A 72,089-nucleotide genomic window follows, 5' to 3' on the forward strand; every position below is an offset into this window, starting at 1 on the left:
TAAGTTCTGTAATTTTCAGAAGGCCATAACGATGAAAGAGCGGGTCAGAAGGAGCATCAAATTTAGACCAAGACATGGCACAAATGATTTTCTTCTGCAGAATTATTAATTTTCCTAGATGGCTGGGAAATGTATTGCTCCAAATAATATTGCAATAATTAAGATGAGGCTCAAATAATGACCTATATAATGTTACAAGTGCTTCACCAGGTAAGAAATGCCTTAAACTTAAAAAATAACCCAACATATTTTGATAGTTTCTTAGTTAATACATCAATATGGCCCCTGAAATTTACGAACTCGTCCATATGAACTCCCAGGAATCCAGTGGACTTCAATCTCTCAATAGGACTGTCATTTATTTTAATATCAATAATTTCAAGGTTGCTCTGGTTTCTGTTTGATCGGAAAATTAAAAAGTTTGTCTTGTTTATATTTAGAGATAATTTATTGCATTTTAACCATGTATCAACCTTGATCAGTTCATCATTGAGATTAATTTGCAGATCATTTATGTTCTTGTGTGATAAAAATAAATTAGTATCATCTGCGAACAGAACTTTGTGTAGAATGTTAGAACAATGTATAAAATCATTTATTTATAAAATAAAGAGGAGTGGTTCTAGGATAGATCCCGGGGGGACACCATATTCTACCGTTCTACATTCAGATTTGTGATTTGACATAGAGACATATTGTTTTCTCCCAAACATGTAGCTACGAAACCAGCTGAGTGCAGTACCTCTGACACCATAATATTGAAGCTTATTTAAAAGAATAGCAAAATCAATCGTGTCAAAAGCCTTAGACAAATCAAGGAAAACTCCTATGCCTAACTCGCCTTTATCAATACAATCATAAATTTTTTCCAAGAGATTCAGAATTGCCATAGAGGTGGACCTCTCTTTCCTAAAGCCATACTGTTGTAGAGATAGGATTTTAAATTTTTCTAAAAAGTCACTCAGTCTACTATAGACAACTCTCTCCAGTACCTTGGAGAAGACAGGTAAAATAGATATAGGTCTATAATTATGTAAGTCATTTTTATCCCCCGACTTAAACACTGGTACAATTCTTGCAATTTTTGTCATATCAGGCACAACTCCACAGAGTAAGGAGAGATTGATAGAGTAGACCAGCGGCTCCAAAATTTCACTTATAATAGCTTTAAGAATTTTACTACAAATGTTATCTACACCAGCTGTATGCGAGCTCTTCATTTTCATAACAATTTTCATCACTTCGTCTCTATCAGTTGGCCTAAGGAAAAGAGAGTTCAAATAATTGCCTTTGAGATATTGTCTAAATGTGGCGTGGTGCGGTTGATTAATCTTTTGAGAGAGGTTTTTTCCAATAGAAACAAAATGATCATTAAATATATTGGCGAGTTCATCATTGTTGATGGCATTTCCAGTGGTATTTTCAATATTTTTGGAGTTTCCCTTGATTTTGGTATCAGGGAGAATAGTATTTTTATGCTTACAACATAGGATTTCATTTAGTACCTGCCAGGATTTCTTTTGGTCACCCCGATAAACTTTAATGTGTTCAGTGTAGTACCATTGCTTACTCATGCGAATTACTTGTGTGAGCTTATTTCTATACTTTGTATATGTTTCTTTATTTGCATCACTAGGGTTTTTAACAAATCGTTTGTATAATTTATTCTTTTTATTGATAGATTTTAAAATACCCTTTGTAAGCCAGGATTTCTGTTTAATGGCACTTTGCTTTATGAGTCTTTCCGGTATAGTACAAGCCATAGAATCAGTGATTTCATTAATTAATACATTATATGCAGTATTCGGGTCCTTACAATTATAGACAGAATCCCACGTTTTAGTTCGCAGGTTTGCACATAGTTTTTGTAAAGATTTTTCATTTAAGACTTTAACTTTAGTTTTGGTGGGGGAATCATCAACTTTCTTAACAAGATCAGTGAATAAAACAATAGCATAATGATCTGTTAGATCTGAGAATATTATACCAGAATCTATACGAGCTTTGTGAGAATTTGTGAAGATATTGTCGATTATTGTCCTGCTAGACTCTGTAACTCTAGTGAATGTGTTGATTGTAGGAAAAAATGAAAAGGAATGTAAAATATTAATAAAGTCATTTGTCATAGTATCATCCTTAATGAGATCTATGTTAAAGCCCCCGAGAATGAAACATGTTTTATTTGTCCAAAGTCATTTGTGTCCAAAGTCATTTGTGTCTAGAGTTCAGATGATGCACAACTTACTGGCGTCAGATAGTTTACTGATAACGTGCAGTTTTCTCTTGTGTGTCAGCAGGTGAATGCACCCATCTCGAGTCCAACTGGCAGCCAATTTATTCCTGTCTTTTTCCCGGAGATCAGCCAACAGTTTCACTCTCTTGGTAGTTAAGTTCTCCAAAATATGCATTTTAGAGTCCTTTAGTGCTTTTTTCGCCTTGAAAACGTTGTCCCGAACATGATATTTGGTGAACTTGACAATAATGCCCCTCGGTTTAGCCTTCGGGTTTTCAAGCTTTTGACCAAGGCGGTGGCTCCTGTCAATCTCTGTAGGCTGCACCTCTATCTTGAGATTGGTCTTAAAAATGTCACAAACGACTTTGGTTGTATCCTCATCTCCCTTTTCAGGTACACCAAAGACAATAAGGCAATTTCGTCAAGAGTACTGTTCTTGTTCATCGAGGTTATCAATCAAATCGTCATACTTATGTTGCAGTTCACATAGTTTATCAGCCGTGTCTTTTAGTTCATACTGTATGGTTTCCTTTACCGTCTCTGTGATAGACTCTGCGATGGCCTTTTTAACAGGTTCGATGAGGGAATCCATCAATATTTTGCTGAGTTTGTTGACAAAATTGGTGTCCAGAAATAGGATGTCCATCTGCTTGCTTATTATATCTTTGATATCAACTCTGGAGAGCTGATCATCCACAGTGTTTGTAGTGGTGTCGCCTTCCTTTGTCGGCATGATGGTAGTTTTACTGCCAACAGTGACACGGTGGGAGTCCCGTTTCTGTCTGATGGACTGACACTTTAATGGTCAGTTTTGGCGATACAGATGTTCCGGACACCAAAAACACAAAAATTAGTAAGCAAGCAGTAGAAGATCACTATAAAAAGTACATTGTTTGCTGGTCGACTGGAGCACGTTTAGTTACTCCCGTCTCGCCCTGATGACGTCATCATCTGGCAAACCAAATGTCATGTACAACCTGCCTCACAGGTTTGTTTCTATCTTTTTTTTTTTTTTTTGAACATTTTTATAAAAATGCAATTAAATTCTTGTCTGTGGAGTAGCTTTTAAAGATTCTGTCATAATCTATTTTTCAAGAAGATAGTCCCTCCAGAATCCCAGTGCTCTGGTTTCTTCCTGTCGTCTTGTGCTGCCTTTTTCACTGAGCTGGACCTCAAAGTGTTGTTCCAGTGTTGCAGATGACAGCTGTTCCTCACTTGAGCACATAAAGGCCCTGAATATGGATGCAAGCTGCTCCAAAGCATGAATGACATCCAGTGTTGAACGCCCATCCTTGAATCTAGAATACATTTAGAGCAATCATTGCATCTAAGATGCTAACAACAATGGCAGCATCTTAAAGGAGCAGGCCAACCAATCATACATTACCCTAATTTGTTTATCCACCCAACGTAAAATCATTCAGCATTAACATGCAGTTAAATGAAAATCCAACAATTTCCATATTTTTATTATTATTATTACCACCAATCTGTAGTGTCAAGTAATCTTGCATGTTTACCCCTTTGACAAAGACAAAGATGATATATTAAATTATGTCAATAACTTGAGTTAAGCAAACTCAACTGAAAATGAAATTCTTTTAAAAAAAAATACAGGATTGTCAAGTGACGAATCCACCTCTCAGATACAACTGCACTCCTGTAAAGCCTCAAGCACCTTGGTATTACAACTGGTCATAGCATGCTTGCTTTTTTCAATATAAATTCACACACATACTGCAGGTGTCAGAGTTAGCTACCTGCAGGCTTTAAGTTGTAAGCATCTAGGTTTAATGAGATACAGGAAAGCTTCAATACATGTGTCAAACTGCTTTAAAGGAGTACTTTACCCAAAAATTAAAATTCAGATCATCACTTCCTTTATTAACCTTTTTGAGACCTGCCAACTGTGCATTCTATGAGGTTGTCCTTATTTTCTGAACCCTTAGAGACACATCCGCTCTTCATTCATCCTAACATCGCTGTAGCATTTCAATTATGTTTGACTTGAAAAGAACGAATTAACATCTTCAACTTAGGTCAAATTATGCAGACACGTCACCTTTGTATTGAGAAGTGGTTGCAGTAAAAGAAGTACCACTGCATGAAGTCCTTTATGATGTTCTTTTTGGCATCCACTCTGTCAGGTTACTGAAAGCAACCTGCAGTCTGCAACAAGCTGGAATGTCTGTTAATTGACGCATGTAGTTCATCCAGTGTAGCTGCGTTGGATATCTAGGGAAGACAATAATCACCATAAACATAAAACAATATGATGGCAAACTCCCATATGAAGAAGTAAGAAAATAATTTATCTAAAAAAACAACAATACACTAAATGCTTGGTTATCAGATTTTTTAACACTTAAAAATAGAATTGTTGTTCATAAATACACTATAAATTTAAAAATAGCTGATAAGAAAATTAAAAAAATGCGTTTCAGCTCTTTATTTCATGGTTGAATTGAGCCGACCTCAAGTTGCAATCAAAGATCAAATGAGCAACTAAATCATCAAAAACAAATATGAACATAGCACAGGGACTAAAACCAGATTGGAAAATGGCATGGATGTTATGGTTCAAATGGGAGAGCAGTTGACAAAGAACAACCTTTTCAAGGACTATGGATATAAATGAGAGTTTAAAAATAGGCTTAAAATTGTTTGGAACTGTGGGGTCATGGTTGGTTTTTTGTTTGTAAGGAGAGGACGGACTACTGTATGTTTGAAACAGGATGGAACAGTGTCCGAGGTGAGAGAGTTACTAACAAGGAGATTACAGGGACTGAGAGTCCAGAACTTGTTTCAGGAGCCAAGAGGACATGATATTAAGGGAGCAGGTTGGGGTTTTTTTTCATAGGAGAAAAACTGTCTATTAGTTGGGAGAAAGAAATTGGTTTGACATGATCAGCACAGTGGAGTTAACCGGTGTCGAATGCAGGCAGGATGAGATGAGTGATGTCATAGTAAGAATTTTACTGACAAAAAAAAAAAACAGAAATTCTTCACAGGTTATAGAGGAGAGACATCTGACAAGGTACTGTGTGAAGGGCAGAGGATAATGTTAAGAATAATGTTAATGGTATGAAATAGGACCCTGGAATTATGGCAGTGTTTAGTAATAATATCAGAGTTAAAGGAATAGTTAACCAAAAATGTTATGATCTACTCCCTCAAAACACAGGTTAACATTGTATATCAATCTAATATGTGACAAGCTGATTTGATTTGAACTTAGCTGATACTGTGATGAAACTAAATGAGCTTTGTTAATATGCCAACTTACTTCAAGCAAGGACGCTCTCATGGTGTCATCATTTAGATCTTCGATCTTGGCCTCAGTGTCAGTGTTTGTTCTTCCTGTGAGGTGCTGGTAGAGTATCTCTGACAAGAACCGAGGACCTGGACCACCATGAACTATAGAAGTTTCAATCATCCTCCCAGCATGAAAGTATTCATCATCTCTTGCAGCTATTTTTTGTCCAATTAGTACCACATAAACCAACAGTTGCCACATTATCATTAAGAAGCAAGAAGTGTCATATTTCATTTTCATTTGAATTAAGCTGCTCCTGCATTTCCAGTGTGAAGCACAAGATGTACTTGTTGAAATGTAATGTTCTCATTAATTTTTGAGCAGAAACAAGAATAGGAGTTAAAAATTTGGAAACATCCCTCCTAATAACATCATTATCTGCACAGTCAAACATGAGAAATTTCCTGTCCTCTGGGCCAAAGATTCTTCGCGTTCTCAGGCGGTTCATTAGGAGGGTCAGGAACTCACGCTTGGGACCACCAGTGTCCAGTCCATCCTCAGCTTGCCCCTTATCATCTGTGAATTTCACTAATATCTCACGAGACGGGTCAAATGAAGAACGCTTGAAGCCACGGATAGCTCCATCCCACACATTGACTCTATTAATATTGAACCTGCTGTAACATGTTTTTGTAATCTTTGTTGAGAGCTCTGAAACAATGTCTGCAGCGGTCAAGTCCTCTTTGCTGTAAAAGAAGATTAGGTACACTGTCACTTCAAATAATAAAAGCACAAATATTATTAGGATAAATACTAATTAGTAGTAATTCAGACCTTTCCTCTGCAGTGTGTTCCATGTGTTCTTCTGGCTCAGACTCGCTGTCAGTAACGATTGGTGCATATAAATTTGGGTAGTTGCTGCAGTGAGAGGACAATTGAGTAAATACTTTCAAATGCATAATATATGGTTCAAATTCATATCTATAAAAATATGTCAATCTTCTTCCTGTTTTTTTGAGAAAAAAAAAGTTTAAAACAGACAATACTAGCAGGTTTGGCATATTACTGCACACTGCTCATAAACATTTGACAAAGTTGCAAGCAATATTGATTAAACATCCCAAAATGTTTGTGGGAGTTTTTCCTTGTCTTCACTGATGATGTAAGTTGGGGCTGTTATTTGGAAATGTAGAAAAATGCTGTAACAATTGTGACTGGGAGCTATACAAGGTGGACATCCAAAAAAATGGTAGTAAATTAGTAGTATATATTAGTAATAGTAGTATAGAGCTTTAATTTCTGACATATAGGGCAAAACTTTCAATATTGTCTTGACTCATACTGTACTTAATTCACATTGATACTATCACAAAAAAATTATGTTTCCCCAACCACATCATTTTTATCAACGGTTTCCAAAAATCTATCCAGCAATTCTGTAAAGGATGCAACTGTCAAAATAGCTTACCTATAGAAGTTGTTCTGACCCTTGGTGGATGTGACCTGTTCCTGGACCTCTTCAGTTTGTCCTCCATCCTAGTTTCACCGAAGAAATTACTGCAGTTAATCTAGTGACAGTGCCATTGGCTTAGCAACTAAAATAGTACACATCATGTGTAGGCTGGCTTGGTGAATTAATGAAACTATGTACACACATTTCATGATTTCATGTTCACACATTCAACACTGCAGACTAAGAATTTTCTTACTTGATCAGATGCTGGTTGTGTGTGTCTGAAAGGTCTGTAAATACCCCAAAGAAAAAAATATAAACTGCTGTACTGTGGATACATTGTGCTGCTTGGCAAACAAAATATCATGTTGACAATGTTGTATTTTACCTAAGCAAAATGTTCTCCATTCTTGGAGTGCTCACTTCATCTGGACCGTCCCACACCTGTATAAACACACATATGACAGATTAGATTGAATGAAAATATGATCAATTCACTTGACCTAGGGAGAAATGTTGTGATAGGTGCCAACTGACCACAGTGTCAGAAAGTGGACTCTGCAGATGGCAAATTAACATGGACCACACTTGCATCTTCACTTGAAGAGTGTCCACTGTAACCTTTGAAAAACAAAAATTGTCATTATTGACATGGGTAATACGATAAACTTCATTAACTTCCTCAGTTTTATCTGTGATTAAATATTGTTTTAAATGCTTAAATCTTCAATTTCTATCCATCAAGAATGTTTAAATTGAAACTCACTATGTAAATTTGGTGAAATGGTAAAATCAAGTGGTAACTGTACATTACAGTGTTCTATGAGGGGCCGTACAAGACATAATTCATTCTATGAGGGGCTGTACAAGACATAATTCATTCTCACCCTCTCACACACATACATTCTCCTTACACATACATATATTTTCTCTCTCACACATATACATTCTCCTTACACATACATATATTTCCACTCTCACACACATACATTCTTCTTTCACATACATATATTTTCACTCTTCTTTCACATACATATATTTTCTTTCTCACACACATACATTTTCCTTACACATATATATATTTTCTCTCTCACACACATACATTCTCCTTTCACATACATATATTTTCACTCTTCTTTCACATACATATATTTTCACTCTCACACACATACATTCTCCTTTCAAATACATATATTTTCATTCTTCTTTTACATACATATATTTTCACTCTCACATATATATATACACTTTACTTTTCAATACATACACATAGGCTGCGGTCGGAAAGTCTTTTTTGCTTAGCAAGGTTCCTAGCTGAGTGAAATGACCCGGAAGTAGTTTAGTGGCCGCCATGATAAGAGCTGTTCGAATTCTCTAAACACTAAGGAAAGGAGGTTCAGTGCTTCCTTTCAGATCTCCTTTAGCATAGGATACATCAGACCTTCCTAAGCGATAGGAAAGGAGATAATTCCATCCCACAAGTCATTGCGGTGGCAATATTTACGCACCATTCACAAACTCAAATGATTAGGAAAGAAAAAGAAAACATGTCCGAGAAAGGAAGGAGATCACCATCTAAGTTACCGCTGTTTATGAAGCATTATACATCTCATGCCATAACTTGTTCATATATATTTTTTCAACTTTCAACATTATGTTAAACTTAGATGCAAACTATGAACGTTTCGCTACTATTGGTGTAGGCTACCCTCCATCCACAGCTTTGTTTAACTTATTAACAGGATAAACAAATATACAAATATACAATGCATCATTTTAATTTTCCGATTTTCGTGTGAATGAGAAAAAACAGAAATCCACATGCTTTTCCCATTTTCGTCTTCAAATGGCTAACTGATATAGAAATTAAACCGAAACCAGAAACCTACTTGTTTTTCGCCTTTATTGTTATATCTATATTATCTGCCCCTACTGCATCTCAAAACATTGGCATCGGCTATGCTTATGGCCTAGATAGATAGATAGATAGATAGATAGATAGATTCAAGAGTATTATCTAGACCTGCTCTATGTGTAAAGTGCCCTGAGATGACTTTTGTTGTGATTTGGCACTATATAAATAAAATTGAATCTAAAAAAATAGATAGATAATCAATGAAGTAACGGTGCTGTGCCTCGTGCGTAAATGCGCATATACTTGCCGTATCTGGAGATTTAAATAATCAATGAAGTTACTGCGTCCCACTTTTTATTCCCCTGTACAGTGTTTCCTGCAGAGCTACAGTGGAAGGATCATAACAAAAAATACAAAAGACTGTAACGTTAAAAGATATCTGCCTGAGGTTATTAAATACCTGCAGCGAGCACCCCACCCCCCAGCAGAAACAATAAGCGCGTTTCCCCATAAAGAGAGGCACAGCAGCGTCCCTTTTATTATTAATATTATTATTATTTATTATTTATCTGTCTATCTATGCAGTAGGAGCACATACAGGGGCGTCGTTTCAGCAAAAGCTAAGGTATGGCAATATGACATGACGTCACAGAGCTACTGATGATGGAGTTTCAAAAATATGAACTTATATAAAACTTCACTTTGGTCTTTGACCTGTCAGAAGTACATACTATGCTATTGAAAACTGTTTCAAAGGACATGACGCTGTTTCTCACATTCATAATACCTCATGTCTGCATGTAATGCACGACTTAGTGAGAGCAGTGAAAACATCGGACCTATTTCGGCGCGTATTTCAGCACCACGGACAGCGAGCAGACGTTTAATTATCATTAGTCATGTGTTTAACTTCACAGAAAATAAAGAAAATAAATTAATTACAAGCTCATTTCTAGAAGATAATCAAGGGGTCCGGTGTATGAAACACAGTAAAACAAAGGCCAATTTGGTACAATACTGTATAGGCGAATTTATTGGAGTGTCTCCAGAGACTGAAAATACAAGCTTAACATGCCGACATGAAGAAAAAACCCACATACAATCAGACAGGCTTCAAGACATCATTTAGACAGGTTGTCTACAGCAGCAGAGCAAAATGCTTTTACAACACATAGATACCGTATTTTTCCAAATAGCAGCCCGGGCATTTATTTCACAAAATCGATTTTGACCCCAGGCGTTTAAAAGAACCAGGGGCTATTTGCTCAAGGCTTTTTTTTTTCTTTTTTTTTTTGCACCGACCTGCACTAGGCCGTTATTTGGTTACAGTTCCTGTCCAGTATGTTTTTAGTGCAAAAATAGTGTATAATGTAGGGGTGAGTTCGTGTACAAAAATCTCTAAACATTTAGAGTGGGTCATTTTTTTCGTGTACACGGGTTTCACCGTTGGGTGGTGCTATTGCATTATACCAGTAAAGCCCCAGTTATCCGAATACCAACCGAACAGGCCATTTAACCAACAGTTACAGGCCGCCACACCGAAATATCGCCATCCCGACGGTCCGCCATCCCGAATTCTGATCCCTGAGTCCTGACAGTAAGCTATGGCGAGCCTGTAGAAGCTGTATTCCCCATGCATGTTGCAATTTTCACCGGGGACGCACGTGAGTAATTCAGGCTGACATTACCTGTTTTTCAGCGAACTCTTCTGGTAATTTCATTAAAAGGCATGGCATATAGGTCCACAGTAACTTATTATTATTATTATTATTATTATTATTATTATTGGGTCTTATAAGAGTGGGCTACAATGAGTACCGGGCCATCAAATAACAGCATCCGCAGTGAGAGGACACGGAATTGTGTGTGCTTTTACGCATGCGGGTGTAGGTGATCACGGATATTTGATGTGGGAAAGATGTAGCCAGATGTATCACCTGTTTTAGATATGTGGCTGTCTGTCTGTCCATCCATCTGTCCATAGCACGAGTCATGTGCACCACTTCACCACTGACCCATGCGTAAAAGCGCAAACAGTCCCTGAAGGAGGGACAGCCATGAGGCAATGAATGAGGAAATAATCGCCCGGGCGTTTAATTGAACCGGCGTTTAATATGCAAAATGGGGTCAAACCCCCAGCGGCTATTAGGTGCCCGGCGGCTATTTGCCACCGGGTGACTATTTGGAAATATACGGTAACTCACTCAAAACTTGCGGAGGAGCGAAGTGGCGAACAATTTGATTCAATAACACTCGTATTCACTGATGAGCATGTTATTGACCTATTTAAGTGCAATACAATGAAAACAACCAGCCAGTGCGCCTCGAGTAATGACTACAGAACCTCTCTCTTTTTTTTCTCCCGATTCCAAGGTATGGCAACTGCCATACCTCGCCATACTTGAATGACGCCTATGGGCACATAATATTGATTTAACAATAAAGGCCAAACACAAGTTAATTACTGGATGTGGTCTAATTTCTACTCCAATTGCCCATTTGGAGAAGAAAATGGAAAAAGCACATGGATTTCCATTATTTTTTTTTATTCACACGGAAAAACAAAATAATGGATTTAATATCTGTTTATCCTGTTATAAAACAAACAAGTTGAACACAGCTATGGACGGAGGGGTCACGCACTGTAACATATGCTCAGTTTGCATCAGTTATTTATTCATTTGAACATTGTTGTATTGCCAGCCTTTAGTAATATCATTAATTCATTTTACTACTTGGGATTCAGATGGGTGAGTGTGAGCAAACATTCTCAATGTGACAATTTCGTTTCAGTTTGTGGCTGGTAGCCTATATTCCTTTTTTTAATTCAGTTCCGACCTTAGTAATTAAACAGTATCTTTCACCGTGTTGTCCACATTTATATATCCTGCATGAAACAACACGATGGGAATGTACGCCCCATACGTTCTCATCGTGTGCATTTTGTAGTCCATCTTCAGAACATTGTAGTTTCACCACAGCAGACCCATGTCAATAACATCCTTCTCAGCCAATCACAGCGCGATAAATTCTTCTTCTTCGTTTGGTTTTATGGCGCATTGCAACTATTGCTCATTAGGTGTATACCGCCACCTACTGTACCGGAGTATGTAGACGATAAATGGAGTGCCTTCCGTTTCAACTATACTCCTTCCGTTTCCACTATACTCTCACTCACAAATGCATACATTCTTCTCGTACATACATATATTCTCTTTCAACATACATACATTTTCCTTTTACATACATATATTACTTATAGTATTAAATGTATACATGATTGCATGTGCATGAGAGCAAAGTGTATGAATGTGTGCATAAAATATATGAAAAATGTATCAATGTGTGTGTTCAAATATATAAATATGAGAGTGAAAATATATGAATGTGTGAGTGAAAATGTATAAATGTGTGAGTAAAAATATATGAATATGAGAGTGAAAATATATGTATGCGTAAGGAGAATGTATGTATGTGAGAGGGTGAGAATGAATTATGTCTTGTACGGCCCCTCATAGTGTTCACTGTTATTTCCCCTCTCATTTTAGAACTTTGTGCTGTAGCACAACAAACCAACAAAGTGGTGAGAATCAAGGCTGCATTGGAAATACAAGCCTAACGTGGGAATTCCTGTTTAGTTTGAAAGGAAATAACTGTTTGGATGTTTTTTCCTAATATTTCAATTGTGTCACTTCTGCCATCGGTCATACCGGACCATTTGACAACACACAAGTCAAAGCAGGAAGTGTAGTGAATCATGGGTGGAATTTATCTTGAACAGAACATCAGATGTAGATGAAAAAACTGATATTTAAATATATAATATAATACAGAGTGGAGCTTATAACAAAGTAGAAAATATGTGAAACACACAACTGTTTGCAAACTCTTCAGCAGTGCAAATGTACAATGTAATTCTCTGGTAGGCCTTTCCAATTGCCTCCTTTTATTTCTCCACTGTAAAAGGGGTGTCTGTTCCTGGGATGTTTGTCACCTCCTTAGCATCGGGGTACAGCAAAACATGGGGAACACCTTCAATGTCCTGGTTGAAATCTTTCAGCTTCTTTATAGCAACAGCCAACAGTTGTTCAGATGACCACAGAGGTTGAATTTCAAGGGGAAGTGACTTCCCTCTCACAGGTTTCAGGGAGTCGCCTTTCATTTTCATTACTCCAACAAAAATCTAAAGAAAGAGAAGAAAATGGAAATCAATAAAATGTAACAAATCTGTATAATCTGTTATTTGACTTTATATGAGTCTACATTGGTCACTGGTGTGTGAGCGTACCTTCACTGCTTTCTGTTCCTTCTTAGACTTTACACGCGTCTTTGAAAAGAATGTCTTTCTCTCCCTCTCTTTCATCTCCCTAAATTTGAGAAAGCACTCTACACCTGACCTTGCTGCTACAATGAAAATAAGAAAAGACAGGAATGAGACATTAATTACTCTTTTATTTATTCATTACTCTTTTATTTACTCTTTTTAAAGGGGACTTATGCATTGCATGCATCACATATATATAATATACATTTATGTATATAATGTTAAAATATCGGCTGCTCATATTATACATGGCCAAAGTTTCAAATAATAGGGTAAAATATATAGAAGTAATCCCTGTGAGTAGAAAGCACAAGCCTCAGATTGCTCTGAATGCCAGCTGATGTCATCTCGCGAGTCGACATATTCCATATTTCATATGCTCACAAGTACATGGTTTCTATAGTTTGTTTCCGTTGCTCCAGAAGCAAAGGAGCAGGACAGAGTGGGCTCATCGGGATCTAAATAGCTTTTGTACCTTAAACAGTTTCAGACTACATAAAGGTACAGTACAAGACAAAAAAGGTTGTTTTTTTTAAGACTAAGATTCATGCAAAGCTCTCATGGAGTCTGAGGATAAAACTGGAAAATGAGCAGATCCCCTTTAAGCTCACTAAAGGTCTCATTATTGATTTTTGCAGCTCATTTTGAAACACATTTAACATGCTTGTAACTGAATTAGGCATTCAAGATAGTACCAAGATCCATTTGAGTACAAGAACACAATTTGAACTCTTGAACAGTCTTCTAACTGCTTATTTTTTCTGCACTACAACTACAGATCTATGTACCTGCAGAAGGGCTTGGTTTTGCATTAGAATGTGCACTGGTGGTGGGCATCTCCTCATGTTGTTTGTTTGCCACGTCTTTAAGAAATGTTATGATTTTCCCGCACACAGAACAAAAGCCCGGCAAGGCTGTCAAAGTTGATCCACAGAATGGACAGTACATCTGTGGGGGAAAAAGAGGAGAGTTTGCAAGGTCAGCAAGGTTATGTCAGAGACAGCGTAAAGTTAGTTTTCCTAAATATTTAAACAATATTATTATCTGATTACCTTCATCTCCCTGTGCTCTCACCGTCATTTACCTGCAATTGAGTTGTCATCTGTAGGGGAAATACCTCTTTTAGAATATTTGCACTTGTAATAATGAATTTGGGGCACCACCCTCTTAATGAGGGAAGCGACTAATCAAATTAATAACTCCGTAAATCACTTTTTAATTCGTCAGCACGCTTATCAATAATGAATCAATCTCAATATCTGGGTTATGAATTCTCTAGACAGTGATCTCAGCTCCTGTACACAAGATATACATCACAAACAACGACTTGGCGATAAATGAAGATTTATTTAACTAAATGGGTAACACTGAGTAAATGAATAGCAAATGATGATTATATGACACAACACAAAATTAACAGTATATAGGGGAGACCGGGGCTTGTTGTCACACGGGTAAGTTGTCATATTGCAATTATCTTCACCACCAGAGGGCGCAACTCAAAAGTGGAATACTAGTTTTCTTCCTTTACATGGTCAGGTGTCAAGTCCTGTCTGAGAAGAGAATAGCACATTGTGAGCTGAGGTGAGCACCAATTAACCATTTTGCACAACCCAAAGTAAAAAATATCAACTTGATATATTTCAAAATAAGCTTCTTTCAGATAAAAATCCTAACAGTGATATATGTGGACTTGTTAGAGGAGAGATTAAGGCATCCTGTCATACCTCAATCAGTGTTCTGTTTTAAGCTAACTTTAAGCTAGAGCTAGCATTAGCAAACATGGTAGTTTGGGGCAACATGTCTCAGTCATTCAGGGGTTAGTTGTCACGTGTGACAACTAACCCCAGAATAACAAGTTTCAAATAGGATTTACATTAACACAGAGAGTCAGCAGTTGTCATAATGAAATTTTGACTTTATCTTTACAGAAAAAAGGATGGTTTAAAGGAGAGGAGAAAGCCAGAAGACATGGCCAGGAATTACAGAAAAAAAACAGAACATGGCACTGCACCACCTGACGTGATGCTGAGGGCAGTCAGGCAGGTGACCCTAGCTAATAAATCAATCAGGAGTATAGCAAAGGACTTTAATGTCAACTACCGTACCTTGGCTTGGTACTGCCAGACATTCACCCCAGCCGAAATAGAGAGTCAGACAGCTGTCCCAACTACAGTGGTTGGGTACAAATCACCACGGCAGGTGTTTAGCGCAGAGTTGGAACTTCAGCTTGAGAAGTATCTTACGAGATCAACTGACATCTACTTTGGTTTGTCTCCAACTGAGGTGAAAAAGCTGGCATACGAATTTGCAGTGGCACAGAACCTGCAATTTCCGCAAGCTTGGGCTGACAAAGAAAAAGCCAGTGGTGACTGGTTTACAGGCTTCTTAAAGCGGCACCCTTCACTCTCACTTTACAAATGGATCTTCTAGTTGTTGTTTGAACTATGGCCACACTTCAGGACTGGTTTAAGTTTCATAATGAACCAATGCTTTCTTTTTTGTAGTTCAATTCAATATGGAATTTTGAGTTTAAGAAAGGTAAAACAGGCATTTGAGGCTGAGAGCCAAAGCCCTGCATGACAGCAGTTCCTAAGGACTTTAATCCAGTGCATGTTGCATAATATTTTGTGTGAACGTCCAATGGCCATGTTCAATGACTTTTTCAAGCTCAATGATAAACATTTTCTGTGCCTGACTTCAATGTTCACTTTCTAGTAAAAAAAGAACAACAACAATAATTTTGTCCTTGTTTTATTAGTTGCAAAATCCAGTGTGACATCTTACCCCATATAGTGAGACAACTTACCCGATAGTGGGGCAACATGTCACATGTTCACACTCTCTATTTGATTGCCTATAACTCTGCACTGACACAAGATATGAAAATGACATGAATACAAAATATATACCTGAGACTTTGGTCTTTCATCTGGTACACATTTTTATTATATGATGTATTGATTCCAAGAAATATATAAGAGTGTAAAAAGTGTGACAACAAGCCCTGGTCTCCCCTATATGAATGAAATGAGCAGTACTCGTTTGATTTGCTTAGTTTGGCGATAGTGGGAGAGTAACACTGAGACAGCCTATGATAAACGGGGACCGCAGTAATGCGCAAAACCATTCACTTAGACCTAATGAAACCTAAATTAAAATTGGGATAATTAACTAAGCCTCCTGTTCGACCTCTCTCTTCACCGTACAGCGGTTAACTTGGATTATGGAAGTTTTGGGCCTACTTTCAGCAGCGGGGATCACAGGTGGAGCTTTTTCGGGGTCCCTGGACTGTCGCTCAGCTGCTCCTGGGTTTTCCAGCAGAATAGCATGGCTGTTTCACAGCCAGGAGAGCAGATGAGTTTGCGATGTCCTGTGGGTACCCAGTGACTGGTCCACACTGCGGAAGGCCTTTGGGCTGGATGGAGGACCACTGTGGCAAGTGGCAGGCAGCCGGTTCCAGGGAATCTGGAGCAAAGAGGTAGTCGACAGGTGCTGGTCTGCTTCGTTCTGGTTACTCTTTTATAATAATGTGACAACAATATCGCTGGCTGTTTGATATTGCCGTCAAAGTTACTACTACGCGTAAAAATGTTGAAAACACTGGAGATGAAGGAAAACTGGATCGATAAAATTTCAAAGTTCAAAATAACTTTGTTCGTGAGCACAAAAGTGTTAAAAATGCAAATAAATACGGCAGACAAAAACGAGGAGAAAAAAAAATTGAAGCAAGAGTAAAAGTTAAGAGCGCATAAAACAAAACAAGATGAAAAATTAAGAGAAGAGACTAAGATTAAGAGAGGATTAACAGAAGAGCACAGAAGACAAGAGAAGTAAGAGAAGACAAGAGAAGAGTGATCAGCGGCGCCCGGGTATTTCACTGAATCAGAAAGTGGGTGGCGAGTATGATCGGGGGGGTCTCCCTCGTGATAAGGAATATACCCCTTTGAGATCTAATCAGAGGAAACTTTAATTCTTTGCTGATACGAGGTCGTATACTTTAATATGTTACGCGCGAGTGACGCATAGCCTACTCTTCCCACTATGGTCCACATTGTTTCTTAGCATCCAATTAAACATACAGATTAACATTAAATCAAAATACACTTATTATGCCATGATATCAGCTAGCCTACGTCAAATACACACACTCTGATTAATTCAATGACAATGTATAATGAGAAACAAAATGAAGGAACACATAGTCATGCAACAAGTTGATTAATACTACCTAATTACTTCATTATCTTCATTAAATATATATATAAAGTGGACTTCCTTACGGTAACTCTTCCTAACTCCGCCACAAGATGGCAATATGGCTACATGTTAGGGAGTTGAAATTAACATTTAATTATACATATTATACACATTATACACATATCGAAACTTTGTTCTTAACAGAGTTGAAGCAAAGTACCATTCATATAACACATGGTCATGTGCACATACAAATCAGGACATGTTAAACGGTAATAAAAAAGGCACAAGGATCTGACACATACTTCAGTCCTGCTACAATCGAACATTTGTCTCTCTTTGAGTCACATGTGAGTGGCAGTATGCGGTCATCAAAGGGTGCATTGTTTTTCAAGGCAGAGTTGCTAATCAAAACTACCTTGGGGTGAAAAAGGAAGGCCCCTTTATGAGTTAATGACCTGATTTGAATAGTCTTCACATGATGTCCTTGGAGACAGACGGACTGTCTTTCTCCTGACTGGGGTCAGTTAGGGGACAGGACAATAACGCGTGCCTGGCTGAGAATGTACATCAATATGTCCCTACACATCTCTTCACAGCTTAAGATAGTATACATATGTGACAATAATCATATGTGTATAATAACAGTAGAAGTATGACTGATGATAACAGCAGCAGCAGGAGGCATATGCATCTGGCAGGACCATGGCAGCAGCACAACCACACACGTCACACTATCCAGGTACCGCTGCGATACGAGTTAACCTGAGAGACAGTGGAGCACAAAGGCTCCGGAAAAGAAGCCGAGTTAGTGACATGCAGTACAGCCGAGTTAGTAAGATGCAGTAACAGGACATGAGAGAGAGAGAGAGAGAGAGAGAGAGAGAGAAGGAGAGAAAGTGCCCGGTGTATTATAGGAGGTCCCCCGGCAGACTAGGCCTAAGTCAGCCTAACTAGGGGCTGGTACAAGGCAAGCCTGAGCCGGCCCTAACTATAAGCTTTATCAAAGAGGAAAGTCTTAAGTCTAGTCTTAAATATGGAGATGGTGTCTGCCTCCCGGACCCCAACAGGAAGATGATTCCACAGGAGAGGAGCCTGAGAGCTGAAGGCTCTGGCTCTGGCTTTTGGAGACATTAGGGACCACGAGTAACTCTGCATTCTCAGAGCGCAGTGTTCTGGTGGGATAATACGGCACTATGAGCTCTCTAAGGTATGACGGAGCCTGTCCGTTTAGAGCTTTATAAGTTAACAGTAGGATTTTAAATTCAATTCTGGATTTTACAGGGAGCCAGTGCAGAGAAGCTAAAACAGGAGAAATATGATCTCGTTTCTTAGTTCCTGTTAGTACACGTGCTGCTGCATTCTGAATTAACTGGAGAGTTTCTAAAGACTTATTAGAGCTACCTGATAATAGGGAGTTACAGTAATCCAGCCTTGAGGTAACAAAAGCGTGGACCAATTTTTCTGCATCTTTTCGGGTCAGGATAGGTCTAATTTTCGCAATATTATGCAGATGAAAAAATGCAGTCCATGAGGTTTGTTTTAAATGAGAATTAAAAGACAAATCTTGATCGAATATTACTCCGAGGTTTCTTACGGTAGTGCTAGAGGCCAGAGCAATGCCATCTAGAGAAACTATGTCATCAGATACAGAGTCTCTGAGTTGTTTGGGGCCAAGAACAATAACTTCAGTTTTGTCTGAATTTAACATAAGGAAATTGGTGCTCATCCAGGTTTTTATGTCTTTAAGGCAGTTATGAAGTTTAGTTAATTGATTAGTTTCTTCTGGCTTCATCAATAAATACAACTGTGTATCATCCGCATAACAATGGAAATTTACAGAGTGATTTCTAATGATGTTACCTAAAGGAAGCATATATAGAGTAGATGATGGTTTAGGAAAGGGTAAAAAATACACCCTGTCGCCCAGCCTCTCAGGATACCTTGTGTCGGAGTTGCATGTATACCATGCACACCATTTGACCATTTTTAGACTTCAAATCTCAGAAAAAGCTCATAATACCGAACGAAACTGACTTTCTGTAATGCATTTCAATGGACGTCCAGGCAGAGAGGGTAGGGCTTAGCCAAAAAGAAAATAAAGCTGCTAGAATGGCCCGGCCAATCACCTGACTTGAATCCAATTGAAAATCTATGGAAAGAACTTAAGATCAGCATTCATAGAAGAGGCCCACGGAACCTTCAAGATGTGAAGACTGTTTGTGTGGAAGAATGGGCCAAAATCACACAATGGATGTGAAGAAGCATCCATAGAAGAAGCATCTTGAAGCTGTCATTACTAACAAAGGCTTTTGTACGAAGTCTAAAGAAATTTCAGTAAGAGTGTTCAATACTTATTCCCTGTGTCATTTCACTTCATTAAACATAACTTAAAGGGATAGTGCACCCAAAAATGAAAATTCAGCCATTATCTACTCACCCATATGCCGACGGAGGCCCTGGTGAAGTTTTAGAGTCCTCACATCCCTTGCGGAGATCGGCGGGGGGAGCGGCTAGCACACCTGAGGGTTAGGCTCATGAGCTGCGGCGGCTGCTTCATCCATTAGCCTGAGTTCCGTCCGTATACTCGGGCTCAAACAAATACGGCTCAACAAAGAAATGCTGTTCCTCCTCAATTTCAAAGTCTTCAAACATGTTGGGCTGTCCTTTGCTAAAAGACCGTAAAGCAAATTATCTTTTAGCTCTGTGGTTTGTTACGCCCCGGTCTAGGGGTGTGGGTGCGTAACGTAAGGACACACAGGAACACGAGTATAAATATACAGGTGAGCAATTTATTGCTACACACTCCAAAAACACACTGTACAATATCGCACATAAAATGGAGCAAAAGATGTCACGGTGAGCCCAGGCCAAAACAACAAACAAAAACAACCTGTCTACCGACCGGTGAAATAACTGATTCCTAACGAAAACAAAAGAAACAAAAATACAATACTAGGCCTAACTCCCTAAGCTAACGAAAAACACGACAAAACAGGTATAACAAAAATAGCAGCTCACCCCTATGCTCCGTGCAAACAATAATATGTGACAGTGACTATTTACAATATATACACAAACGACTCAGTTGGCCCTAAGGCGCTGGTCTTAACAAAAGAATTAATTATTTAGCAAGCTAGCTAAATAATCACACGTGGGTCAAACAACAAAGTACTTCTAAATCACAGAAAACCAGAGAAAACGATACAATACGCTGCTGCCATGTACAAGAGTGGTCTCGCGGCTTCCGTGTGGCCGGCATTATGAAGGCCAAGCCCCTTGCCCAACCAATCCGGCAGCAGTGACGTCACACTCGTTACCCAGTAGGTGACTGTTGACACTGAAGGCCGGGCCCCTTGCTCAGCCAATCCAGCCGGAGCAACGTCACAATCATCCAGCGAATCACCTGCACACCTGTTAACACAACACACACGATCTCTGGAAGAAAAGGAGAGGTCTAACTCTCCACTAAACATGCTGATCAAATGCATATAGCCTACATAGACATAAACACATACACATAATAAACACACAGGTCATAATGCACACATACACATAATGAATACACAGGCGGCCGGGAGACGTAACAGGTTACTGTTGTCTCCCCCTGCCGTGCACGTGTCACGTGATGTAAACACGGGTGAGCAAAGCTCATGCTTTCACTGGTCTCGCGCAAGCCCGCACACGTGAGCGCGGAGCACAGAGAAGCAGTCAGAGCTACAGGCTACAGTGAGGCTAAAAACAGAGTTCATATGACATTTTTCAAAACAACTTTTTATGTCGGGGCTGCAGCACACTTGGATGACTACGGATGAGCAGTATGGAGATACTTTGTGGATTCAATTTTGTGCTCTTGGACGTTAGTCTGGGGCGCCATCTGCCATCAGGTGTGCTGCCGCTCACTCCGCCGATCTCTGCAAGGGATGTGAGGACTCTAAAACTTCACCAGGGCCTCCATCGGCATATGGGTGAGTAGATAATGGCTGAATTTTCATTTTTGGGTGCACTATCCCTTTAATTTCTTAACTTGTTTGTTTTGGTTTCTTTGTATGTATGGATTACTAGGGTTGTTACCAACATGTGGTGAAAATTTCATGTCAATAGCACCTTTTCAAATATGTTTTCTGAGAAAAATTATGACATGTTAAATACTTATTTTACCCACTGTATACATATCATGATCACACTGATGGATTATTCATCAGACATCTGACTGTTTCAGCATCATTCTTAGTATCTTTTCGTGTATCATCCCATGTTTTGCAATGATTTTTAAAATCACCCTCAACTTCTTTTGAGTGAACTCCAAACTGGCTGTGAAATCAGGGGGAACTCATCGATTCTCTTGCTGTGAGAATCAGTGATTTCAACACCAGATTCCCTCCTGCTGATCTAACGATGTCTTATAAACGTCTAGCAGTTCCTGCACCTGTGCCCTGGAAATGCTTTCTTTTCTGGCAGGTTAGTATTGGCCAGACGCTAAGATAATGTAACGTCCCTCAAAAACCACACGCCGAGACGTTAGCCGGTTTAGCTGGCGATTTATTTCTGATTGTAACACAGGCTACTGTGGGCCGTAGCCACGCCAAAACAACAAAAGCCTAACAGAAAAGTCCATTAGCCGCAGGAGTGTTACACCCACAAACGTAATAACAGCCCACAAACGTAATAAACCACAATACAAATCTGCAGCTTTGAATGTAATGTAATGTCCCACAAATGTAATAAATTTCCCACAAACGTAATAGCAGCTGCATACTACAAACGTAACACACAATTTTCCGCAAATGTAATAACTATTACATTTGCAGGAAATTATTACTAGGCTAGGCCTAAGTCAGCCTAACTAGGGGCTGGTACAGGCAAGCCTGAGCCAGCCCTAACTATAAGCTTTATCAAAGAGGGAAGTCTTAAGTCTAGTCTTAAATGTGGAGACGGTGTCTGTAACAGGAAGATGATTCCACAGGAGAGGAGCCTGATAGCTGAAGGTTCTGGCTCCTGATCTACTTTTGGAGACTTTAGGGACCACGAGTAACCCTGCATTCTCAGAGCGCAGTGTTCTGGTGGGATAATATGGCACTATGAGCTCTCTAAGATATGACGGAGCTTGACCATTTAGAGCTTTATACAGTCATATACATACAGTTATACAAAACAGTAGGATTTTAAATTCAATTCTGGATTTTACAGGGAGCCAGTGCAGAGAAGCTAAAACAGGAGAAATATGATTTTGTTTCTTAATTTCTGTTAGTACACGTGCTGCTGCATTCTGAATTAGCTGGAGAGTTTTTAAGGACTTACTAGAGCTACCTGATAATAGAGAGTTACAGTAATCCAGCCTTGAGGTAACAAAAGTGTAGACCAATTTTTCTGCATCTTTTTGGGTCAGAATAGGCCTAATTTTCGCAATATTACGCAGATGAAAAAATGCAGTCCGTGAGGTTTGTTTTAAATGAGAATTAAAAGACAGATCTTGATCAAATGTTACTCCGAGGTTTCTTACGGTAGTGCTAGAGGCCAGAGCAATGCCATCTAGAGAAACTATGTCATCAGATAAAGATGGATTAAAAGAAGATGTATCTCTATTGTTGGAGTTAAGCTGTGGAACAGTGCCGATATTAGTTTGAGGATGTGTAATCTCTCAAGACAGATTCTGCAATTTACATTGTAGAGAAAGTAAAGGAAGAAAAATTTTTTTTTTTTTTTTTTTTTTTTTACCGATGGATTTCCAGATTGGAGGATGTGCAACTCGATTTTGTTTTTTAAAAGAATGATGTAGCCTACAAAGCTATTATTGAAGGTTACAAATGCGAATGATCTTATTTGACATTATTGTTATCCTTTGTTTTGTTGGAAGGTTTGGAAGGTAGCTTAAATTCAACAATGTAGGACAGGCTTATATAAGCATTTTGTGTCTGCCTGTGCTTTTTTAGTCATTATTAAATTCACACAAAAATTAATTGTGCAGTCCAGATTGTTTTGAATTTACTGCATAATAGAATGTGTATGTTTCATTGTTTCTCATTACTGTACTATGCATGTGTGATGACTGAAATGAACTAAACTAAAAACTAAAACTAAACTAAAGCTGTCAATCAAACTCTGGTGGAGACCAAACAACCAAACCGAGACCACTCAAAAGGTGGGTCTCTGTCTGCCTCCAAACGGACTCTGGTGCCGTTTGTTTGTGGTGTGAAAGAAAATGAACCAATCACAGGATTTTATGATAGCAGATATGTGATTTTAGCAGCTAAACTAAGAATAAATCCATCTGCTGATTGTCAAACCTGTCCACCATCTCATAATTGATCCTGATAAAGGCCATGTATATGTCAACGCTGATGAAGGCTTATGGCTGAAACGCGTCCATTGTTTTTTTTTTTGCTCTGCTGCTTAGATTAAAAGATCTTTCAAAGGACATTTGTGAGTGCTGGCCTCCTTTGATATTTTTTAGTTTTTTGTGGCCATGCACCTCATTCATTTTTTTCTATTTGAGTGTGCTCATATGCTTGCTCTTTCAAAGGCCATGTTTATTCCATGACCTATTTATGCAGATACCATTCTCGGAACCCAACGGCTGTATTCGGCGTCTGACTTCCGGCAGACAGCGATACCGCCTCTGGGGGCAGACCATAGACATAAGCCGTTTCTCAATACTCAAGTTCGGCAGTTCGGACTTGTGGACTTGGCAAGTTCGGACTTGGCAAGTCCACGTGAGAGTCCGGATTTCCCAAGAACAGGAGAACGGGAGGACGGGAGTACAGTCATTTCTGCTTTTGGAACAGCAGCGAACTTGATGATGTCACCACCTCTGTTGTACTGTGTTGTATACATGCATTTAGAATAAAACAATATAAACACAGCCCAGCCCTCCGTCTTTTCATAGGGTCCGTGTATATTTTGGCAATTGGATTTTCCGTTCTGAAACGGGTATTAAAAAACAAAAAACGAGTGGTTATTTGATTTTCGATTTAAAATACAAAAATTAAAATTGAAATACAAGGCGTTTTTTCTTTTCATGACCAAAAGGGATATACGAAATTTTAAAAATGGTTTGATTTTACTTTTCTATTTAGAATAACAAAAAATAAAATCAGTAAGAGACAGAAATGAAAAAAGGTCCGTTTTTTTCATTTTCTGAGACCGGATGTGGTCATCAGCAGGTGTGGAGCCAAACAGAGTACGGTGCTGCGGCTGTTTAAACCCGACTGATATGGATCAGTACGTCGTGTTTCACAACAACAAGCGAGTGTGTCTCAGGGAAGAAGACATGAGTGCTGATAAACTCAGTCGCATATTTCAGATAAAAAAAAAAGAATACATAAAGTAACATTTATCAAGGTATAGCCAGCAACTAGCTTTAAAGCAGGGTGTCGCTCTCTGAGGCTAACGATAATATGATAGTAATAAGCTAACTGCCTAACTCAGCTAACTGGCTAACTCAGCTAGCTTACCCTGTGTATTGAACAGACAGTTGATGTGGTGACTGCAACAGTTGTGTTCACACAGTCACACAGAGAGGAGCTGATCTCCCTCTCGATTCTTAAATGTTCTTAGTTAATGCTGCTATCGGTAGCAAGTCACAGATATGTAGTAAAGATCTAAAATGTCACTGAAAACGCTCTTCTCTGACCGGAGCCATGAAGTGTATGACGCTCTCCCACCACCTCATACAATAATATCGTCATGTAGAAAGCTGGTGTTTGGAAAAGATTCCCCGGTAGTCACTGAAAAATGTTCATTGAGAAAGGATCGGAAATGAAAATGTATTTATTCTAATTTGACTTATGAATTTCTTGACAGGTCTCATCTCGTAGTCTGTACATGACTGACGACGCAAACGTGGCATTGTTTCCTGGGGCATCTGGTGTTTTCAGCTCATTGGACCTCAATCCAAGGACTCATTATGAGGTTCATGGTGAGGCTGAGGACACCTCAGGACCTGCAAATAGCACAGGGCAACGTTTTTCATTTATGCGCACGCCTGCAACCACTACAAGTTCAACTCCACAGCGGACTGCCTCAGCCCCCCCTCGAGCCACTGTCTCTAAAACCTTTCACAGGTAACTTCAACTTAAATCATTGTTAAATGATAGTGATACAATTTATAACTTCAAATTTACAAATTACTGGAAGGGAAATAAAATACAGTTAGATTTTATTGCGAAAACACCTAGTTAATGCTTGATATGATCATATCAGCCATTCTTTGTCTCCTTCCTTGCAGTTAGTTGTTGTTGTATATTAATAGTTCATACTACTTGCATTTCACCCATTTACATTAATTTACATGTATTTTGCACATTTTAAAATTTTTGACAGAACTTTAATTACCTCCACTACTTCTGTTTTTGCTGTGTCTCGATCTGTCAGCAAAATAACTCAAAAAGTTCTTTGTGGATTTGTATGAAACCTTGTGTGTAGATTTGTCCTGAGCCAAGGAAGAAATTATTAAATTTTCATGTTTATCAGCCTAAAGATAGAAGAAGGAATATAAACTAGGGATGCACAATCTGGATTTTGTTTTTCAGCTGATATTGATAATCGATAATGACCTGCTTCTTATAGCTGATATAGACAACTGATAAATTCAGATTTGTATTTTTTAAAAGAAGCACATATTACCTGTAGTTTCTGCACAACTGCGGGCCAGAAAGGTTCAGATTTTGTGTGCGAAAATAGATGATTTAATATTTCACAGCCATGACTGAAAAAGATCTGACATCATTGTTGCAACAAAAACAAACAGTTCTAACTCTTAAAATTTTCACTTAGTTTTTCTAGTAAAGTTCATCAAAAACCTTCACAAATGTACAACTTTTATAGAGCATTTTGTCTACAAATTCAAATTAAATGCTGTGAGAATCTGTCAAATCATTTATTAGTATAGCCAATACATGGACCGATATGGACCGATATTGCTGGATAAGCCAATATTAGCTGATAATTTATCAGAACAGGTATTTATTGTGTATCCCTAATATAAACGTCCCCCTCCACTCAAATGTTTTTCCTCCTCTTCCAACAGTTGGATGTTTGAGCTTCACTGTGCAGAATGATGTGTATATACAGTTTGTCACCAGAAGGCTGTTTTCACATTAGTCTGCTGAAAGTGGAATGTTTCTCTGTGCTTATTGAAAATCCAAGTTTAAGGGGGGCCTAAGAGCATGATTTGTGAAATCACAAGTAGTTTGGAAGCCAAGTCTGTTGAGCTTACACGAGTGTGATGTGGAAACCTGAAGGTTGAAGACATCTTGTGTCCAACAGTTAAACTTTCGAGACAAAAAATATTGGTACATTTATAGGTTGTGGAATTTGTAATAAGGTAGAAGGAACAGACGTAATTTTAAGGATTGTAATAAAATATATTTGACTCTTTTTGTGGAAAAACAATGTCAGACACAAACTATTTTTCAAAGTACTGTATTTTCCATACATCTTAAAACACAACAAAATCATTGCCGCATTTTCTAGTTATTGTTGGTATACATCATCATTAGCCATTGCCAGGATTATGAATGCTCTGTGTGTCAGCAATTATTTTTATAAATTTTCACAGATCAGTGTACCTCGCTGAGGTGGTTGGTGGGAGGTTGAGTCCCAGCAGAACGGTGGTGGTCCGGTTTTTGGAATGTGAGGCTACCCTGCAGGGGATCATCGGAAAAGTACAAGATGCCATTGGAAGTCATGACCCTGTGGTGTTGACTGATGCGCAAGGGAATGCAATTTTGGAGTCAGAAGGAACAACAGGTGGGTACATTTGATTTTATTTAATTTTTTAAGTATTAACTTTAGTGATTGAATATTAGATGGCACATGATTCGTCATGTCTGGACCAACCACTTAAGTTGTAATGGTTTTTCCTGGTTTCCACCCCGACTCCAAAGGGTCACAGTACTGGAAACAAAATGCACGAAAGATTCTTGCTGTACGAGAACAGGACTTCCAGGAGTTGCAGGACAAAAAAAGGAGGAAAACAAGGTAATATTAAGCATTCATAGTACTCTTATTTGTCCAAACAATGAAATCTATTATGCAGGGTTCCCATGGTCATGAAATTCTTGGAAAAGTTATGAAATGATAAAAAAGAGTTTTCCAGACCTGGAAATGATTTAGAATTAACAGGATGCTTTGGAAAAGTTTCAAATATACACTGTTTTTGGCTATTGTTTTTCCTCCTCTGCTTCCTCTCCCCATCCTCATCCTCCTCCCAGAAAGGTCAGGCTTCCACCCCACCACCACTACCAAAACCACTAAATCACAACCAGTACACATCTACTATGTTTTTTTCCTTTTAACAGCCGAAAAGATGAAGATGCTGCAGGCATTGGAGATGTCACTGAGAAAGTAGAAGAGCTTGTACTGGCAGCACAGAGCCTACCAGATGTCACTGCAGCAATCAGAGAGCTCACCAGTCTGGCTACCACTCAAAAAGTCATCCTGACTCCGTCCCAGCTACAGGCCATCAAGCAAGGGTTCTGCTGTGTTGTTTGTATGAGTAAGTATGCAAAAGATAGTATTGCCCCACATTTAAAATAATTTTGGAGCCATTTTATTTGGTGTGTGCCAGAATTTAATATTTCCAAATACACATTTTTGTATTCACTAACCAAGGTGTCTCATCCACTACAGTTATTACATGTATTGATGCAGTCCTTTGTGTAACAGCCCATTGTGTAATAATACAATAACAAAGAATCTTTTAAAAGTCAGGGTTCCCACAGTCTTGAAATTCCTGGAAAGGTTTTTAAATTAGAAACACTGTTTTCCAGACCTGGAAATGGTTTGAAATTAACAGGAAAAATTTCGAATATACACTGTTTATGGCTATTGTTTCTCCTCCTCTTCTCATCTCCTTTTCTCTTCCTCATCCTCCTCTCCTCCACTAAAAGCCTCATTATTGCACCCTTTGATCACTATGTGAGCCTACTTATTTAAAACTACCGTATGTAGATAAAGTCTTGTAAATGAGGTAAAATATTATGGAAAAGTTTTGAAAATGAGTTGGTAAAAATGTGTGGGAACCCTGAAGCATTTAAGTTCAGTAAAAAAGAAGAAGAAAACACAGTCATCCAGTACATTAAAAACACATTAAGGACAGATGGGGACACAGAGAAGGACTAGTTTTTCTCTTTTTATGTTTCAGAGTTCATCGATGAGCCAGTCTTCACAGAGTGTTGCCGAAGCATTATTGGCTGCAAAACATGTGTGGAACAGTGGCAGTTGACCTCTGTGCATTGTGCAAAATGTAGAGGGAACACCGAAGGCAGCAACATATTTGAAGTTAATGGTCTGTCAGAGGCATTTTCTGTTCTGAGATCCCTTTTTGAAGAGGAGTAACATTTTGCACTTTCATACTCAAATACTGTAGGCATGTTGTGTTCTGTTGTATTTGGGTCAGAGTTCTTGTACTAGTAATGTGAATTCATTTACATGTTTGGGCTGGATGACATCATATTACTGTTCACTGTTTTAGTGAGATTAACATTTATCTTTACCAAACATCCATTGCCACCAGTTAATTGTTATAGTTACTAATTTACATTCTTTAAAGTTGTGGTTATGAGAGAGCAGTGCCTCTTTGTATGGAGCCATGTTGTTGTCCACTGCTCTAGAGAATTCTGAAATGTCTGAATATTTCTCTGCAAACTGATTTTCAACTCTCAAGTTTGTCCTGTTCTGTTGAAAATAGATCAACTCCAAAATTAGAATGTGTTGTCAGTGAGGATCCCAGCTGTAAAGGTCTACTAAGTTCAAATACAGCAAATGTCTTTTCACACATTGCGCTGAGTTGTTGTTATGAGATAGAGCACTGCTTCTTTGTATGGGGCGAAGTCCTCGTTCACTGCTCTCGAGAACAAGACTGAAATGTCTGAATATTTCTCTGCAAACTGATTCTCAACTGTTAGTTTGTCCTGTTCAGTTGAAAATGGATCAATTCCAAAAGTAGAATGTGTTGTCAATGAGGATCCAAGCTGTTGGCTGTAAAGGTCTGCTGCTTCAACTGAATGAGGCAGCAGCTCCTGTGGGATTTTTTTGGGACAGCCACTGCCAGCCAAGTTGTTTGGTACACCTTTACCTGTAAAATAAAGAAATCAGTTCAGTTCTTGAAACTTCAAAGTGCTTGCTGTAATTATTCTAATCTTCGCAACACTGGTTTATTTCACCTGGAATGCGGTGAGAATTCCATGAGTCCACCAGTCTTGTGAGACCAATCTGGCACAACTGAACAGTCAGGTTGGATACACAGTATCTTACAAGGCCATCGTTCATGTCTAGTTCCTCTTGATCCTCCAACTGCAGTAAGGCTGCCTTCAGTGGATAGTTGACACGGTTGTTGACTTCAGGCCAGATTCGTTCAACTATATGATTCTGAATTTGCAAGAAAGATTAGATATCATTCAATTTGTTCTGGTGTGTTAATGAAAAATGTGTTATGGTCCATTCAGGAAAAATGGTCATTTGCAGAATTCCTGTCCTGAATCTGTAAATTTACTGACTCAGCAGTCAATATGCACATTTACCAGGAAATCTGCATGCTGACCATCTATCTGGGTATTATGGATGAGCTAGTAAATTTACTGTTTTTAAATTTTCCCAAAGTTTGATAAAAAAAAACAATGCTCATCACATAACTAGAATATAAAATTCGAATAACTACAGTGTGGTTGCTTCTGCAGTTGTTTTAAGTAAAATAAATAACCAGATTAAAAAAAAATAAACCCCTTCTTGGCAAAAGGTAATGTGTTTAATATCATGTTAACTCTAAAATTTGGAAGGCATAGTAATAATAAAATGTATGCAAGAATACCTGCTGAAGTCACCATAATAGTAATGATAATAAATTCAGGCATACAACAAGTAGTGTGTTGCTGAAGCAACCACACAAACTATAAAAATGTACCTTTGTGGATGAAGTCTGTAAATAAGGCCTTCTCTCCTGATTGTAGCGATGAGATGACAGCAGCTCCTGCATGAAGAGCATCAAATAAAACTCCTTGCCATGATCGACTCGCACCTGGTCCCAGATACCATGGGCAAGTACTGCAGGCCTATTGGATGAAAAAGTCCATTTTAAGACTTCACCATTCCAAATCAGATATTCTCAGTAAAAATGACTTATAACAATGATGTTCAGCAGGTATCATTTAGTCACAGTTTATCATGAATGTGGTAGTTATGCAATATGTACAACTATTTCAATGGCTTGAAAGGGACAGTCTAATTTATTTGTTAACAATATGTTGGTTTTTTTTGTTATTTGCAGCCTCTCTTTTCACTCCAACATCTGAATGGCATAACTGATAGGTGGGGCTGAGGTTTAGGGGTTTAAGAGTTTAAGAATATAGACAAGTGTCTGCAAATGACCAGTGCAAAACACTAGTGGGACGTAGGGCTAGGCAATAGGGAAAATATCAAATATCTTTGAATACCACAATGTTGATATTTTGACTACTGTTGCTTTCCTAAGATATTTACACATAAGATATTTTTAATAAAGACTCATTAGTGGATATGATGATCAAGCAGGTAGAGGCAGAGAATAGAACAGCTACCACAGTCTAATAAATTCCTAAAGATGCATCCTTTTACTGTAAAGCAGCCTTTAAAACCAGAAAGAGACTACACTCATGTCTACACTGAAAAAATGACAGAATATCCCTTTACTGTACACAGCAATACATAGACTATTACCTGAAAACATCTTCATAGATGGTAAGGTTGTTTTTTATTGGCATAGTAGAATGAGCAACAACCTTTTTGCTGAAGCCATCAAGGGCTAAAACATGGGTGACTCCAAACATGGCCAGTTTTTCATTCTGGTCCATATGAATCTTGTGTCCCATGTATTCAGCATGATATGGTACAGGGTTGAGATTGCGGGCACCCTAAAAGAGAGAAAAATGTAACTACTTCACAGTATAAAAAAATCCCATTAATCATATACTGCATCAGTTAAAAGTTTTATAAATGTAACCATGTCTATTTGTACTATCTCTGTCAAAATGAAAATTAAAAATAAATTAGGGCACTTGATCTGGTTATACGATAAAAACATGAATTTTTTAAATCTTGTTTTATGTAACTGCAGCTAAACAAGCACCAAAACACACACACACAAGCTCATAGTTAGACACAAATTACACAAGTTTGATGATGTAAAATATGAAGGCTGAGACAGTAACATGCCTGACGCCTTGCTTCATGGTAAGGCTGATGCATAGTTCTGAGCACTGATCCAATTCGTGTCTCTGCAGCATGCACTCCTTTCATGGCGAGATACCCCTTCATCATTCTTCTCCCATATGTAGGTCCTGTCTTGAAAATAACAAATTAACATGATTTCCACATTCAAAAATCACACCTGCTGATATATGTTTATCATGACATTAGACAGGGCAGTTTGTGTGTGTGGTTTGTGGAGTGTAGTAAGGTTTACATGTATGCTGACTATGATTACCAGTGGTGGAAAGAGTACTGAAAATCAGTACTCAAGTACAAGTACTATTACATTGCTAAAATATTACTCAATTACAAGTAAAAGTACTGGTGTTAGAAAAATACTCCAGTAAAAGTACAATGTATTCATAAAAAACAAAACAAAATTAGATGAGGTGCATTTACTGCCACGACTATTGATTTAATATCCATGAATACATTTTTAACTGGCTAAATTCTTAACACAAAATCAATTAAAGATCAATCATTTACATCCTTTTTCTTTGTTTTGTTTTGTTTTTCGTCCACATACAGAAATGAAGATAAAAGGTTTGGAATTGTACTCAGTACTCAACTATGATTTCAAAAGTAACTAAGTAGATTACATGGTGAAATGAATACTTAAGTAAAGGTCAAAGTACAGACTTGAAAATCTACTCATAAAAGTACACGTATCCCAAAAAACGACTTAATTACAGTAATTTGAGTATTTGTAATGAATTACTTCCACCCCTGATGATTACTTACAAGTGATGGTAGGCTGAGGCTCTTTATTGTGATTTATTAACTATTTGTGATTATAATCCTGCATAATCCTTGAAGAGATGCGGACATAGTGTGTATGTGTATGTATGCATAAACACGTTCGCTCTCACACACACACGCACACAGAAAGAAACATCTAAGTCGTGAAGAGAAGATGTATACCTCGGTTATAGCTTTTGCCACCTCTAACTCCAAATGTGGGTCGGAGAGTCCCATTAAGCTGCAGCCATGGTCAGCGCAAAATTTCCTCACATTTCTTTCAGAAAACCCTCTTCCACCCCCACTTTCTTGCGAAATACGTGCAGATATTTCCGCGGATGACAGGCCCTCTTTTGCCATGTCTAAAATAACTTCACGGTACGGTTCCAAAGACATTTTACCTTGCGTTTATCACTAGCCTAGGATCCGACAGGACAGGACACACTGGCACACATATTTGGCGCTCTTGCTGATGACCACATCCGGTCTCAGAAAATGAAAAAAGCGGACCTTTTTTCGTTTCTGTCTCTTACTGATTTTATTTTTTGTTATTCTAAATAGAAAATGAAAATCGAACCATTTTTAAAATTTCGTATATCCCTTTTGATCATGAAAAGGAAAAACGCCTTGTATTTCAATTTTAATTTTTGTATTTTAAAACGAAAATCAAATAACCACTCGTTTTTTGTTTTTTAATACCCGTTTCAGAACGGAAAATCCAATTGCCAAAATATACACGGACCTTCATAGACACTGTAAGAAATTAATATGTATATGTTTTTAACGTTTCAATAACTAACACACAAAAACATATAAATAGGCTAGCCAAAATAGTTTTATAAAATGTCTTTTAAAACCTTTTCCCTGGAGCTGGCTTCTGATTATAATCAAAAGTCAAGTGCGAGGGGAAAAGTTTGTGGAGAGTTGGTGGTTATTGTGATCGTGAGCATTGGCGAGATAGAAATCAAAAATCAATAACGGATCGGAGAAGGCGTCTTGGCGCAGTTATTGCAGCAGGACTGCTGTACCTGCAGGCTGAGGAGGAGGCTGTGCAGCTGAGGAGGCAGATCCCAGAAAGACAGCGGAGAATGAGGATGAGGATGAGACCTGCGATGCTTGCATGTCTGTTCGATATGTTTGTCCAGTTGTGGACAAAGTACCCAGGAATATCACAACAAAGAACAAAAAATCAGTCACGAGTAAAAGTGCTGCATACCAAATCTGACTTGAGTAAAAGTATCTGGGTATTGTCAGCAAAATGTAGGCCTACTTAAAATTAAAAGTTCAAAGTACTCATGATGCAGAGTGACCCAATTTCAAGTGTTGTGATCGTCATATACATGAATATGTATTGAGTATCAGTTGATCAACGTAGGCTACATGTAAGCAGCATTTAAATGTTGTCATGGTAGAACTAATTTTAACACCTTTCACTGGTGTACTAGTCTAATCTATAACAACACACAGCAACTTGTAAATATGAAACAACAACATAGGCTATAAAACAAACTATCTGAAAAGTAACTATAGCTATCAAATAAATGTAGCTTGAGTAGAATGTATAGTATTTCCCTCTAAGTAAATGGAAATACCCAAAGTACATCAAATTTGTACTTAAGTACAGTAGCTACTTGAGTAAATATAGCCTACTTAGATACTGTCCATCACTGCATTTGTCTCACCATTATGCTTTCTGTCTACATTTTTATGGAGACTTGACAGTTTACTTGGTACACCTAGAAAAAACAACAGCAGTTTAATATTGTATTAAGTCTGACAGTGTTGAGTGTTGAGTTGTAGATTGTGGTGCTGTTGAACTGTACTGGATTATACTGACAGCAGTTTCTCATTTAGTCTGTCCTCACCAATATAAATGGGATCAAACAGGTCAGATGTTCAGAGGAAAATTTTATTCAGCCACACTTCAGACATCAGGTATACAATTCATATCAGATAATCAATATTTAAAATGCTGTTGAATAAATACTACAATAAAGACAATTAATCTTTAAATACAATAAATAAATTACAATAAATTCTTAAAATCATTATTGAATGGTAAAAACACATAGGCCTAAATAAGCAAAAGTATGCAAAGAACAATAACATGTTACAACATTTAATAATATATATATCTTATACTGAGACTGAATATTGCCCATTAGACATACCCCAAACGAATTACATTTCATATTTAACCACTACAGAGATATCAGCCACGAATTTCAAAAGGACTCCCCGAGAGAGGCTGCTCTCTGGGCAGCCTGAGCGCTCATATAGCTACACGTTTATTATCTATGAGCGCTGACACCGCTCATAAACACATGAGCGCTGACACCGCTGTCATCTAGCGGACCTCAGTCACATTCAACTGGGCTCTATATTAAAACATCGACCACGGGTGACAAAACAACAGTGACACATCGGTAATTATGGCTTACAATTGTGCGCCTTCCCTCACTTGTCATTTTCCGATGATTGTTGCGAAATGCATGCTGGGATACCTGGCTGTCTGAAGTCCACACAAGTCTGCTCCGATCAAGACTGTATCAAAGAGCATGGATTGTATGGCTGCAGCCTGGAGCCTCCCGTCTCAAGGCTCTCGTATCATGACCTACCTGGTGATAAAGAAGCCACGCCCCCCGAGCTTCTAAATTTCAGAATAAAAGCTCGCGCCTGACACTATAGCCTAGTTGTTTTAAACATAATATTGTATTTTGTAAAGCTCGCGCCTGACACTAGCTGTTTTAAACATAATGTATTTTGTAATGTATTTTAGGAATCCTGGTAGATTTTCCTGCTTCTAAATTTCAGAATAAAAGCTTGCACCTGACACTATAGTTGTTTTAAACATAATATTGTATTTTGTAAAGCTTGCGCCTGACACTATAGTTGTTTTAAACATAATATTGTATTTTGTAATGTATTTTAGGAATCCTGGTAGATTTTCCTGGTAGAAAAGTTGTTTTAAACATATGACTGCAGCCTGGAGCCTCTCGTCTCATGACCTCTCCTGTGTTAAACATATGACTGCAGCCTGGAACCTCTCGTCCCATGACCTCTCCTATTGTATTTTAGGAATCCAGGTTGAAAAGTTGTTTTTAACATATGACTGCAGCCTGGAACCTCTCATCTCATGACCTCTCCTATTGTATTTTAGGAATCTTGGTTGAAAAGTTGTTTTATACATAGTATTGAATCCTCTTCGATGTACTGTTGCTTTGTGTTGCTTTTACATGTTGTCCTTTCTTAAAATCATTTTATTTTTATGTAAAGCACTTTGAGTTGCATTTTGTCTGAAATGTGCTATACAAATAAACTTGCCTCGCCTTGCCTCAGTGTTATTGTGTGTCTCAGCTTGCAGGCTCTGTAGATATCTGCCTGGCACTGCTGCTTGTCCTGTTTATGTGTTAGTTGACACACACATACATGCACGCACATTCACACTACAGGATACACACACACTGGCAGAACTGGCTGCAAAATCCAGGGTGGGGATCCTCAGAATAAATCCCCCGGAGCTCTCCTAACTTCCCACGTCCAACATAACCTGTGGATATAGCAATAACAAAACAAAAGCATATTCACTTATTTACTTAGTAACATTTGAACATTTGAATTCTGTTAAAAGCACAGTGTGAATACCTGGCATGCAGCTCTTAAATGTGCAGTTGCACTGGGCGCAGTTTTGTACAGAGTACATGGTGTAGGAGTAGTATCATCTTACGTTTCAAATGCAACGTTACAAACTATCCAGATGGTTAAAATTGTAAAGTTAAGAGTTTAACCGTTTTATTTTTTTAAATGGATAGTAAAAAAACTGGCCTCTTTGGGAATTTACCTGTAACGCCGCTGCCATCTTCTTCTTCTCCTCTCGGTTTGATTTATTGGCGGCAAGAGTGTCAAGAAGTTTGTTTTTTTTTTGTCATTTAAGTTTTTATTTGAATTTTGGTTTCAACAAACGTAAACAAAACAATCATGTAAAATACAATTAAACAAAACTATACATCTTAGCACATAAATATAACAAGACAGCACATCATCCATCCTACATCATCATACAAAATACTAAATCCCATAAATCCTCAGCCATGAAGGGTGTTGAATAAAATATACATTTGTCTTTCTCCCCTCACCTGTTATAGGTCCTTATTCCCATCTTTTATGTGATTCAAAAAATTGCCCCAGACCTGGAAAAAATTTCCTTTGTTATCATTTAACTTAGCTATCATCAGTTCATAGGAGGCATTATCAGTCATCATCTTAACCCAGTCAGTAAGTGCTGGTTGAGTCTGACTCTTCAAGTGGCGAAGAATAATTCTAGCTGCAGTGATGAAACCTGTCAGTGCTAAACCGAATTCTACTTTTAATATTCCTGGTGGTAACTCTGATCAATCCGCTAGGAGACAAAGTCGGGGGGATTCTGGCAAGGATTTTTGAAGCCATTCACTCAATTTTACAATGACTTTTTTCCAAAAAGGAAAAACCAAAGGGCATTCCCACAGTGAGTGTAAGAAGGTACCTGCCTCTGCCGTACACTTCCAACATAAGTTGTTCTGTAACAAAGCGAATTTGCATTTTTTACCCTGTAGACTTGCTGTTGTACACGCCCATGTCATGACACGAGAGATCATGAGACGAGAGCCACGAGACGAGAGGCTCCAGTCTGCAGCCATACCTGTCTCGGGCGTCCCGAAGGACGGCTATCCACGGCCTCCAGCCCCGGTGCGGCCGCTCCGTTTTCCACTGCTGTTCTGCCGGTTTTCCACAGACTGATTAAAGCACACTGTAATGCGGCTGTGCATTCATGCAGCTTTGGACCTCCGTGTCGTTATATTTGGAAGTCCGTCTCCTGTCCCCATATTTACCGGTGTACGAATCTGTGTGACCTTCTGTTGTTAAGAGTAGTTTTGAGAGTAGGTTTGAATGTATTCCCTGGGGTGCAATTCCACAGGTGGCGCTGTCGGTTCATTTCCCTCTCCTCTCCATGTGACCACACATGCATAACGTTAATGTATGCAAATCCGCTCCCAAATAAAGCAGTGCATCTATGCCGGTGAATCCACCATGGTGGATGAATGATTCAGTTGAATTCGACTCCCAAGACGATCCTCACCCAGCTGTCAATTCGATTGAGACTGGCCAATAGGAACGTGGCCCCGCCCATGACATTATTTTCACAGTGAAAAGAAAATCCTGACAGGAGAGCAAAGACTTAGGTTTTGAGAGAGAGAAGAAAAATGTTTTGAGAGAAACATTTTTTTTTTTGAGAGAGAAAATGTTTTCACACTCATTTTTTAAATGTCAAATTATTATTATTTATATTCTATGACAAAATACTTTATCTCAAAACTTTTTTTAGTCTCAAATATTATTAGTTTTTGCTATCAGTGTGAAAACTTTTTCTCTCAAATATTTTTTTTTTTCTCTCATATCATTTATTTTCTCGCATGTAATAAAGACAAATCTAACTCCACAGTAAAAAGCCTTCTAAGGTTAAACCCTTGCTTAACCCGTTTTTCCAACACTGGAAGGGTGATCTGCTCCTCTGTTTAAAAGGGACAAAGGCGAAGAGAATTGTTTGGGGGGGATGATTTTTTGTTTGGGAAGATAGAAGGAGAAGTAGGGCTTTCTTAATAAACTGTTTTTCAGTATACATTTGTGTGGAGACAGTGGCTGCGTCTGAAAGGTAGTATGGATTGTAGTAGACCAAATTAGTATGTAGTATGTCCGAAATCGTAGTAGGGAGGAGCAGTATGCTACCACCCCTACTAAACACGCCTACATTGTAGCAAAGAGCATGGATACCAAGAGGCGAAGCTCCGTTGAATTTTTGCCAACAGCCACTAGGGGCGCTGCCGCCATTTTGGACTGTTGAGCTTGGGCTGTTGCGCCCAGACAACATGCAAGATGTCAAGGAGAGAGGAGAAAAAAAGTAAAAGAAAACAGTGTAGTGCAATTAACTGCAACAACTATCAGTGGAACACCCCGCACCTGGCCTTCCACCGTTTCCCGAAGGATCCCGACAGGTAAGAACTCCTGAGGTGTAAGTTTTGAAGTGTTTTAATATCAATTTAATATGCCAGTTTTGGAGGGAAGGTAACATACATACATATACACACATATATATATACATATACATATATATACATATATATATATATACATACACGTGTATACATATATATATATATATATATATATATGGCCTCTTGGACCATTTATATCAGAACTGATTACTGCTTTAGCATTAAAATATATCATATTAAAATAGCCTATATATTATTATTATTATTATTATTATTATTACTGTCCCCTTACTGTACAAACTGTAAATAAATCTTCATTCCTGACTATGTGACGTTGCCATTAATGTGTTTCTAGTTAAAATATTGATTTTTTTTTTCTTAATTTTTTGGTAGATTGGCTTATGGGGTGATTTTAAAGGAGTAATTAAGTTAATCTTCTCATAAGTGGATGTAATATGTAGAGATGCCATCTCATCCGTTTTTCTTCATTTTGTTTTTTTAAAAGTCTATATTTTGCTTTACAAAAACGTGAAAAAGCAGCTGTGACCAAGCTATCACGAGGTGAGTAGCATTGTAAGCATAATTAATAGCGATATACTTCAGTTTGTCTGTGTGTTTTTGTGTGCAAGCGGGTCTGCTGCGGTCTACTGACAGTCCACAATGGCGGCGGTAGGACGAAACCATGGGCGAGTCTGTTGCTATGGGGCGTTCTATTGAGCTTCGCCTCTTGGTATCTATGCTCTTTGACTGTAGTATGATGGCAGAGCATACTGCGTGGCTACTACTTACCAAAAATGCACCACAGGCTTCTTCTTCGTCTTCTTCTTCATTGTAGACGTTGCACGGCATGTTACCGCCCTCATCAGTCTCCTATTTAAATGCAACATGGTCGCTGCCCGGCAAGATTCAGAACATCATGGCGGAGCAACGGCAGCCGGCGGCTGGAGCAGCGCATCAATACAGATGTAACTACACGCACACTTTGTTACATTACTTAGTTATATATATATATATATATATATATATATATATACATATATATACATGAACCGCGGAACGCATCTGAACAAGGGGGGGCCATAATTTAAAGTCACGCGGAGGGGGTGGGGGGGCATATGCATTGAATCAGACAATATTACTGATGTATTACTGATGTATTAAATAACGTTGCGGAGCACTTTTTTATTCCGACGCCACACAGTCACATCTACAGTGCAGGCATGAACACGAACACATGCTTGCTCAGATTAACCCCTCTGATCCCACTCTAACATTAACACACAACAGGCCAAGCAAACAACAAAGTACATCCAGTCCACAACCACAACCAAAACTCATCTTGCTGCCTTGAATCTAAATCAACATCATATTCATTATCATCACAAGTCAGCACTCATATCAGACTGATGTGCAGAGCCACACACACACACACACACACACACACACACAAACAACAAAACAAGTGCAGCTGCGCAGTTACTGAAAAGTAACCACAACGCTGAATTTCTGACCATTACCGCCCGCAACCGCAATGTGTATGTCCACTCCCTCCTGCTCCAGTAAAACTCTGAGAATTTATGCCCGCACAATAATAGAAATCGATGATTTTGTGTCTTCTCAGGTCCCGCAGGAGAAAACACGTCATTTTATAGGCTATTAATAAAGAGATTCATGGGGTTGTTTGTTTCGTTTCCCTGGTCTGCATGTCTTTTGACGCACTGGTCAGGAATAGCGCTCCTATGTCGTTGTTTTCATTTAGTTTTTAATGAAATAAAGGCTGTTTCATATTCTATTCTCCTCCTCTGTATTTATTTATTTTTCTACCTTTATATAATCACACAGTGATTGAGGTTAAAGCAAGCCCGGCACCAGGATGAAGTTACTGAGGGGGCGGTAAAAAATTATGAGGGGGCAAATCTTTATTATGCAACATAGGTTCACACAGTGAGTTATAAAGAGCGCGCAGACGTGCGTAATAGTCGCGCGTAATGACAGCTCGTCGCCGGTGAAACACAATAAACTGCATGTCTTCTTTCATGTTTGTCTCATGACAGATGGAGCTGACAGACAGACAGACAGGTGGAACAAGCGGCAAATTGGTATGAAAGCTGGTTCAGGGCATATTCGTCCATTTATGAACAAATATGGAGTGGAAAACTCATGCATGTGCACCAAGTTCCTGTGTTGACATCCTGTCGCTAGGCTACATCTTCTTCTTCTTCTTTTTCTTCTTCTTCTACTGTTTAATGGGGACCCACGGGACCAGGCGGGACACAACTTTTACAGGGGCTAAACAAGTCCCTGCCTCGGAGTAGGTACTCAGAACGGCCCCGAGAAACTCCTGGCTGGGGCTTGGGGATTACTTGGTGCTGACTGGATATACTCAAGGCGGGATGTGACGTTTTGTAAATAACAACGTGGTTATCGTAGTTTAGCTAGGCTAACCGTTAGCTGTTAGCGGTGTCTGTAATAACTCAATAAACGGTCTGTGAAAAAAATATTTTTTCCAGTGGATATCTTAGTTATAACATGATTGAGCTAGCAAAGCAGTTTTGTGTTGCTATGTGTGGTATTTATTCAGTTTTGGGAAATCACGATGTCTAGATACAACATGAAACTACTCCAGTTAGCTCAATCATGTTGTAACTAAGACATCCGCTGGAAAAAATATTTTTTTCACAGACCGTGACCGGAGTTATTACAGACACGGCTAATGATGTCCCTACGTCGCCCCGGTCAAAATGGTTGCGCAACGATTACGTCACATACAGAGCCCGGTAACAGGAACCTCCCTCCTACTCCGCTCTCTCAGTGGAGACACGGCGGTTGAGAGGGTCGAGCGAGAGGACGTTCCTGTAGTAGTTCCTCCCCCCAAATAGTACCAGGAACTTCTTCAGGAACTTCTTCAGTGGAAACGGGCCTTATGTCAGAGTACAAAAGTTACCCGGGCCATGGCCCCCCTGGCCCCCCTGGCCCCCCTGGCCCCCCCGGTTCCGCGGTCTATGTATATATACAGTGGTGTGAAAAAGTGTTTGCCCGCTTCCTGATTTCTTACTTTTTTGCATATTTTCCGCACTTAAATGTTTCAGATCATCAAACAAATTTAAACATTAGTCAAAGATAACACAAGTAAACACAAAATGCAGTTTTTTTGAAGGGTTTTATTAATGAGGAAGAAAAAAATCCAAAGCTACATGGCCCTGTGTGAAAAAGTGTTTGCCCCCTAAACCTAATAATTGGTTGGGCCACCCTTAGCAGTAACTACTGCAATCAAGCGTTTGCGATAACTTGCAGTGAGTCTTTTACAACACTGTGGAGGAATTTTGGCTCACTCATCTTTGCAGAATTATTGTAATTCAGCCACATTGGAGAGTTTTCGAGCATGAACTGCCTTTTTAAGGTCATGCCACAGCATCTCAATAGGATTCAGGTCAAGACTTTGACTAGGCCACTCCAAAGTCTTCATTTTATTTTTCTTCAGCCATTCAGAGGTGGACTTGCTGGTGTGTTTTGGATCATTGTCCTGCTGTAGAACCCAAGTTCGTTTCAGCTTGAGGTCACGAACAGATGGCCGGACATTCTCCTTCAGGATTTTCTGGTAGACAGCAGAATTCATGCTTCAATTTATCACAGCAAGTCTTCCAGGTCCTGAAGCAGCAAAACAGCCCCAGACCATCACACTGCCACCACCATATTTTACTGTTGGTATGATCTTTTTCTGAAATGCAGTGTTACTTTTACGCCAGATGTAATGGGACACAGACCTTCCAAAAAGTTCAACTTTTGTCTCGTCAGTCCACAGAATATTTTCCCAAAAGTCTTGGGGATCATCAAGATGTTTTCTGGCAAAAGTGAGACGAGCCTTAATGTTCTTTTTGCTTAGCAGTGGTTTTCGTCTTGGAACTCTGCCATGCAGGCCATTTTTGCCCAGTCTCTTTCTTATGGTGGAGTCATGAACCTTAACTGAGGCAAGTGATGCCTGCAGTTCTTTAGATGTTGTTGTGGGGTCTTTTGTCACCTCTTGGATGAGTCGTTGCTGCGCTCTTGGGGTAATTTTGGTCGGCCAGCCACTCCTGGGAAAGTTCACCACTGTTCCGTGTTTTCGCCATTTGTGGATAATGGCTCTCACGGTGGTTCGCTGGAGTCCCAAAGCTTTAGAAATGGCTTTATAACCTTTTCCAGACTGATAGATTTCAATTACTTTTTTTCTCATTTGTTCCTGAATTTCTTTGGATCTCGGCATGATGTCTGTAGCTTTTGAGGATCTTTTGGTCTACTTCACTTTGTCAGGTAGGTCCTATTTAAGTGATTTCTAGACTGGGAACAGGTGTGCAGCAATCAGGGGTGTGGCTGTAGAAATTGAACTCTGAAGGTGTGATGAACCACAGTTATGTTTTAACAGGAGCTGGGGGGCAAACATTTTTTCACACAGGGCCATGTAGCTTTGGATTTTTTTCTTCCTCATTAATAAAACCTTTCATTTAAAAACTGCATTTTGTGTTTACTTGTGTTATCTTTGACTAATGTTTAAATTTGTTTGATGATCTGAAACATTTAAGTGTGGAAAACATGCAAAAAAGAAATCAGGAAGGGGGCAAACGCTTTTTCACACCACTGTACGTATATATATGTATATATATATATACATATACATACATATATATACATATATATATATATATATATATATATATATATATATATATATATATATATATATATATACTACCTACCTCTTGAAGCTCATCGAGAGAATGCCAAGAGTGTGCAAAGCAGTAATCAGAGCAAAGGGTGGCTATTCTGAAGAAACTAGAATATAAAACATGTTTTCAGTTATTTCACCTTTTTTTGTTACGTACATAACTCCACATGTGTTCATTCATAGTTTTGATGCCTTCAGTGAGAATCTACAATGTAAATAGTCATGAAAATAAAGAAAACACATTGAATGAGAAGGTGTGTCCAAACTTTTGGCCTGTACTGTATATATATATATATATATATATATATATATATATGTATGTATATATACAGTAGCACAGGATCAGTTTTTTGTTATATTTTGTGGAAAATCCTTTTGTTAAATTAAATTGTTTCTATGAAACCACACTTTGAAAATCACAAGTTGTCTGGAATGTTGATTTCGTCTTTGACTGTGTAGAAAAGGTTGGTGTTCTTAAGTTTGTGCATCTCTGACAAAAGTGTATTGACTTTGTATTTTATACTTCAGGTTTGATTTGATCATGCTCAAGAATCACACAACAATTTCAGGTACATTTGAGTCAAAAAGTTGTTGTTGTTGAATCCAAACAGAAAATAAACCAAAATAAATATACAAAATTAAAAATTTGCTGAGGTACATAGCAATACAAAACCCAATATATGTAAATTAAATTAACCTATAACTAGAACCTAAAGTATTACTTAAACTTAAACACCAATGTGCCCATCATTCTGCAGTTTATGGATGAACAGTTAAACTGAACCTCAACCTTTGTCTCTCTTTTCCTGCCCTAACTGCTGCCATTGACTTCAATGTAGACCCATGACTGGCCAAAGGACATTGAAATGTGTGTGTGTGTTGTGAATATTGTATAGTACCATAAGTAGACACATGATACTATACAATATTCCGTTGTATTACCCTATGTATGTACGTGTGTGTGTGTGTGTGTGTGTGTGTGTGTATGTATGCAAACACACACATATACATACATAGGGTAATGGAACATAATGTTGTATAGTAAGTGTCTACTTATGGCACTATACAATATTCAGAAGTAGTTGTGGTCCTGCTGGACAGCCACCACAACATCTGGGGCAGAAACAGCTGCAGCCAATCTGTCCCGCAGGTTGTCCCCTGATGCTGCTTCTGAACAGGGCAGCTGTCCATCTTCCTCATCGGCAGGCTCGGCCTCAAACAGGTCACCGTTGTCCATGCGGATGTTACGGAGGATGGCACAACAAGCGATGACCTCCAGTGCAAATCTTGGCTTCACCTCAAGGGCCTTGAAGAAGATGGACCGCCAACGGGCCTTCATCATCCCAAAAGCTGGCTCGATGATGTTCCGGGCCTTTGCGTGCATGCTGTTGAACCGGGCCTGCACAGGGTTCGCCACAGGTTCCCAGTAGGGTGTTATGAGGCAGATGGGGGCAGCCAAGGAAGGGTAGCCTCCATCACTCAAGATGCACCAGCCCTCTGGTGGGTAGAGCTGCCTGTAATACACAGGGCTGTTTCGCAGTACACGGGCATCATGGACAAAGCAAGGGAAGCCGACGAAGATATCAAGGAACCTCCCCTTGTGGTCACAGATGGCCTGCAGCGGGATGGAGTGAAACAGCTTCCTGTTCAGGTAGTCCTGTTCGTCAACAGTGGGGGGTTTTATGCGCACATGGCAATCATCAATTGCCCCAACCACTGTGCTCAATGCTGGACATCTAGCAAGGCGGCTGAAGCCAGCACTGATTTTCTCCAGCTGGTCAGGGTTGGGGAAGCGGATGGTGCGGCCCAGGATGCCCATGATAGCCTTGCTGACCCTGTGCACTATGTCATGCACAGTTGACTTCGGGATGTCACAGGCTGCGGACACGACCCTGTACAAAGCAGCATGGGCCAGCCAGTAGACAAACACCAGCACCTCAATGTCCTTTGGCCAGCCTTGGGTTACATTGAAGTCGAGGGCAGCAGTCAAAGCAGCAAGGGATCGACGAGAGAGACGAAGGTTGGGGCGCAGGTCAACTGTGTTATCCAAGAACTGCCGAATAATGGGCACATTGGTGTTTAGTTGAAATGTGAACAAAAAGGAATAATTTAATTACATTAAATTAATAATTTAAAGTGATTGTGTGTGCTTGTCATATGGGCTACAGTGAATTGAAACCACTGGCCTACTGTGACCTCAAATGCTCGAACACAACCTAAAATACTAGTACTAGTACGTTTTTTTGTGTGAAACAAGACACATAATACACAGTTACATACATACATATAAAGACATATGACATACAGCAAAGACTCATAACAGTAGTGACAGTGTGTGTGTGTGTACAAAAACCACAGTAATAATGGTGACATAAAACAAATAATAATAAAATAAGTAATGATAATACTAGTACTGTTAAAACAAATGATGATAAAGTTTGGCATAATGAAAGTACATCATGGCAGAGCAGTTTTATTGGATTCATTGTACTGTGTGAGATGACAGGTGTTCAAAGTGACTCAGCCTACACATGACAGAATGTGCTGGTGGAAATGCTGTATCTAGATATTGATATTCAATGAACTAATCACTTGATTGACACATGATGTTAGCGTTGTGACACTTGTGAGAAGTGATGATGGTTGTCATCACCATAACAGGTTGGATTATTTCAAAAACAATATAAAGAATTTTCAAAGTGCAAAGTTTAAGTTTTTGAGTGTGGCATGTCATGTCATTGCTTACCTGTGGCAGTGAATTAATTATTATGTGCAAAAGGAGGCGTCTGCGAGCTCTGGCTCGCCTACCGCTGAAGGCTCTGGCTCCTGATCTACTTTTGGAGACTTTAGGGACCACGAGTAACCCTGCATTCTCAGAGCGCAGTGTTCTGGTGGCATAATATGGCACTATGAGCTCTCTAAGATATGACGGAGCCTGACCATTTAGAGCTTTATAAGTTAACAGTAGGATTATAAATTCAATTCTGGATTTTACAGGAAGCCAGTGCAGAGAAGCTAAAACAGGAGAAATATGATCTCGTTTCTTAGTTCCTGTTAGTACACGTGCTGCTGCATTCTGAATTAGCTGGAGAGTTTTTAAAGACTTACTAGAGCTACCTGATAACAGGGAGTTACAGTAATCCAGCCTTGAGTTAACAAAAGTGTGGACCAATTTTTCTGCATCTTTTTGGGTCAGGATATGCCTAATTTTCGCAATATTATGCAGATGAAAAAATGCAGATGTTTATGTGTGATATGCGAGCTGTGCATGCACACACGTGTATATATTTATACGTGCAGGTTTGTAGGTGTGTGTATACAGTTTACATATACTTTTACTTATTTTTATTTTTTTACCTCTCCCTTCCTTGAATACTTGGATATCTAAGTTCAGTGTAAGATGTCTTTGGTATTCACTATCGATCATTGTTGATCAGTGAATATTGTTTGCCCTGGTTGGGGCTAGTAGAGTTTGTATAGGACGTTTTGCTCTGTTACACTAAGAGTGTGGGATGCGATCTCGATGGGACTAGTAGATCAGCATGGGTTGTTAAGGCTCTTTTTCTTTTTGTTGTTGTTTGTTTTTGTTTGGGGCAGCAGGCAGGGTCTCTCGCTTTACTTTCAGCACGGGGCGCTGCAATCTTGATAAGAAAGGTCATTCCATTCATGTCACTGTCGACCTTATCAGATCCAAGGGGCAGGTACGTGATAGCAACGGGTACTCTGTACGGTACACGGTTGGCACTGGCTAATGTATACGGACCAAATTGGGATGACCCCCTCTTTTTCTCTAACTTCTTAGCAGCCCTTCCAGACCCTAACAATTACCAACTGATTTTGGGGGGAGATTTTAATTGTATTCTCCATCCTTTGTTAGATCGATCCAACCAGCCCAATAGTAAAATATCAAAAGTAGGTGCTGTCATTTGGACATTTATGGAATCATACGCCCTCTCTGACCCCTGGAGGAGAAATAATCCAACTGTGAAGCAATATTCGTTCTTCTAGCCGGTACATCATTCTTATTCAAGAATTGATTTTTTTGTTATCGATAGCAGAATCCTTCCTATGGCTAAAGGGAGTCAGTACAATAGTATTGTCATCTCTGACCATAGCCCTGTACAGTTAGATATAGCTTTTCCTGAATGTCATAGACCTCGGCGCACCTGGCGATTTGACCCCGTCGTTGTCCAGGGACTCCTTTAAAAGATTTCTCTCTGAACAAATTGATATCTTTATGGAAGTTAACCATACTCCAACTATGCAACTAACCAATGTTTGGGAAGCTCTCAAAGCCTATTTGAGAGGTCAAATAATTTCATATGCAGCATATGAGAGAAAGAAATATAAACAAAGACTGATAGATTTATCTGATAAGATAGCGGAAATGGATCGTTTATATGCTCTTTCCCCAACCCCGGAGCTCTATAAAGAGAAGATACTACTGAAGACAGAATATGATAATTTCTCTATTAAACAGACAGAGCAATTATTTTTCAAATCTAAACAGACATTCTATGAACATGGGGAAAAAGCTGGAAAACTCTTACAGTAGCTCATCAGATTAGGTAATCCGCGGCTGTCAACACCATTTCTGAAATTTGTCCAGTGGCAGGAGTTAATTCTGCTCATCCGACTGATATAAATGACCATTTCAAACAATTTTACACTCCCCTTTATAGTTCAGAACCGCCTAATGATTTGACATGCATTTCTGACTTCTTGGATGGCCTGACAATACCGGAAATCACAGCAGAGGATAGAGCGCAAATAGACAGAGAAATATCAACAGAGGAGGTGGTACAAGCAATTAAATCCATGCAGAGCAATAAAGCACCAGGCCTGGATGGTTTTTCAGTTGAACTATATAAAGAATTTGCAACCAAATTGGCACCAATACTTAAATTAGTATATCAAGACATTTTCGACAAAGGGGAATTACCTCAAACTATGACGCAAGCAATTATTTCAGTGTTACTTAATAAAGATAAAGACCCTCTGTTGTGTGGCTCATATCGTCCAGTGAGCTTGCTCAATTGTGCCTATAAAATTCTTACAAAAATTCTGGCCGCCCGTATTGAAACCGTAATATCAGGTGTTAACCAGGACAAGACCGGGTTTATACCAGGCAGACAGTCTTTCTGCAATATGCACCGCCTTCTCAATATATTATATGTGCCACACTCCACAGAACAGGCAGAGGTAGTGATCTCCTTAGACGCTGAGAAGGCGTTTGATCGCGTTAAATGGAGGTATCTATTTGTTGTTCTCGAAAGATTTCATTTCGGCCCATCATTCATATCTTGGATTAAGATATTATGTCAATCACCAACAGCTGCAGTGCGTACAAATAACGTAATTTCTGACTATTTCCGCTTTATAGGGGCTGCAGACAGGGCTGTAGCCTCTCCCTATATCTGTTTGACTTGGTGATTGAGCCGCTCGCAATAGCCCTTAGAGCAGATGAGGGTGTCAGGGGTATCTGGGTCCGTGTACTTCGTGGCCATTCCTTTTTCATTTCGAAATAACAAATTGAAACACAGAAAACCAACCATTATCCCTTTATTGTTTTGAAATGACCAAATGAAAAAGGAAAAAAAAAACAGTAAGTTGCATTCATGTGGTGTCGGAATAATCGGAAAAATTACTTTCCGACTGGGAAAATACACACGAATGCTCGCTCATGTCGGAAAAACATCTCGGAGATAATTTTGGAACAGGAGTTGCCGACTTGACTGAAATTGACGTCACTTTCACAGAAAACTGGGGGACGAAAAGGAACGTTTGGTCCATGGTAATAAAACTTTTTATTATTTCACGTTTTGCATATCATTTTCTGCGGACATGTAATGTGTAATGGGAACTGCCCATTGGTCCGACAGCCCATTGGTCCGACATCCCATTGTTCCGACCATATTAAACCCATTGTTCCGAAGTCCCGTTGTTCCGAAATCATCATGATGCCCTGTGGTTCAGGTCTGGTTAGGTTTAGGCACAAAAACCACTTGGTTAGGGTTAGGAAAAGATCATGGTGTGGGTTAAAATGAAAAAGAAAGTGGCAAACACATAAGCCGTGAGCCTGCTTCGCCTCAAGCCTTTCCCAGCTGACACAGAGCCGGTCGCGGCGCACCATCAAGGCAGAAATACGCTCGCCGGGAGCCGTTCAGCACTGCGGAGAGCTCCCCACACAAGCCCGACCCCAGAGTTAATAACAGGAGGTTATGGTGTTTCATTCTCTTCTCTCTATGGCACTTGTATCTTGACCAGTAGCCTACTTTTGTTGCGTTTGCTGATCCTCTATGGTACACAAATACAGTAATAATCACATATCGGAACAACGGGACGTCGGACTAATGGGATGTTGGACCAATGACATGGACCCATGTGTAATGTGGTATGCCGTTAGTTGCTGTCCATGTAGATTGACCTAGATTAGTTAGAAAAGTTATTTATTAGCATAACATGTCAGATAAAGCAATATTCTAGTAGTTATAGGAAATGTACATGCGTACATTTCATAGACCACATGAATGCAACTTACTGGTCACAGAGAAGAAACAAACAAAAATAGAGAAAGGAGTTTCCCACAGGGTTTTTTTAAATTCCCAAATTAAATCAGATAACGGATAATGGATAACGGATAACGATTCGTTTTCCGTTTTTCTTTTCTTTATTATCAAATAAAAAACAGGAGATGGATCGTTTTTTTCCTTTTCGTTTGGTCATTTCAAAACAAAAAACGGGTAATGGTTGGTTTTCTGTGTTTCAATTTGTTATTTCGAAACGAAAAACGAATGACCGCGAAGTACACGGACCTATCTGCCGGGGGGACAAGTGTCATAAGGTATCACTATATGCCGATGAACTGTTAATATCTGATCCAATGGACTCCATACCAAAACTGCTACGTGTCCGCGATAATTTTGGTAATTTATCAGGCTATAAGATAAACTATTCGAAGAGCCTGCTGTTTCCAATTAACAAAATTGATGGCGACTATTCCAGCTTCCCATTCGAACTGGAAAGAAATGCTTTTACATATTTGGGAATTAAAGTTACAAACTCAATGGGAAGGCTGTACGAATACAATTTTAAGCCGTTATTAGAGCGAACAAGGCAAGATTTAAGTAAATGGCTGCCACTGCCAATTTCATTGGTGGGTCGTATTAATACAGTCGGAATATACAAACCAGTATACAAAACAGAACCCTGTCGTTAAGGCCTCGCTTAAGATTTGGTTACAGTTTAGAAGACATTTTGGTTTCAATCAGGCAAGCAAGTTCCTCCCAGTATCTCACAATCCTTTCTTCCCAGCATCCACTCTGGACAGAGCAGGCTAAAAAACAAAAAACAAAGTTATTACTCACCTATGAGGCCTAATTTTAATCCATAGATTATCCCAACAGAAACACTGCTGACACAGTTCTCACACACTGCCAGTGGTCCAGACGATCTAAATCCAGTTAAATATTTAGTCCAAACACATTATTACATCCATAGATATCCACAAACTGCTGTTGCATCATGTCAAATGTTCATAATTCTTCACATATTATCCATTATTTCTCCTGTTCTGTATGTAAACAGGGGGCTTGGATGTCAAAATGGAGGCTGAACTTGTGAGCTTTTCATTGACATCTCACTTGAGCCAATAGGAGCTTCGAGTGCTGTTGCTATGGCCTCATAGCCAACAAAGACCTATGTTGAAACGGTGTGGATTCCTCATACTTCTGGTTCATAGCCAATCAAAAGCCCTTTTTAGATAGGAATTGTGCAAATTTGCAGGAAAGTCCAATCAGTCTTTTTTCAGCATTGGCAGTATAAAAACAAAATCGGGGAGTGTGGCAAAATGCCGCCTGCCTACTTTTGTTTATAGAGAATGCGCATTTTTCGGGGCAATGCGGGGTGTGACCAAGTAACAAAACATGTGGCTCAGCATGTGATGTAAACAGTAACGTGGGAGGGAAGTCGCGGCTAGTCAGGTGGCGATAGTCAGGCGTCAGTTCTCTCATAAATTGGCCCGTTCTTCACCGTCCCCGTCATCTGATGGTTAACGGCCTCTTTGTTTGCGAGGGCAAGGAGGGCGCGCAATGCCTTGTCTCCCCAGTTGCTCATCATTACAGTGTCTGTCAGGTTTGTGTTTCCCTCTTGCTACTAGCTGCTCGCTAATTCCTATCAGCTGTTTCCTGTTTATCCACTGCCAGTGGCTCGCACGTGCAGCGTCATCAACAGCTCCTCCCACAAGTCATCAACAGCCTCTCCTGTTGCAGAAGGCCGCCTCGGTCTGTTTAAACTAAAAGGGTTCCGCCAATATGACTACCCTACGAGGTGGAAAATTGGGCGCCTCGGATCAACTCACCAATCCGCCTCTGTGTGTCTAAACGCCGGCAGCTTGCCGCCAAAACGGCCCAACATTCACGGAAAATCTGGCAGTGTAAAAGGTGCTATTAGCCAGGGACTGGCATGATGGTTTATGGTTCCTGTAGTCAATGACAAAGGAGGTTTAAACTCCTTCCTTACTTCTGTCCTTGTCCCAAGTAAACTGATAAGAAAACTGTTTTTTTCTTATCAATTTACTTGGGACAAGGACAGAAGAAATAGCTGAACACTGATAGTCACAACCAGCTCCTCCAACAGCTGATGCCAGCAGCTGGGGAGTTCCCCTCATCTCAGCTCTGTCTGCCTCGTGTAGATAGACAACCTTTCCAATAACAACGTTAGAAGTGAATAATAAGTTAGTTTTGTGTTTACAGCTGGTTGTGCCGCCATAAAGTGTCCCAAACAATCAGGTTTAAAAATGAAGATCATGTTATTGAGGAGTAATACTTGGAAGACTGACATTTGGTAAAAAACATTTCAAGCAGGAGAGACTCGTTTTTATGGTAAAAGAATATTTATTAACATGTGAATAAGAATGTGGAAAGTCTGGCGATTAGACCCCGTAGAGATGGTTTTCTTTAAGGAGGGTGATGAATCCATAGTCGAATAGGGAACCCCCCGGGGTCTAGACGCTGGTGGTGGTAGAAATGGTGAAGATGAGATGAGAGGAAGATGAAAAAGTGCCGATGATCTGGATGAGAGGAGGAATGAGTCTTCGAGAGCTTGTCCTGGACTCTGGATACGATGGCTGGAGATGAACGGGGTGGAGGAGGGTGCAAAGATTCTGCCTAAAATGATGGCTGGCATCAGCAGAAGAGAGAGCAGATTTAAAATTTTGCAGGGGCATCCTGATTGGCTGAGAGATTGTGTCAAAGTGTGATTGGATAACTAGAGGAGTGAACACCCATAGTCAGTTGATTAGAGGGAGTAGTGAGAGTGGGATGGAGAGAAATGTGAAAGGATGAGCATAGAGAAGGTCTTCCTGATTGAACTTATGCTGAGCTTCAGTTCAATCAGGAGAGACTTGTTTTTTTGGTAAAAGAATATTTATTAACATGTGAACGTATGATTAAGAATGTGGAAAGATTAGACCCCGTAGAGATGGTTTGATTTAAGGAGGGTGATGAATCCATAGTCGAATAGGGAATCCCCCCAAAAAAAGACTAAGGAGGGAGAGGGACGACCGACCGTTTGACATGAGGTGATCTTTACCTTACCAGCAGGCAACAGGCTTCTAATAAATAAGTAAAGAGAAAATTAAGGGGAGACGCGTAGCTAGAGAAATGCACATAAAGCAAATGTGAAAGACTATGGAATGGATATGTGCATAGTTACGTATATGACAGAAATAAGCCATGAATGAGATAGTACAACTTTGGTGAGAAACGTGTGGTAGGAATATGTCTGGAATGACAGCTAGCAGGGTATCTGCAGGTTTCAGTAAGTTAAATTAAAGACTTTTTAAGACCTTTTTAATGCCACCTTGAATGAAATTTAAGACCAAAAAAACTATAAATATAAGCGATGGTTGGGGGATCCCGCTGTACTACAACCGAAGCATAGCATGTGTGTCACTCAATGAGATTCATTCAAGTTTACTTTTTGTCTGTTTATTGAGCATAAAATGATACTCAATACAAAATGCTGTGCTGTGTTGGATAATCACATCACCTGTAACAAAACAGATGAAAGGAAATATGTGAAATATTATTTAGATGATTAATCATGATATTAGCAGACAGACTTATGTCCAATTGTCCACTGGCTAATAATCAGTAACAACATTCCCATAACTATTCTATTAACTATTCATACCAGCAGAGACACCTCCAGACAACTGCCTGTCTTGCAGAGACTTGTGCACTACATTTCTCATTTTTCCCTGGCACCAATCTGGGTCGGTGTACATGACTGTGGGGTCCAGACATGCCATCTGTCTCACGATGGGGTACTTCAGGGGGCTCTTCTCCTGGACTTTCTTTAGGATATTTGACATACCCTTCACGCAGTCCTTCCTAAACTCTAGGGCAGTGAGCTCTCCTACGCTGTTCTTTCTCTGGAGGTACTGACAGATGGGTAATGTGTGGTAAATACAGCTGAATGGCCTAACAGTATTCTCTCCTGCCTGGATATGAACCATCATTTGATAGAAAGTTAAGTAATACATCTAAATTACCTTGAGGGCTGCCTCAGCACCCAAGCCTATGTCAGCTTCCTTCAGGTTGACCCAGCTCTTCTGATCAGTGACATCCAGCCTGACAAGCTGAAGTGGAGTGATGTCGTGGAGATGCTCCCTCTAAGCACACTCTGAAAGAGTAACAGGAAAATGCATGATTATTGTAAAGCAAGTACCTTGATAACCACATTAACTATGAATTTCTATATAGTTATTTAAAATAATCTCTTATCACCATAAGCAATATATCAATAAGAGTATGATGAGTGACCTTTACTTAGCCAAAACATAATCTTTCAGTAATTTTAAGTACTGATTAGGGATGAGTTTGATGAATCAAGCCACTCAATAGCCTCTCCCATTTCTGCATGCTCACACACACATGCACGCACACATACAGTATGTACTCAACTTGTTTTATTTTTCTTGTTGATTGTTAATTTGATTACCTTGAACAATTCAGCCAAGTCTTTGCAAAGGAATGGCATGACTGGTGCGTCAGTCTGGTACTTGTCAGGAAGGGAGTGAAGGTCCTTGAGATAGCCATGAAGAAGTGTATCTTGGGCAAGATGAGCGGATCTGCCCGGGCTGCTTCTATGATGTCAAAGGAGGCTGTTCCAGGGTTTGGAACGTTCTTCATCCTCACTGCACCCACATACTTCACCAGTGATGGCCACACCTTTAATATTTCATCATGTATGTGTATATTATTTTATCATGCATGTCTATTTTATCATACATTGTGCAGCACCTTGTTACTATGTTTTGAAAGATACTATATAAAAAAAGCCGTATCATTATTACCTCCATAGCCCTCTCCACAACTGGCAAGTTCTCAATCCACCTATGGCCACAGAATGGTAATGGGAAGACCGAGGATTTGGTGACAGCAATGAAGTCATCCCTCCTCGCTGGTGTATTGTGGAAAAGAAAGTGCATCGCCCTCAACACCTTGGTGGGAGAGAGGAGAATGATGAATTAGCCGTCATCTCTGATGGGGAATGACTTTTACCCATCCATGCACAACACTGATAGCACTGGTGGGCTCTTAAAGTGACTAACTCCTTCACTAAAAGTGTGTAAAGGAGCAATATTGCAGGCCCTTATCAGACTAGACAACCAGCACTGATCCCCAGTAGACCACACACAGTGACACATACCAGAACTAAACTGACAGAACGACTGAACTTTAATGTACATAATATGTAAATAGTATGAAACATCTGTAATCATTTGAATCAAATTCATGCTCTCTTTTTAAATCCTGTTAAATATCCACTTGCTGTAATATTCCAATTTCCCTTGTGGGACTAATGAAAGATTACTTATCTTAGTTATAATTATCTTACCTTCTCCACTTGCCACATGGAGAATCCACATTTGAATGCATTATGTAGGGTGTGGAGGCCACAGCTACCTACAACAACCAGCTGGGCACCACCATTCTGCTCAGCATGCTCTTGCTGTAGAAGCTCAAAGAACTTCCAGTTTACATTTGGTCCATCCATGGAGATGGACATCATGTTCCTCAGGTTCAGCCTCTCCACATACTCCTGAGAATGACATGAATATGATGATAATCAAAATTATTAACAATTTTTTAAGGGAGCAACATCTTTAATGTAAGTAGTTATTTTTTCCACCGTCAGCCAGTTAAGCTTTTCAAAATGTGCAGGACCAAGATGTGAACGTGGATGAAGCTGTAATATAACCCTCAGCAATTTATTTTGAGCCTTTTGTAGTTTGTTTTTTAGATGTTGCGATAATCTAGCTAACACAGCATCATTCCCTATGTATACTGAATAGGCCTACATCATAACATTGCCAGTATCTGCCAAAATGAACGTTACGCTAACAATTAGTCATTGACAAAATGCGTATTACTTACTTTGAAGTGGTGCATTAAATCTTGAGCTGTTGTGTGCCCCATGAATTGTGAGCCCAGGTAACGTGAATGCACTTGATCCCCGACCCAATATCGCACGTGCACGTCGAGTTGCTTCTTTTTTGTTGCGTGGTTTAGACTCTCGTCAAATATTAAAACAAAAAAATGACTCGCTGACATTGGAGATAAGCTGATTTCTGATGTAAGGTACTACTCCGAAACTTGTTACGTAGGCCATGTTGTCCTTTCCACAAGCAAATGTGCAGGTGATTTGGGAGTCGGGAAACATTAAACGACAGAGATCTCCAATCCCCTCATTGGAGGTGTAGGACTGGTGCTTCGTAATTGTGTTGAGAATCCACAAAACTTCAGCTATTAGTGTCGGTGTTCCGCCAAACGTTGCTCTCAGATCAGCAGAGCTGCTAGCAGCGGCAGCCGTCGTCTGGGGCACTGGGCCCGGGGCAGACACGCTGCAGAACTGCAAAATTCCTGGCGTCTGTTGGTGGCTCTTAGCAGCCGTTTTGTGTCTCTCGCCTTGCATGTGACTCTCCACCGCCTTAATGCCCATAGTGCCGAGCTTGAATTTTTTTTTGCAGAAAATGCATCTTGCCTCATCTGGCTGGCCAGCAACCGACTTGAGCCAGTTTCTAAATCTATGGTCTTCCAGCCAACTCTCGTTAAACTTACACTTCCCCATTGTTATGCCGGACTGCGCATAGTGCAAGTACGGTAGCAGAACGCAAGGAGGAGTAGTAGTAGTAGTAGCAGAGGGAAAAAAAAGAAAAGAAAGAAAGTCAGATTAAATATTCCTGCCGCAACAATTTTAAGACCTTTGAGTAAGGAATTTAAGACCAATTTAAGACATTTCTAATGAATTTAAGACATTTTTAGGCCTTAATTTTAGATACATGAATTTAAGACTTTTTAAGACTTTTCAAGGATCCGTGGATACCCTGAGGTAGGGAGCCGCAAAATAATGGATGGTGATAGATGATAGATTGAAAAGGAAAGCTGAGAGCAAACGTGTTGAGGTCTAACCACCAATATAAAAGCCAGAGATTAAGTAAGATGTGACATCAGAAATAATGGTGATATGCCAGAAAGGAAGGCTGAAAAGTGCATGGTTCTGCAGACCATGGGTGTCTATATGCTGAACATAAAAAAGGTCAGTGAGGACCAACTGAAATTAAAGGTTGTAAGACCAAACAGAAATTAAGGTCAGAAGACCAACTTAAATAACCAAACATAGATTAAAGTCAGCAATTTTCAGCATGGTTTTATTTGGTAGAACTGACATTGTTAATGTTGCTGTTGGCCCTGGCTTAATGTGAGTAGGGGAGAGTCTGCTAGCTGCTAGGCTACTTTATGCAATTTAAAGTGCCATAGGCTTGTGCTAAAATATTGGCATGATGTATTTGTGGGGAAAATGTGTCCAGTAAAAGACAAGCCTATGTCTGTGAATGCTGCGAGTTATAGTGAAGCCGATTGTGCATTTGTGTTTGAAATCGTCACCACTTAGCTTTGTCCAATGCATCTTTCAGGTGTGCCTTGAACCAGCTACATTTTACAGCACAGTCTATTTGAGGAGTAACATTGTGCAGCTGCATGTTTTAATAAGATCCCTGATAAGATCCCTGTCTTTGCATTTATTTTGATCAGGTTTTTTTTGTTTGTTTTTTTGCTTATGACATCTCAAATGTGGCTCAACTTGCAACTCAAGATACCGAGATAATTATGGTGTATCGCCAGTCAGCCTGAAATAAAGAGATATGAATTTATTTATTTATTTTATATATATATATATATACACACATATATATATACACTGTAAAACTTGGTGTATAAGTCGCACTTTTTTTCCCTTTTTTTTCATCTAAAAAGTTGGGTGCGGGTTATAGACCGGTGCGACCTATAGACCAAGGTAAATGCTGACATAGGTAATTTGACCCACAAGATGGCGCTACGTTAGGCTGACGAAACGTCCTCTTTTGCCCGGACATGTCCACTTTTTACGTCCCGTCCGGGGCGTCCGGGGGTCTTTTATAAACTGATGATAATGTCCGGTTTTCTGTGTATTTGTGTGTGTGTGTGTTAGAGTGCGGCAGGGCAGCATATTTCTGTCCAAACCCGAACCGAGCCCGACATTATTTAATGACCAAAGCACTGAGTTTGTGTTACACAGTGGTTACAGGCTATTTAACAGGCTGGGCGTGCGCCGTGGGTGCTCAGCTGCAGAGAGGGAGACCTCTGTGTTTGAGACGGGAGCGGGAGGTCCGACGCTTCTAGCGAGAGGAGAGGGAGAAATAAAACAAAATAAGATAAAATAGGAAAAATCTATGTCTCCCTCTTTTATTTTATTTTCAGCGTTTAATCAAGGCTGAGGCGGGCGGCTGGAGGTCCGAGACTTCCAGCGAGGAGAGAGGGAGAAACAAACAGCCAATGTGTGTCTGTGTGTATTATGTATAGGTGTTGTCACGTACATAACAGTGCCCAAGCAATAATCAGGACAGACAATAGGATTTTATTTATTTTTACACTACATTTTCACTGAAAGCTGACCAATGTTGTTATACCGTAATTTTATTTCCTGAAGAGGTTGTTTGGAAAATTGCAATCTGAAAAGTAACCAAAGCTGCTTAAGAGGTTATTGTGTTTTGAATGTGTTCCAAATTAAAAATAAAGGGAAACAGTGTAGGAATAACTTGTATAACGTTTTTATTAACAAATAGTAATATAAAACCTTGTTTTCCCTGTTTGAGACCTTAAAAAATAGACTGCGACTTATATGCCAATGCGACTTATATTCTGAGTTTTACGGTATATACATATGTACACACACACACACACACACATATTTTAAATGTATTTATTTATTATTTTATTTCATTTATTTATTTTTTTATTTTTTTCCCATATTGCTCAGCCTTAATAGATACTACCAACACTTGATTGGGAAATTCAATGCTAAATGCATCTATCTCTATCTGGACGAGTGTCACTAAAAGGATTAGAGATTGCATGAGCATCTTCAAGAGTATACTGACTGGCTGTATTTCCCCTGTAGGCAGTAGATGAATGATGCTCTGGATCACTGCTGAATATGAACCAAGCATCTATGGCGCAATGATGCCATATGCATATGAGAGGGCGACCAAGCGGCCATCTTGCTGAGCTCAAAATGAGTTACCAACTACTATGTACGCCCTTAATGTACGTGAGATCAGGAAAAGGTCAGGCTGATTAGAGGCTGCCCTACTTTCTGCTCTATGTGACACGGACTGAGGCCCTTTCCGGGCACCGATTCATCAATGACATCATAGAATTAGTGAATTTGAGATGGATATAATTGTGAAAGACAGCTTGAATTACATTAAACTATTTACGACTGGGAACTGTGATTACCAGAACTGAGCAGTGTGGCACACCACTGAACTGCAGACAGTCTGAAAACATGACAATTATAAAATAGCACAAGGGTTGAGAATACGGCCCAGAGCGCCACCAGGACACAGCTGCCATCGCGAGGACCTCTTTAGTCAGGGTGTAGAATAGAGCAAACAGGATGATTGAGCCCCAACCGTCATGACCACGAAGTGCCTGCATCTGGATAGGATAGCTTCATCTACAGGACATGGACTGTCGAATTCTTGAGTTTATTGCTTGACACCAACCAAAATATTCTGTCTTTAACTATTTCTTACTGTATTTACGCACTGTTTGTGCCTTCTTAAATATATTAATGGTAGTGCGTGCATTTCCTATGTTCCTGTACAGCTTGGTCATTAACAGGGGCTAACTGATTTGAAGTACAGGGTTTCCCCTATATGCACCTAGCAGCGCCGCTGCTGATTTATTTATTTTTTTTCGTCTTAGCTCTTTAGAAACTACCGTTATATTATTTGGCACTACGGACGCTTCATATCCAGGTCAATTCACACACTTGTGAGGAAAGCATATAAGAGGAGAGGAGAGGAGCGGGCTCCGTCTCGATGCGCACGCAGACACGTGCGCACACGCACAGGTGAGCACGCTAGAGCGCAGCTTGGGCTGCATTTTCCTGACCAAACCCGATCCAAGTCCACACAGTTTGTTACCTGACATAGTTATTGTTATGGACAGTGTGTAAATAACCATCAAAAGACTGCTATAACGCACAGACAGACAACCCGAAGTGGTTACGAATTAGTCAGACAAGTTCATTGTAGCCAAATCACAGAGCAATCCAGGAGGGGCTGAACAATTATTAAAATTGATTCAATTAGAAGTTGATCTATGAATACCAATATCACAATCTCAATTACCTTAGAGGGCTTCCAGCACACAGCATCCTCCTGTCCTTGATTTACTTGAATGTGAACACTGTTCATTATGCTTTAACTACACGTCAGCCTATTATTAATTATTGCCCACATTGTATTATTTATCTAGGCTTTATATTTGTCTTTAATTCTTATTTTAATTTCAATTTTCTAATGTATTTATCAATTTGAAACATTCATTTTATTACTTATTCATAGAGGCTAGCTGAACACTATAACTCAGCGAAAGCAAGATATCAAATATTAGCAGATTTAAAGAACTGCCACCTGATGAACAGCTGATGTGAAAGCACGTGCATAGACACGCATGCAAACTGCAAACTGTATTTCCTGAAAGTAAAGGAATGTGAGTAAATACGAATACTATACTGAATGCGTTTTTAACTGATTGTGCTAGATAATAGTAGCTATATTCTATGTCGGTCACATATAAAACCCACACCGGAGAAATCGCTGAGGGGCTTTTGATTTGAAATGATACAGGAAGTGTGGTAAGATAACTGCATGATACGCATGTGAATTATTTATTTTTATGAATGAAGACGAAGAGGAAAACTTGCATTTCTTGAATTGAGCCAATACCATTGTAAAGGAGAGGGCATAATGTGCCTGCTTAATATGCTTAATTGGATGAAACCCAATGAACTGAAAATCGAGACCCACCACTATTGCAGTATTACGGTAATTGTTTTCCCACTGAAAGGAGGGGCGACAGTAGAATGAAATAATCACTTCATATTAAAGGGACATTGTGTAACGTTTTCAGTCACACAGTCGATGTCTGCATTCATAAATATGTCATCATTGGTGTATTATTACCTCCACCAAAAATCTGACTTATTCTGGTAAAAGGAGAATTTCGGATTTGTTTGTACATTGTGCAGGCAAGTTGTCTGGGGGGTTCCATAACAATTTGCCATCTTGAGAATACATCCACCAGCAAGGGACATACAGCCACACTTTCGGCATTTTCGTTGAGAGCCAGGCCAGTGCTGCATGACTGAGAAGCCTAAGGAGAGGAGCAAGAGGCGCTTTGCTACTACCCCGGCACTACTGCAGCATAACAAAGTCCCACTCTTTGAGCATAATGCAGGATCATGCATATGCAGCATCAAGGGAGATGGAATCCTTGTCGCCAAGAAAGCACAAAGGGGAATCAAAAAGGCAACGTGACTGGCGAATTCAAAAAACGAGGGTCAACTTGGGGGTAGCCTTTCCCAGGTGGAGAGAGCTGCTGAAGGACAAGGGTAATGCAATCACAGGCCAGCGCCACTGTTAGCAGCTAACAGTGACTAACAGCTAACAGCGGCACTGGCCGCAAACAGTGGCTAACAGCTGGCTACTAACAGCGGGTAACAGCTAACAGCGGGGCTGGCCACTAACAGCGGCTAACAGCTAACAGCGACAAGTGACTCAACCTCACACACCTCACCTGTCTCCTCGCATCACTGCGCCGCTGTTAGCTGTTAGACGCTGAACGAATACTCCATGAAGTATCGGATGACATGGTTTCATCAACGTTATCATAGCTTTTTGGTACACAGCGGCTACTTCATTTCATTTCATTTCATTTCATTTATTCCTTTTGACCCCTCCCCGTGGTATAAAGGGCAGACAACAAAAAATAACATTAACAAATCAGAACAGGCGGCAGCCAATGCACAACAAAATAAATAAAACAGAATTTGTGTACATACATACAAGTCAAAGCAAATCAAGAGAAACTATTCAAGATTTTCTTTAAAAGTTTCAACAAATTTGACAAGACCTTTACTTTTCGAGATGACATTAACTTTTGAAACTTATAAATATTTGGATTTGCTCTGTAGAACTGTCCAACCAACTCTCTTCTCTCTTTATCAAAAAAGAACACACAAGTACATAATGATATTTGTCTCCTTGATTGCCAGTCAAACAAAGAGTACATTTCCGGGGGATATTTTCACGATCATACCTGCGCTCAGAGATAGGTAACTTATGATTTCCACACTGAAACTTAGACAAACTCTTTCGGCAGGTCTTAACATAATCAGATAAGGTTCAAAAGTGAAATCAGTTTTAAACAATTTATAACTATCACATAAAGGGTTACTTTGTAATTTCTCATACCATCTCTGTAGTTCCATATCAGATAATCTACGTTCAATCATTAATTTTAAATATTTAGGGTTCATCCGTCCAGCGTCATGCCATAAGTACGATAAACCACAATCATCAAGAATATTTTTAACTTTGGAAATCCATTTACACTGAAAAATATTGTCATCATACAAAATCTTGAAAACAATAAACACAGTCAAAGAGATTTTTGCTGTATTATGACTAATTAAATGTACCCAAAAGTTAATCATTCTCATGTTTACCTTTAAATCTAAACTATTTCGACCAAACTCTCTATAAATAATACAATTTGCTGTGCGTTTATTACAGTTTTTCTCAAATGCTAAAACACAAAAGCCAATCCTCTAAACCAAATGACCAGTTGTCTAAACACATTTACTAAATCTAGCCATCATTTGCCAATATCATAAACACATTTCACATGAAGACACAATTCACAGAACACAATCCTCCATTCTCATAAATCTAAACACATTTTTCCTTGCTAAAACACAAGTTGCAAAAGAACTCTGCTCATATTCTCAAATGAAAGCTCATGTGATGCAAAATGCTTGCCACAGTCAGCAATATTTGAACACAATGAACACACCTGGCGTCATTCATTACACACAACGACTCAAAATTGAAGACACCTGTTGCTAATGCTGTGACCACATGTATAAAAGCAAGTTCAGAGTGCACAGTTTCCAAACAAACACAATGGATGAAGGCAGAGTCAGGGGAAGACGAATCCGAGTCAGAGGAGGGAGAGGAGCTGGCCATGAAAGAAGAGGAGCAGGCCAACGAGGAAGAGGAGTTCAAATCAGAGGAGGAAGAGGAGCAGGCCAACGAGGAAGAGGAGAAGGTCCAGGAGGGAGAGGAGAAGGTCCAGGAGGAAGAGCAAGACAACCTCGCACCATCATTACAGACGAGATGCGAGCAACAGTCATTGACCATGTCATTGTCCATGGCATGACAATGGCTGAAGCAGGACTAAGAGTCCGTCCAAACCTGAGTAGGTTCACCGTGGCCAACATTATCAGGGCATTCAGACAACACAACAGGTATTGTACTCTATTGCTTTCTTTGTCACAATACAGTTTTACAAGCCTGTGAAAGTAGTCTATTGGTTTCAAATCAGTTGTTATTGTAAAACATGTCAATTGACAACACATGTTTCTGTCTTTAGAGTTGAAAGAATGCCACATAGAGGTGGGAGGGCTGCCATATTTACAGCGGCACAAGAAACCCTCATTGTGGATATGGTTCGTGAGAACAACCTCATCAGACTCCGGGAGATCAGAGACAAAGTCATTGCCGATAATGTCAACTTTGAGAGCATTGATGATGTCAGCTTGGCCACAATAGACCGAGTTCTCCGGCGCCAAAAGATGCGGATGAAACAGGTCTATAGGGTTCCCTTTGAGCGCAACTCTGCGCGACACAAAGACCTACGTTACGAGTATGTGCAAGTAAGTATACATCCATGTTCACAGTACAGTTAGTGGACATACTGTGTTGCTCAGTGGCCTACATTACTTCTGGACAATACTGTGCTACCTGATTGACTGTTGTTCTGAACACCTGTGCACTTTCACATTTTCACAGAGGATATTACAGTTGGACGCGATGGCCAGACCTCATGAGTACCTCTTCCTGGATGAGGCTGGCTTCAACTTGCAGAAACGAAGGCAAAGAGGCCGTAACATCATTGGCCAAAGAGCCATCACTGAGGTTCCTGGCCAACGGGGGGGTAATATTCTTTTTATTCTTTTTATATTCTAATATTCTCTTTGTGCGGCCATGGGTTCGGAGGGGCTTGTCCACCGGCATGCTGTCCTTGGGTCTTACAACACCCAACGTCTCCTCACCTTCCTAGAGGAGCTAAAAGACATCCTCCTGGACCGCCAACAACACCATCCTGGGCCCGCACATCCCATTTATGTGATCATTTGGGACAATGTCCGCTTCCACAGAACAAACCAAATCAGAGAGTGGTTCACCACCAACAGTAACCAGTTTTTAAACGTCTGTCTGCCACCCTACTCCCCTTTCCTGAACCCTATACAGGAGTTCTTCTCATCGTGGAGATGGAAGGTTTATGACAGACAACCATACACTAGAGAGAACCTCCTAAGGGCAATGGAGCTGGCCTGTGCTGACATCCCAGTGGAGGCCTTCCAAGGATGGATTCGCCATTCCAGGGGGTTTTTCCCGCGGTGCCTGGCAAGAGAAAATATAGCCTGCGATGTGGATGAAGTGATGTGGCCCGATGCAGCTCAGCGACATGATGCCGCACAGTGATTGTGGTGTGAATAAAGTAAATAAAAAAACTTCACACCCTGAACATGTTTTCAAGAGTTGTTGTGTGCAATAGATTCTGTTTTTGCATTGAGTTGTGTTACAGTAGTGTAGATGCAGTATTTTCTATAGATTTATACTCTTCATATGAAACTCACAAATCTAAATGCCTAATCCTCTACAGAGATCTAAGAAGATCCGTTACTGTAAAGTTTCTAAAAAAATATGCATTGGCAGTTATGAAACAAAGAACCTTCTCACAAATTGAGCATTGTGTTTTCAATTGTTTTGCTGTAGTGTGTAATGATGTGTATAGTGTTTACATTTTTGAAAGCTTCGAGCTGCTCTTTTGGTGTGAAAGTTTGAGTTTTGAAGTGAGAAGGTGTGGTTGTGTTTATGTAGCTTTAGAAAAGAGTGTTGTGTTTAGACATTGGGGAACATAGAGGAAACGTTTGTGAAATGTGTTTTAGCATTTGAGAAAAACTGTAACATTAAGTAAACATTTCAGGAAAGATCTGTGAAGCATTTCAATTTGGTCAAGTTTATGAAATCCCCAGACTTCACTCCCATATAAAAGAAAAGGCACTATAAGCTGGTCAAATAATTCACATTGTATATCAACAGGTAACTGTAATCTAGTAACTCTGTTTTCCAAGGAGAATAAAGCTCTTTTAGCTAGTTTAACTTGCTTAGCTATTGCTTTATCAAATTGTCTATTAAAATTAAATAATGTTCCAAGATAGTCATACTCAAAAGTAACTTCTAATTTATCTGAACCAAACTTAAATTCTGGGAGTATCCGTAATTTCCCCCTAGAGAAAATAACAACCTTTGTTTTGTCTGTGTTGACAGTTAAATACCAGTTTTTACAATAAGAAGCAACTGCATTTAATGTGGCCTGTAATTCTGAAGGAGTCTCTGCCAGTACAATCGTATCATCCGCGTAAAGCAGGACATATAATTTCAAATTTATCCCTATTTCACCATTCATCACATTGCGGCATTCCGTTGAGAAAAGTTGAAGTCCGTTGTACCATTGACTCACATATTTTTCAAAGTCATTTAAATATAGTGCAAACAATAGTGGTGATAAATTATCCCCCTGACACACTCCTACATTACATACAAATTGTTCAGATAAATCATAACCAGCTCTTACACAAGATTTGGCATTCTCATAAATATTATGTATCACATTTAATACTCTTCCGTTTATACCAAGTGCTACCAAATCAAACGCTTTTTTATAATCAACAAAAGCACAATAGTCTTTTTTTCTTATACAAGTACCATTCAACCAGTGAGTGAAGAACAAAAATATGGTCAATGGTTGAAAAGCCTTTCCTAAACCCTGCCTGCTCTTCTCCAAGAATTCTTTCAGACTCTATATAAGCAGTTAGTCTGTAATTTATTACAGCCGTAAAAAGCTTACCAATACAACTAAGTGAAGTAATACCTCTGTAATTTTCAGGATCATCTACTGGTCCCTTGTTTTTGTATAATGGTTTTATCACTCCTAAACACCAGTCAGTGGGGACTATACCTGTTATCAGTACCAAATTAAAGAATTTTACTAAAATGTTCAGCATTTCCAAAGGGGAGTTCTTTATATATTCATTTATAACTTCATCAATACCATTTGCTTTTTTTTATTTTTTTTACCATTCGCTGTATTTCTTCCAAAATAAACAAATCATTTATGCATTCATTTGTAGGAGAGGTGACTTGTCTGAGGTCAAATTGCTGGTCTTCTGGTGTACAATTATCACTCGATTTTTGGCTGAGTTTCTTAAAATATTCAGCAAAGGTTTCTACAGATAGATTTCCTAATCTTCCAGATGGTTTACCTGCATTTAGAATAGACCAATATTCATTACTATTAGATTTCTTAAGTGTACGAAGTTTCCTATGTAAAGAATCATAGAACTGCCTTGAACATTTTCTTATGATGGATTTATACTTTCTAGCTATACATTTTATTTCAACTTTACATTGAGCAGAGCGGTTAAATTTAAATATATTCATGGATTTAAAATATTTTCTACGGGCCTCAACACATTCAGCATTAAACCAGGGTTTTCTCTTTTGTAGTTTTTTTGACGTTCTACCAAATTTGTACAGATCCTGACCATATGCCTTACATAAACCCAAACTTTTAGCAGGATCTACCATAATGTCACATATACCTTTACTAATATTATTTATTTCAACCAGATTTGTATTGGAAATATTAATCGCATCAATCATTGAATCATACATTTTTATAACTTCTAAATTAAAGATTTCTTGGTATGTGGCTTTTAGGTCAGATTTCCATCGGTGTTTAAACATTAAATGGGCCATGTGTCTATTCTCTTTTTCGGGATCATAATAAGCAGTATCTGTAAGAGTTTCACACTTATGAATACCCAAGTTATTAGCTCTTATAGTTAAACTAATAAGGCAATGGACATCTGACAAACATTTGTCCAAGGGATCAACACAAAAATAGATAATCTGTGCTAACAAACAAGCTGACACTATGGCATAGTCAATAACGCTGTTACCATTATAGTTAAAACAGGTGTAACGCCCAATGCCTTTATCAGACCCAAATCTTCCATTTACAATCTTCAACTCTGAACTTTGACGTAATTAGGCTGTGACTGTTATTATTAGTCATTAAATCTTCACTGACCCTCTGTAGATCCATCAAAGAAAAATCATTTATGTCACTGTTTAAAAGCATTTCGCCATCAAAAGACAGCCCATTTCTAATATTCGTTCCTACGTCACCTACATTTAAGAGTCACTCAGAGTACCAGTTCTTGAATTGAAATCACCCAACATCACTATTGGTAAACTGTATTTACTGTTTATAAATGAAATATCTTGGGAAACATTTCCAAAATAGTCTTTGTTGAAAAAAATAGATCCTTCATGTGGCACATAAACTGTTCCCAAGATGAATTCAAACCCAAAAGCTGCTTTGGCCACTTTAGTCCACAGGATGGCATCAGAAGTAGTGTCTCTTATCTCCTGAACATAATTTGCAAACTCATTTTTAACTAATAGACATACCCCATGTATACCACCATGTTTATAACTTGATTTCTTCTTTTCTAGCATGAAAGGAGTAAATCCATCACAGTCTGATTTACAGATATTATCTGTTTTGGTCTCTGTTAAACAAATAAAGTCATAGTCTTTAATGTATTCTGTAAGAATCCCAAGTTGAAATTTAGCACGTAATCCACACACATTTAGTCCAAGGAATTTGATATCTGTCTCCTGTTTAGTCTTAAATCGACCAGAAGAATTTTTACAAGTTACATCCTTGATACAAGTTGCATGTAGTGAGGGGTCAGCGCTGGCCTAGGGGAAGTCTACATAAATCCCGACACTTTGGGCTTTTTCTGCAGACCATCCCAGTTTGGACATCAGCTCGTCACCGGAGTAGATGGTTTTCTTCACCTCTTGATCGTTGTCCTTAATGATGCAACAGATGTTACCGTCCATTGTCCAGGCTCTTTTAATCTCTGGATCCATCCTCACTTGTCTCAGGATCTTTCCTCTCAAAGACGTAAGGTCTTCCTCAATAAAGACTCTGTTTTTCCCATCAATACTCCTTAGACGTTTTTTGTTTCTCATGATTTGAAGTTTGGTTTCATACCTGACAAACTTGACAAAAATGTTTCTGCTGCAGTGTTGATCTTCAGCCTCGTGCACTCTTCCACGTTTCCCTGGCAGACGGTAGCTTACGCTGATGTCCTGCTCTTTCATCTCCACTGCCATCTCGGCTGCCAGATCAACTACTACTTTCTTTGTGTTCTCACCGTTTGTTAACGGGATTCCTCTAATGATAATGTTTGTCTTGCGAGTAGTTTGCTCAACTTTGTCATACTCAAACTTCAATTTACTTATCTCCATCACAGCTTTGGTCGCTGCTTTCACAGCTGACTCTTGTCCTCTTCTGATCATGTCCATGTGTTTTCCCCACTCTTAGAGCAAGAGTTTAGTAGATTCATTTACAGCCGCCGTCACTATGGAACTTATTAACGGAGTCAGCGCATCTATAACTTTTGGGACGATTTCTTTAATTAAGTCGCCCATGCTCAGGTCCTTGCCAGCACCCTCCTTTGATGCTGACTGCCTTGTGTTGTGAGCGCCGCACGTAGTCAGCTTCTTCTTACTCAATCCGTCAGCCAAAGCACTCGTTCCGTCAGAAACTGCCTTGGTAACTGCATCAGCTATCGATTCTTGAATACTTTCATTGATATCGTCCGTATTTTCTTCGGTTTCTCCAAACTCTCTCAGAACAGTGAACCTGCTGTCATTCGGTGCCGCCATCTTGTTTTTGATGACATGTGGATGTGCCAGTCTGTTGGATGTGCCGGTACTGTTGTTGCAATATGCGTTTGAAACAGTGAGGCGCCAGAGTGCGCTATCCGTTTGAATGCAATATATGATTTCAACATTAGATGGGAGAAATTCCTACACACTGTGGCTTTAATGATGCAGTGGTAATATTTGTCAGCAGCACTGAATGGATTTGAGGACAGATCATATGAGACACACTTAGTTCAAATAAACACAAGAAATTTGTGCTCTATATAAAGGATCAGCGCTCAGTGAATAACCTCCTAAGCCCTATGATAAGCTATTATGGCAAGGCTTAACTATACAGACCAGTGAGCAGTGATAACTAACACATCTTTGGGGTCATCAGGTGGGAACCTCCTTTCACCAGTGTTTTGTCTAGTTGGTCCCACCTCCAGGAGGCTAGACAGTGATCTCTGGCATCCCAGAGACACTCCCCTAATGCCAGCTCTCACTGCTCCCCGCACCGACCCAACAACCTCCTTTGCCTTACATTACACATGGCTGATCTCCAAAAGTAGATCAGGAGCCAGAGCCTTCAGCTATCAGGCTCCTCTCCTGTGGAATCGTCTTCCTGTTACGGTCAGGGAGGCAGACACCGTCTCCACATTTAAGACTAGACTTAAGACTTTCCTCTTTGATAAAGCTTATAGTTAGGGCTGGCTCAGGCTTGCCTTGTACCAGCCCCTAGTTAGGCTGACTTAGGCCTAGTCTGCCGGAGGACCTCCTATAATACACCGGGCACCTTCTCTCCTTCTCTCTCTCTCTCTCATGTCCTATTACTGCATCTTGCTAACTCGGCCATTCTGCATGTCACTAACTTGGCTTCTTCTCCGGAGCCTTTGTGCTCCACTGTCTCTCAGGTTAACTCGTATTGCAGCGGTGCCTGGATAGTGTGACGTGTGTGGTTGTGCTGCTGCCGTGGTCCTGCCAGATGCCTCCTGCTGCTGCTATCATTAGTCATACTTCTACTGTTATTATACACATATGATTATTGTCACATATATATACTATCAGATATTAGGGATGTCCCAATCCAGCTTTTTCCACTTCCAATCCGATACCGATATTACAGCCTTGAGTTCTGGCCGATACCAATACCGATCCGATCCAAGCACGTATTATACATATTCACTTATTTTGTTGTCAGTCATGTTAGAAAAGGTTTGATCAAGCGATATTACTCTAACAAGAAGAACTACTTAATCGGGTTAGTTAGAATGATCCACAACAGTTCGTATGAGAAACTGACCTGTTTATTGTTACTGTTACTGTTTAAACAAGCAATAGTCCATCCATGGCTCCAGTTTCACTAATTGTGCCCAAAACAATGCCATCAGTGCTCTTTACTTAAACAGTAAAAGTGTAAACCAAATAAAAATATCACTCTCAAAAAACCAGAGCAGAAAACAAATAGTCAGTTAACTAAATTGACCGCTACTCTTCCTACCCTCCGTGTGTATCTGCCGTCTGCATGCTGGCCTGGTGGATTGATAGTAAGAGCTGGAGCGGATCACTGGAATGGACTGCTTGAATTGCGGAGCGCTAGGCTGGCCGGAAAACCTGGATCGGACTCCGTGAAAAACTGGATCGGAGTTCTTGGATCGGCATTTTTCCATGCAGTCCGATCCGATGCCGATGTACGTTTTTTGCTAATATTGGCGGCTGATCCCGATCTGAATATCGGATCGGGATATCCCTATCAGATATTAATATATACTTTCAATATATTGTACCACAGTAACCAGAACTATAATTATAATATTATTACTTTCATTAATGTTGTTGTAAGCTACTGTCATTACCATCTGTCCTGCATCTCTCTCTGTCTCTGTCTCTCTCTCTTTCTGTGTCATTGTGTCATACGGATTACTGCTAATTTATTTGTGAGGCTAATTGTGATTTGTGATATTGGGCTTTATAAATAAAATTGAAATTGATTGATTGAGAAGTATGACTAATGATAACAGCAGCAGCAGCAGCAGGAGGCATCTGGCCATCTAGTCATACTTCTCAATCAATCAATTTCAATTTTATTTATAAAGCCCAATATCACAAATCACAATTTGCCTCAAATAAATTAGCAGTTATCCATATGACACAATGAGACAGGAAGAGAGAGAGACAGAGACAGAGACAGAGAGAGATGCAGGACAGATGGTAATGACAGTAGCTTACAACAACATTAATGAAAGTAATAATATTATAATTATAGTTCTGGCTACTGTGGTACAATATGCTGAAAGTATATATTAATATCTGATAGTATACATATGTGACAATAATCATATGTGTATAATAACAGTAGAAGTATGACTAATGATAACAGCAGCAGCAGGAGGCATCTGGCAGGACCACGGCAGCAGCACAACCACACACGTCACACTATCCAGGCACCACTGTGATATGAGTTAACCTGCGAGACAGTGGAGCACAAAGGCTCCGGAGAAGAAGCTGAGTTAGTGACATGCAGTATGGCCGAGTTAGCAAGATGCAGTAACAGGACATGAGAGAGACAGAGAGAGAGAGAGAGAGAGAGAGAGAGAGAGAGAGAGAGAGAGAGAGAGAGAGAGAGAGAGGGAGAGAAGGTGCCTGGTGTATTATAGGAGGTCCCCCGGCAGACTAGGCCTAAGTCAGCCTAACTAGGGGCTGGTACAAGGCAAGCCTGAGCCGGCCCTTACTATAAGCTTTATCAAAGAGGAAAGTCTTAAGTCTAGTCTTAAATATGGGGACGGTGTCTGCCTCCCTGATCGCAACAGGAAGATGATTCCACACTCCTAACTACCAGGTCCTTACTCCCAGATAACAACAGCTCTGTCCTGACCTTGGTACATTTAAATTCCTCTTTTAAACTAGATACTGGCAGCTGAAGTATCCCTTTTCCATACAATGCAACACTACTTATACACCTAGGAGCGCCCAACCACTTCCTAATATAGCAGCTAACCAACCTTTCAATTTTCTCCGAAATGAATATTGAATGAATGAATTCAACTTTCCTGGAAGTTCTGATTTATCTATTCTGTCCAGTCCTTTAGCCACATCCTTTCTAAATTTCACCACCTGTTCCTCATCATTCAACTCCACATTGTACCACCTACCTAAGGTCTTTACTGACTTTTCCCTAATTGTTGGGATTTCCTCATCATCTATGACAAACTTTCTATCACTTAACTTCCCTCTACGTATTGAGATGCTTCTAGACTAGAGGCTGACATTTTTTCGGGAGTCCCACGGGTCACGCGATTCCTGTGGGATTCCCACGGGATGGGAATCAGTTTCACTATTCTTCACGTGATTGGGACGGGATGGGAAAAAAAGTCAACGGGAGTGGGCGGGACTGGGAATCATAATTAGGCCTGTCGCCATATGCGATAAGTTGGGTAATTGCACGGTAAATTAAAAGGGATTAATTGCCATATTCATGCATGTTTGTTTTCCTCGTCTCTCTCCACCAAAGAGACTGGACGACAAGAGCGTTCACTTCCGTGCATCGTCTGGCAGCCAGGTGAGTTGGTTCATTAGCGTAATGAACGGAGGGAAAGCTCTTGTCA

General features: G+C 39.5%; 3 protein-coding genes and 2 pseudogenes across 6 annotated transcripts; 2 read left to right on the top strand and 3 right to left on the bottom strand.

Moving 5' to 3' along the window:
• Positions 1–3,317: 3,317 nt before the first annotated feature.
• Positions 3,318–23,646, bottom strand: LOC144467491 (G2/M phase-specific E3 ubiquitin-protein ligase-like; annotated as a pseudogene).
• A 1,481-nt stretch (positions 23,647–25,127) lies between these two features.
• LOC117266883 (uncharacterized) lies at positions 25,128–29,441 on the top strand. Its single transcript, XM_033642293.2, has 5 exons — positions 25,128–25,384; positions 26,881–27,071; positions 27,209–27,302; positions 27,623–27,819; positions 28,468–29,441. The coding sequence occupies exons 1-5, from the start codon at positions 25,146–25,148 to the stop codon at positions 28,659–28,661; spliced, it is 915 nt and encodes a 304-aa protein (XP_033498184.2). The 5' UTR covers positions 25,128–25,145; the 3' UTR covers positions 28,662–29,441.
• Positions 27,858–32,732, bottom strand: LOC144458389 (uncharacterized). Its single transcript, XM_078160828.1, has 6 exons — positions 32,469–32,732; positions 31,512–31,640; positions 31,017–31,210; positions 30,226–30,373; positions 29,489–29,693; positions 27,858–29,400 (listed from the first exon to the last, which is right to left on the bottom strand). Exons 1-6 carry the CDS (start codon positions 32,679–32,681, stop codon positions 29,096–29,098), a joined length of 1,194 nt encoding a protein of 397 aa, XP_078016954.1. The 5' UTR covers positions 32,682–32,732; the 3' UTR covers positions 27,858–29,095.
• Positions 32,733–51,721: 18,989 nt separating this feature from the next.
• LOC117248273 (uncharacterized) lies at positions 51,722–55,732 on the bottom strand. 3 transcript variants are annotated; one of them, XR_004500889.2, is made up of 5 exons: positions 54,921–55,732; positions 54,376–54,522; positions 54,021–54,250; positions 53,572–53,702; positions 51,722–52,195 (listed from the first exon to the last, which is right to left on the bottom strand). XR_004500889.2 is itself a non-coding variant. In XM_033613211.2 (4 exons), exons 1-4 carry the CDS (start codon positions 55,092–55,094, stop codon positions 53,636–53,638), a joined length of 618 nt encoding a protein of 205 aa, XP_033469102.1. In that variant the 5' UTR covers positions 55,095–55,732; the 3' UTR covers positions 51,722–53,635. The 3 variants fall into 3 exon arrangements, 1 of the variants encoding a protein (XP_033469102.1); XR_004500891.2 differs by having other exon boundaries at positions 51,722–53,066; XM_033613211.2 differs by having other exon boundaries at positions 51,722–53,702.
• A 6,628-nt stretch (positions 55,733–62,360) lies between these two features.
• Positions 62,361–63,915, top strand: LOC144458343 (uncharacterized; annotated as a pseudogene). Its single transcript, XR_013487835.1, has 3 exons — positions 62,361–62,939; positions 63,065–63,347; positions 63,484–63,915. The product of XR_013487835.1 is annotated as an uncharacterized LOC144458343 (transcript).
• The last annotated feature ends 8,174 nt before the right edge of the window (positions 63,916–72,089 follow it).

The sequence above is a fragment of the Epinephelus lanceolatus genome, chromosome 17 (assembly GCF_041903045.1).
Source record: "Epinephelus lanceolatus isolate andai-2023 chromosome 17, ASM4190304v1, whole genome shotgun sequence".
NCBI lineage: Eukaryota > Metazoa > Chordata > Actinopteri > Perciformes > Serranidae > Epinephelus > Epinephelus lanceolatus.

Coding starts and splice junctions, on each gene's coding strand:
- LOC144458389 (XM_078160828.1), bottom strand. CDS start 32,681: ATGTCTTTGGAACCGTACCGTGAAGTTATTTTAGACATGGCAAAAGAG. Junction 30,374..31,016: donor ATCTATGAAGATGTTTTCAG/GTAATAGTCTAT, acceptor TTCATCCAATAG/GCCTGCAGTACTTGCCCATG. Junction 29,694..30,225: donor TACAGACTTCATCCACAAAG/GTACATTTTTAT, acceptor TTGCAAATTCAG/AATCATATAGTTGAACGAAT.
- LOC117266883 (XM_033642293.2), top strand. CDS start 25,146: ATGACTGACGACGCAAACGTGGCATTGTTTCCTGGGGCATCTGGTGTT. Junction 25,385..26,880: donor GTCTCTAAAACCTTTCACAG/GTAACTTCAACT, acceptor AAATTTTCACAG/ATCAGTGTACCTCGCTGAGG. Junction 27,820..28,467: donor CTGCTGTGTTGTTTGTATGA/GTAAGTATGCAA, acceptor TTTATGTTTCAG/AGTTCATCGATGAGCCAGTC.
- LOC117248273 (XM_033613211.2), bottom strand. CDS start 55,094: ATGATGTCCATCTCCATGGATGGACCAAATGTAAACTGGAAGTTCTTT. Junction 54,251..54,375: donor TTGTGGAGAGGGCTATGGAG/GTAATAATGATA, acceptor GAAATATTAAAG/GTGTGGCCATCACTGGTGAA. Junction 53,703..54,020: donor ACTTGGCTGAATTGTTCAAG/GTAATCAAATTA, acceptor TTACTCTTTCAG/AGTGTGCTTAGAGGGAGCAT.